This window comes from Desarmillaria tabescens (assembly GCF_030435595.1).
Source record: "Desarmillaria tabescens strain CCBAS 213 chromosome Unknown EV420scaffold_181, whole genome shotgun sequence".
In the NCBI taxonomy this organism is placed as follows: Eukaryota; Fungi; Basidiomycota; class Agaricomycetes; order Agaricales; family Physalacriaceae; genus Desarmillaria; species Desarmillaria tabescens.
Genome location: NW_026848480.1, coordinates 1 through 62,313, shown reverse-complemented (window position 1 = coordinate 62,313; position 62,313 = coordinate 1). Strand labels below are relative to the sequence as shown.

Below are 62,313 nucleotides of genomic sequence, written 5' to 3'. Positions count from 1 at the left end.
ATCGCCGTCATTTACAGGCTCTCTCCCCCCCCCGCAATCCTTGACAAGACTACGACATGTTCTAGCCAATGGCGTCACTAAAACAACCAACGCTTTTCATGAGCCTTAATGAAGAAGTTTTTTCGAAAAAGTGGCCGTGCATTTTAGGGGAAAGCCCCTCGTCGCCTTGATACAGAACTGAGCTTGGCGTCACAAAATGTTCGCTTGGGAGAGAGGAACGGAGCATTATACCACAAACTTGTTCCCATCAGTAAAGGCCTTTCGTGTGGAACGAGCCTGGGGCATCGTATCTTTACCAGTCCAATAACGTGGTTCTAGTTCTGTGTAGATGAACTTGGGTTATTCACTGTTTATATTCGAACGCTGACTTCCAAAAAAAGGTTCATTTTACAATGTATAGGACGGGGATGGCCTGGGCTGACTCCGAGGAGACTGCTGCTAACGTTCGCTGAGGATTGCAGTTAGGAACAGGAAGTCATCGAAGCGCCCAAAGCACCTGACAACTATGACCAAAAATGGCCAGCGCCAGTAATTGCTAATCTTGGGTTCCCTTAGACACCGTAGAGGTGTACACCCACCCACTCCTCCGACGTAACCTACTGGGATTGACGGCGTTGCAAAATGAACTTGTCCACAGTCTCCATGCAGACGTCTTTGTTTTATGTGAAATAAATTAATCTGTGTGGGAAAGCAATTTAAGAGAACGAAGACTTCTATCACATTGTTTACACGCAGCAGCCCAGGAGGATTCGGGGTGGAACGTGCAGTTGCGATGCCTCGAGGCAAACAGCTTCTCGTTTGGTACACCCTCGGCCTGTGTCTTCTAAGCGTAAGAAATGGGAAATAGTATGTATGATTAATCCTTCTCGATTTTAGTACTCATTACAACGAACGTTAGCACCATCCATGGTCCTACTGCTTTTCGTCGGTGTGATGTTGTGGAAACACATACGCTCTGTCTTTTTGACTTCTCGGACAAAAGAAGATTTATCTCCTGACGAAACACCTGAACTTGACGAAAGTCCCAACACAACCGCTTCATCCAGGCTGCAAGAGAAGCACGGTAATTCTACTTCAGAAGATGCTGGTCCTGCTTTGGAGGCGACACCAGACTTGTCGCCTCGCTTGCGTCCAGAATCACCATCCATTGCAGTGGGTTTGCAGACTAATGTCACGGAAGAGCAACCTTCTGAAGATGAAGCTTCTGATACATCTTCTGAGCCTGATGATGATGAACCATGGCCTCCGAAGGTAAGTCAGTCAGCAAATAAACAGGGGAAATTAATAACATTTCCAGGATACCATTCTTCCTGAAGTCACCATCTCCGCCTTTACCGAGACGGGCCAAGCGGAATCATCGATCGTCGTTCCATTGCAAAGGGCGTACACCGGTAGAAAGCCTGTGATATCATCCCCCGCCTTGCTGACACTCCCTGCGCTGCCCTCGGCATTCAGGGCATTTTGGATCTACTCAACACCACACTTGGAACATCACACAGCCTTAACACACAATCCCTCTCCCTTCCTTCTTGAAGAGTGCATCGCAAACAAGTACGACTTTGGCATGGCATATGGCCGCATTCGCCGGATATGGTACACCAGTGACTGGAGCACGATACAAGACACATTGCGCAAATGGGAAGAGAAGGACCGGGAGATGCGACAAAAAGCGCTCGATGGTAACCGGATCGTTGAACCATTATTGCCACCTCGACTGTGTTCTGTACAGCAATCGGGTGGTGCCGTGGTGGTGCACGGGCATGCACACATGGCCTTGGCCGATATCGCATGCATGGATGAAGGAAAAGCATCGTGCCGATATGCGGACACCCATCAACGGATACGAATGGCCTGTTCCCATCCCGAAAGACACCAACCTCAACCCGATCCGCATTGAGATGCTCGGACTTGGAGCGGAGTATGCGTGGTTGGATGTTCTCTGTTTGAGACAGGCGGGTAGACCGGGGGAGGATATGCGCACGGAAGAGTGGAAGCTGGATGTGCCCACCATCGGAGCAATGTATGCAGACTCCAGGGATGTGGTGACTTACTTGAGTGGGCTGGGTCGGCCTTTCAGTTTGAAGGACGGCGACTTAGAGAGTGACCGGTGTTGGTTTAGACGTGCTTGGACGCTACAGGAGGTTGGCAGGCGCAGGGTGATTGCCGGAGACACGCCAGATGGACCAATGCATGCTGAGTGTAAGGATGGGAAGTACAAGACTGAGCTACTGACCAGGTTTCACGAGCAGCTGGAGTCTATGCAGGCCATTCCTCATAGTGTGTTTGCAGGTCTGAGGAGCATGCGGAATCGGGTGTCAACCAACCCAGTGGACAAAATCGCGGGACTGGCATTTCTTCTGCCGACCAATTCGATACCGGCATACTATGAGAGAGTGTCTCTCGAGGATGCATGGACAGCACTCGTCAATTCAATGCGTGCAGAGGTTCGGGGAATTTGTTCTCCTTGTATCCTGAACCGGGAAATGCAGGCAGAAAATGGATACCGTCGTGGAACCAGCTTAGGACGAAGCCTCTGCCCACAGAGGGATACTCCCGCATTGAAATTGATCGGGATGAGGTGATGAAGGAAACTGAAGACTGGTGTGATGCACCCTGCATTGAAAAGGGGTTGGTGCGGGGGTTGGCTGCTGTTGCCGAAGGGAATGATCGATGCGGGGAGTTGATTGTTCAAGACGAGGGTGGAAAAGAACATGCGTTCAACATCACAGCCACCCACTGTGAGTACCCGATACCTGACGACACATACACACTGATTTGCACTGATAACTGGGGCTTTCAATATTGGGTTGTCGGGCGAAGACTGTCAGGGAAAAGGTTTGAAAAAGTGTCACTGTTAGAAATTCCCGACGGAGATGAACGGAGTCGGTTAGAAGACCTGCATATAACCGAAGAATGTCGGAACATTCTTGTTTGAGTACATATGGTAGCAGCCCTTCTTCAATCGAGTGGTTATCATGCCTCCTTGAGAGAGTGCGAACTTGACTGCTCTTATGAAGGCTTCACGTAGTCGATGCTAGCTCATCGATTGCGAAAACCCGCGCTAGAGTACAATGTACTGTGTATCTCTTTATATATTCGTCGAAAATCAGACAAGGGGGGAACCGGGAAAAGCGAAAAGGCAAGGATAAGGATTAAGGTAAAGGTATCTTGGCGAGAACAGTCAGCTCAGCATCACGAGGCAAAGCATCTTGCTTCGTCTTGATAGTTCTCACTGCTATCTCCGCCCGGAAGTAGTCACGTAGCAAATGAGCAAGAAGATGCTTCTCAAATTTCAATGGGGTGGCTCCGCACCAAGAATTTCTTATAAAAAGTCCTTCCTCGCCTGTTGACACATGAGGATATGTTTCGTCGTCTCTCGACCCTTTGTTTGCAGGACATCCACGATGAGATAGTTGACATATCGATGCTCCTTTCCTTCGTAGTCCTGCATGTCTATGATGATGGCCATGTCGCTAGCAACCGGAATCGACCATGCCGCGTCCAAAAAACCCTTGAACAACACCATTCTCAAACAGACGTTGGACGATCCGCTTGTCCTCTTTATCCATGGCTTCGTGGAACTAGCCAATACCCTCTTTCAACATCTCCTTCAATCCTTCGTCCTGCGAATGGTCAAGATGAACCGATATGTCTGCCATGACCTTAACGTTAAGGAATCCGTCTGTCCTGTTGTCCGCAGCACAGTGGATAAGTAAAAGATTAACGGTGAAGCGGCATTGTCTCTGTGAGGGAATAAAGTCGGTGACAGGTTTTCCAGATGCATATTCGACGATGCCCAAAATTACTGGCCTCGACATCGTCATCCTGATAATAGACACCGGCACCGTACGCTCAAACACAGTGAGCGGAGCATTTGCGAGAAACTGAAAGGATGAAGTCAATCGAAGAGACATTTGAGATAGAACATAGCTTACAGATAGGTGTATCTCGGAGCCTCATCAGGATTTGATCGTGCTCAAGACAATTTCCGTGCTGAAGTTGTTGGCTAACTCGGATAGAGACTCGATAAGAGACAGGTGACGGTTGAGCAAGCTCAGGTAGTCCTGAAGCGCGGAGGTAATGATAATGCTTCGTCGTATGTGTCATACTGCGGTCGACCCGCACATCCAAGCCTTCGGAGCGCATCCTGCAAAGAGAGATCGACCCTTATCCAGATTATAGGTCTGGGTTCCTTTTATGACGACCGTATTGGCTGGCAGATTGACGTGTCGCAGTACACACGAAAGCCTGAACATCCATCTGCAAACAGCTCCTCCATCAAGAAACTAACGATCTTCCGTGGCACGGCATACCAGCATAGTGGATACCGACACCAAAAGAAAGGAGACGGTGAAGGTCGGAATCCTTGACATTGTTGGCTTCCTCTGTCAGAATTTCTCGCATAGCCTCAACTTCGACGTAGCACCGTCAGCTTCGACGAACTGAGTAATCGTCTCCTTCTCCAGTTGCCGTGTCCCTCAAGAACTTCGCTGTTTTGCCATCTCTTTTTTTGCAAGTGCACGAAAAATAAAGTTAGCCTGACCGAGGACTTCGTTCGTCACTGGTACTGCTTGTTTGCCTAACTCCGATGAACTATTGCTGAGGTAGGGATGAAGCGTTGAAATAGGAAGCGTTTTCAGTTCGTGCTCTGGAAGGACAGTCCTCCCTGCAAAATCCAGAACCTTCTGTCCTGGTCAACGTCGGCCAGCTCTGCTCGTCGACCGCGCCTGTTAGCTCAGCCCCGATTATCGCATCCTCTGTGCAGTTATTCCCAGAAAAGACGCTGGTAAATCCTTTGCATATACCAACAACGCTGACCAAAGCAGAGGTCTACAGCGATTTCTGTTGCAAACACAAGCAACTTGCTCTTCATCCTGAGAAAGCGTCTCGAATGAGGAGAAGGCCTTGGTCGTTGTTCGAGACGAGTTTTAATGCAAGGGGATCGTAGAGAAGGTTCGAACGACGACAGAGGGACATAGATTCTGGGTATAATGATGCTCGGCAATCTGTTTTTGAGTCATTTGAGAGTCACTCGTGAGTTCGCCGACTATTGTTTAGACTAGTGCTTTCATGGGAGTAATGAAAACGATTTTGAATGCGTCTGTCATGATGGAAAGCTTGTTCAGAATTGGACCTAAGTATCAAGAACAGTCAGCAATGAAACTAAGATGCAAGCTAGGAAGCATACCTTTTTCAGCACCGATGAGAGCACAAAGCAGAATGAGCTCATCGATATCAAATGAAATAGGGGAAAGCTCGCTCTGAACGTGGAGAAGCTTGGGAGCGGTAGACGAGCGAGCCTTCATCTGACGACTCCCAGCTCATGCCCTTTTTGTACATAACAACTTCAACGTATACATCGGCGTCACCTCGTAAAAGCTTCGTATACCAGAAAATCATATAGCAGGGTTTTTTAAGGAATTTCGTCGTGATACGAAAGTAGTAATAGTTGAGGAGCGTCATGAGATGATTTTCACGGTCACAAAAGTTGTACTTGTTGGAGCGAAGGATGGAGAGTACGAAGGAAGTTTTGTTGGTAGTACATAATGGTTGGGTCCGATAGTGGGTACATTCGTGAAGAGACGGGGTCTTTGAAGTTTGTTGGCCTTGAATTTTCGTCGTACCAATGACCAGCGCTCTTCGGCAACTCCGCCACCTTCCTCAGATGCAGCCTCACCGTCTGTCTGTACCATCTGCACCCTCTTCGTCGTCCGACTTTTCGATTTGGAACACATCCTTGTTCTCCTCGTTCGTCCTCATCGAAAACCACGGCAACACCGACCTATTGGATCTTTCCGTTCCGTATTAAAATCCGCCACCATCTCTCTCTCAAACTTCGATATTTTTGCTGTTTCTTTCCGCAGGTGCACGAAGAGCAGGGTTTAGTTCTTTCCAGCCAGGTCAAGAAATATACGTCGTTCGTCACTTGGTACTGCTTGATCACCTTCTTTTCAATAACTCCGATGATCAATTGCTGCAGCCTGGAAGGACAGTATGAAGCATCGTAGAAGAGTCCTTTTGATTTGTCTACGCGAAGGAAGGTGGCGCCATCCTGATAGTTGGGGAGAGTGGCAAGCAACCCAACGAGACGTAAAGCATTCATCGATGATGAGGGGATGAACGAAATTCGTATAGCTGGTGTCGGTGCTTTTACGCGTCACATTGGTCTTAGTATCAAGAAATAGTCAGCGACGAAATCAAGATACAGCTGAAAGACATACCTTTCCGGCACTGGTAGACACGCAAAGCAAAATGGGCCCATCGATGCCAGATGTAACAGAGTGAACTTGCTCTGAATGCAGTTTAGCTTGGGAACTGCAAACGGGCGTGCCTCCGTCTGGCGATCCCCGCTAATCTGTGAAGAATCCATTCCATGCCCATCTCGTGTGTAGCAACTTCAGCCTTGACGCGCTCATCAGCTTGGTACACCAGGCAATGATGTCGCGGTTTTTAAAGAATTTTGCCGTGATATGAAAGCTCTGGTAGTCGGAGTAGTTGAAGAGCTCCATGAACTGATTTTTGGAGTCACGAAGTTGAACTCGGAGCCGAGAATGGAGGGTACGGAAGAGCTTTGTCGGCAGAAGTGAGCGAATCTGAGTATACCTCAGCGATCTGTCTCTGTACCCAGAAACCATCGATGGAGTGCGGGAAGACGGGAATGTCCTTGTCGTTTTGAAGATTCGCCCCCAATGACCGATGATTTTTCGCCAATTTCGTCGTAATCTTCAGGTGCGGTCCTCGCCGTCCCGCCCTTTTCGCCATCGTCCAACTCCCTCTCTAATTTCAAACGTTTCTCCATTCTCTTCCTCCTTCGTTCCGCAAACCACAGTAACGCGACCTCATCATCAATCTCTGTCCACGCTGGGATTCAATATTGCCTCGTCCTGCATCATAGTTGGCAATCTTGTTCAACTGATGAGTTGAGGGTTACACCAATCGACACCCCAGGTTAGCGTCAACGGAGTCTGGTGCTGGGTGTCACGTTCGACGATGAGTAAGGGGCAGGGCAGGGCAGGACAGTGAGTCAAGAGTAAGTCTGAGGCTGAGTCGGATGGTCAAGGAGTTCTCACGCTCCGACTATCATATATCATAACCAGAATGGGTGAAATCGTGGAACGGGTCGACCACGATCCCCCACGAGCGCGAAGTCACCTGGAGAACATGCTCAGGTCTTACACTCGACTCAGATGCAGCCGTTGTCGTGCCACCTTCGTAAAGCCTTGCAATTGCGGATGATGTATCTCTGCGAACCCTTGCCCAATGCCTGAACTCCCAACTAGCTGCAAATGGCCAGGAGCGACCCCACCAATCCACCGTGCACCTTCATCAAGCGAACGACAAAACACTTGTACCCCAACTTGCAATTCTCCCACCACGACCAAAGACAAGATTCCTGTTCTCACGTCAATCTCTGGACTGAGGACGCTGTCAGGAATTTTTGGTGGATGGATCCATAGACGGGCTGTTGGTGAGGGCGTTTCAAATAGCCAACCTCAGATGTATGCATCGCCGTCGCCTACGGGCCTCTCCCTCCTGCTACCATTCGCTCCTTGCAACACGCTCTGACCAGATCACTAAAACAGCCAACGCTCGTTTCTTGATCTTCAAAAAAGTGTCAGTGCACTCTGGGAAAAGTCCGTAGTCGCCTCGATGCAGAACCGAGCTTGGCATCGCGAACTGTTTGCTTGGGAGAGAGCACGGGAAAGAGGAGGAGTCATTTGCATGTAAAAAAGCTGCGGTTAGACACTGAGGAAAGTCAGTGAATTTTCTGGGAGAGTCGGAAACTACACTTACGATGGGACCTTCCAGACTGGGAGGGAGAGAGTGCATGCAGGCCAGCTGGATCCTCAGTACATAACCCGTGCTACTTCTCTCCAGTGCATTTCGTTTGGTGAATGCATCTCTCTCATATTAGTCTCCGTTGTAAATTATGCGACTAAAATGTTATAAATTAAAGTTCTACTATGTACTTTACATGCATGTAAGTAATCAACAGGAGGGATATCTTGGTGGAAGCACGTCCATCCGCATCTATGTATTCCCCTGGTCCCGCGAGTAGCCATGACTTCCCGACAACACTAGCCTCACATATATCTCCTCTTGAAGCTGCGCCAATCCTGAAGCACGCGGCGTCGCAGCGTCGAAGGCTAGGCATAGATTAGTTAGATGTTGGAAGAGACAAGTGATTATAAACTTACAGCATAGGGGCGTAGCATGATTGTACCTGAGGCATGAACATAGCTCTATTCAATGCTAACGAGTAGAGATTAGGTCACCTTCACGTTAAAAAGGTGTTAATGAGACATCGTACAGTGGCGAAGAAAAGCCTTACCAGAAAGGCGCACTAGGTACGAGGAATAACTTGTTACTCTTCGCAGATAGACGTCCACCTCGGGGCGAAAATAACGACCGCGTCGACGGCAAGGGTTCTGCCAAAGGCTGGGGCACATTAAACAAAAGTGATCGAAGACGTCGAGAAGGACTATTCACAGAGCCAAGGAAATACTGCCGGAGTTTTTGAAGGAAAGCAGATCTGTAGTTGGGGAAAGTGAGAACAGAATGTTGGTGAAAAGAAATCATGGACTTGGGAAATAGACGCCTAGCACGAGTTTGCGATTCTGCGATTCTCCGAAAAGGCCCGTGTAGCCTGCCATGGGTGCCAGAAGATGCCCTCAACACCCCTCCAACTCGACACACGTATCGAGCTCAACCTGGATACCAGTGGCAAAACTTTGATAAAATAGTCTGTCGTAAGGCATGGAGAGGTCGTGATTATAGGCGTAGGTGAAAGGCATGGAAGGAGAACGCTGGGCATGGGCCGATGAGACTGATACATTGTTATGAGCTACGGGTGATGTGTTAACTAGAAGGAGGGTGAACATACGTAGATGTATCGCAGGCATAAAGCCGTTCAACGGCGACAGTGAGAACCGATGGTAGCGGAGGATTCCGTGTCTCCCCCTACCCTCCAGAACAAACACACTCAAAATGTGCAATGGTAGCGGTAGGAAGGGACAAGAAATGTGACGTCATCAAAACCAAACAGACGCTTTTCGACATTGCTTCGATCATTTTCCTCCTCACCACGCCGACGTTTCGCGCACCGTCTTTTCATTCCTGTTCTTTATTATCTTCTCCTTCTCATTACGCGTCGGTGGACCTACCTTGCGTCAGCACTACGAAAGCAACAAATAGACAGACACCTCGGCAAGAACCGGCGTCTTGGACCATGGATACATCACAGCAGCGTGCTTGCATGAATACGGCTTGGATTTCGAGGGCGTGCACCAAAGGCAGAGACGAGCCTGAGACATATCGATAATTTCCTGCTCCCATTGCTCTGCACATTGTTCATCAACCAACTTCACGATCCCACTGAGCTAAACACCCTCTCCATCTCCCGTCATGGCTGCATTTCAATTTAGATGCTGTCCTCCTAGTGTATCCATTGTTCGTGGATGGGGACGACTTCATGGCAAGGTTGTCTGATACTGGAGTCGCTTATGGATCTTTGAGGTATGTAAAAGTCCTTTGGTTTGCGTTGTACAATGTGATTCAATGGGTGCTTAAAAGATTTTCTGCTTCACCATTTCATCAACAACTGCGACGACATGTACACACGCTTGAGAATAGTTCGGTGAGCTGATAAACAATGGCCGTTATATTCAAAGCTAACGAGCCCACCCAAGTGATTTCCGATGAAGGACGGAACATCCTAGTCATCTTCATCGATTAATTCCATTCGATCTGTGCTCTAACAACTTGCCCGCTGTAACCAACGGCATGCATTCGTTGTTATTCCAATTATTGGCAGCGATACCTCCACCTTGATAGATCCAGAATCAGTGAACGACACATTGCACATTGCTCCTTAGTATTCTCAAACTCACGAGCGACTCCTATGTCCAGAGCTATCCCTCCGTGGTGAGGAGGATACATCATTTGGCGACTGCGATATCATCTCGAAAACTATGGCAGAACATCAATACTATAGTCCCGAATATTTAGCCAGCTTGTATTGATCAACATACATCTGATCAGGTCGTACCCACTCACAGTTGACTTACGGATAGCCTTTCCTGGCATTGAATCTGACTGAACTCTGCTCCTCGATCCCATAATCTACTCTTCTTCCGCTGGCGGGTACTCTCCGTCCACGTCGACCGCGATTCAGGCCGTGGCCAGCATGCCCTCCTTCGACATTTCCACATATTATATTCCCAGCCCAATCTCGAACACTTCCCCGATACCCGTTACTCCAGCGATTCATCATGCGACTGTTTTGCGCAGTAAGTCTTTGGGCTCATCGAAACCCTCGAGTCTACATTGGCAGCATTCCTCGATCCCTCTTCTCCTACCACCGCCGCAGTCTATCAGCACGCTGCATATAGAGCAGTTTGGGTCATATCCCATAGAATACGGAAGCTTGCGTGGCTTATAATGGGATTGCCACCATTGGCGAACCTATCAATCAGTGACAACTTCATTGATGTTGGACGTCCCTAGCCTCTGAATATCGAGGTTAAGTGACAACGAAGCGTTTAGTGCTCTGTTGCTGTCCATCTACGCCCCGAACTTGAAGAGCCTTAAGTTTCATGCGATACGGGACTCTCGTCTTTGTGAGTTCCTCCATGCGTGCGAGATGGCATACGAGATCAGCGTGCATTATTTGATGCTGAAAGGCTGTCGACTGTCATCAGATTCTCTCTGTGCACTCCAAGAATTTCTCTGCAATGGAGAGAGTTGACATCCAGTGTATCACCCCGGCCTCTTTCGGGCATGTCATCTCTCTCGTTTTCTCGTCCACCTGGCTTCGACCAGGAGACTCGACGTCTGCCTTACTCTTCTCCCAAGATTCCGTGGACTGGCACCGGTACAACATGCGATTCTGAATAGAGATTCGGAGATTGATGTTTCCATCGTTAGCATGTTGGAGAAGATGGTGAGAATAGATGCTGGCAACGTATGGGGTCGGAGAGTGGATACAGTATACCTCTGCGGCATCTGTCCGGTCGTGTTCGGCAGGCGCTTTGGGCGCTTTACCCATTCATCCGAATGCAAGATATCCAAATGGGCATAAAGAGCGCGCCCATTCCAAGTAGCGCTTACTGTATTAATACACTTATACGCGCTGTCCTTGACAAAGTTCACCAATCCCCCAATCCCAATCTCCAAGCCAAGGTTTCCAAAACGAGCCGCTCCTTGCAGTGTAGCTTTTATGAGCTCGAGAGGACGAGGACTTGCACTATCTTATTCACACGAAATGACCCTTAAGACCTCGCATCAGTCCGGAGTTGAATTCAAGCTGTGACTTACGACACCTGATTGCTTAACGGCAAAACCGCTTTTTGTTTAGCACTCCCTCGACCTGTGCACCCTTCTGCTGGAGGACCTGAACTTGACGAGAATTACAACATAATCGTACCGCCCGAGATGATACCACACAAACACAGCAGTTCTATTTCAGAAGATGCTGGCCCTGCTTTGGAGGCGACACCAGTCTCGTCGCCCTGCTTGCATCCAGAATCACCATCCATTGCAGTGGGTTTGCAGACTAATGCCACGGAAGAGCAACCTTCTGGAGATGAGGCTTCTGATACATCTTCTGAGTTCGATGATGATGAGCCATGGCCTCCGAAGGTAAGTCGATCTAGAAACAAGCAGAGGCTATTTGACAACACATTTCCAGGATATCTCTCTTCCTGAAGTCACCATCTCCGCCTTGACTGAGACAGGCCAACCTGAATTGTCGATCGTCGTTCCATTGCAACGGGTGTATACCGGTTGTGTGCCTGTGATATCATCCCACCTTGCTGACACTCCCTGTGCTAACCGTCGGCATTCAGGGCCTCTTGGATCAACTCAACACGACACTCGGAACCTCACACAGCCTCGACACTCCATCACTCTCCTCCCTTCTTGAAGAGTGCATCGCAAACAACTGGGACTTTGGCATGGCATATAGCCGCCTCCGTCGGATATGGTACGCCCGAGACTGGAGCACTATACGAGACATATTGCACAAATGGGAAGAAGAAGACCAGGAGATGCGACGGAAAGTACTTGTCGGTAACTGGATCGTCAGACCATCGTTGCCGCCTCGACGTGTGTGGGATCTGTACAGCAATCGAGTGGTTCCATGGTGGTTTACAAACATCCGAGTCGGTGCTGACAGCAAGGACCGGTCCTGGAATAGGAGGCTTATGCCGATATCGCATGCATGGGTGAGTGAGAGAGATCGTGTTAATGCGCAGACACCCATCAACGGATATGAATGGCCTGTTCCTATCCCGAAAGACACCAACCTCAACCTGATCCGCATTGAGGCGCTCAATCTTCAAACGAAGCGCCGCATTCATGAGGCTGCAGAGTATGCGTGGTTGGACGTTCTCTGTTTGAGACAGGAGGGTGGACCAGGGGAGGAAGTGCGCGTGGAAGAGTGGAAGCTGGATGATGATGATGAAGATGAAGGTCTGGATTGGTGACCCGCAACACGCCTCGTAGTGGGCGAAGACGCGGGGGTACAGTACTCTACTGCTATGTATGACTGTACCGCTACTCGTAATACTAATCTACTTGTCAACTCTATGGTATGTAAAACTCTCGGGTAAAATTCTATGTAGCTTCATGTGTTTTAGGTGTCTATTCTTCGTTGCGAAAATCATTGTCTAGGGAAAAGAGATAGGGAATAAATACAAATAGAAAAAGAGTAAAGGAAAAGAAACAATGGGGGGGGGGCCCGGTAGCGCTGCGATGTAGTGTTCTATCCATCATCCTCTTCTTCATGCGGCTCTGGTTCATCTTCCCAGAGCGGCATTCCCACCTCTCGCCTTTGAGTTCCGGTCTTTGTAAAGGCTCCAGACTCCGCTAGGAACCTTGTGACCGCTTCGATGCCCTCTGTCGTGCCCAAAAGGTCGCACATCACTAGATTCTGTGATCCTTCGCGTAGGATCTGTCGATGGTCGTTGTATCGTGGGCAGGATCGTATGATGTGATCTCGCGTTTGTAGTCGCTCGCCGCATTCGCAGTCCGTCGCCTCTGGGATGTTAAACAGTTTGTAGAACTCGCCCATGTGGGCGTGCCCTGTTCTACACTGTACGAGCCTTCCGAACACCTCGCGTGGTGTCTCCTTGAACCTCTGGGTTGGTTTTAGCTGTGGTTTGAGTCGGTTTGCGAGTCCAAAGCGGCCAGTAGGGCTTGTCCTTTCCCACTCCTGTACCCATTTCTTCTGTACTCGTTCTCGCATCCTTCTCCTTGCGTTTGCATATGTGCGCTGTCCCATGTCGAACATTGTACATGCCTCCTTCGCCAAAGCGTCCGCTTTTTCGTTTCCAGGTATGTCCTGGTGGCCGGGTGCCCATGCTACCTCCAGCGATGTTTCTTCGTCCTCTTCCAAGAGCTCCGTGGCTATCTTGAAAAACACTGTTGCATGCTGTTGACCTGGTCCCCGTTTGGGACGTATAATGGAGTCAACTGCAGAGGAGTTATCGGCAAAGAAATGAATGTGACGTACGCTTGGGTGGGCTGCACGCAATCGTTGTACATTTCGTGCGGCCCACGCTAAGCCTATAAGCTCTGAGTCATACACCTCAGCATGGGGTCCTGTCCCTATGCTCTGTGATGCGACCACTTTTCCCCGAATCATCGCTACCCAGCTCGCTCCTGTCTGTCGTTTGCCGTTTAATTCGAGTAGGGAGCCGTCTGAGTATAACAGTAGATGGGTGTCGTCGAAGGAGAACCTCCTTATGTAATCTCGATGTTTTTTCGCAGCGTCCTCTTTTGATTCACCGCTGACTGGTAATGAGGTCTGAAATCTGTTTCCGTATTCTGTCAGTGATTTCTCCCATGGGGCTATTGGGAATAGTGAAATTCTCTCATCCTCCGGTGTTAATATTGACTCTAGCTCGCCTAGGAAGGTTCTCCTTGTTGGGAGTGGAAGCTGGATGTGCCCACCATCGGAGCAGTGTATCATATGGCCGGTGTGATGTGTTACTTGAGTGGGCTGGGTCGGCCTTTGACTTTGAAGGAGGGAGACTTGGAGAGTGATAGGTGCTGGTTTAGACGTGCATGGACGCTACAGGAGGTTGGCTATGACAGGGTAATTGCTGGGGACACGCCGGATGGACCACTGCATGCGGAGCCAATGAATGAGGACGGGAAGTATGAGACTGAACTACTGACTAGGTTTCACAACCAGCTGCAGTCTACAAGGGCAGGGGCCATTTTCTGGGAGATGTTTGAGGCGCTGAAGAGCATGCAAAATCGGGTGTCGACCAACCCAGTGGACAGAGTCGCAGGACTGACATTCCTTCTGCAATCAGAGACGATACCAGCATACTATGAGAGCGAGTCTCCCGAGGACGCATGGACAGCATTCGTCAATTCGATGCGTGCGGAGATTCGGGGGGAGTTGTTCTTCTCGTATCCTGAACCGGGCAATGCAGGCACAAAATGGAGACCATCATGGAACCAGCTTATGACGAAGGCTCTCCCCGCAGATGGATACCTCAGCACCAATGTTGATCGGAATGAGATGGATGAAGACTGGTGCGAGGAGGAGTGCATTGAAAAGGGGTTGGTGTGGGGGTTGGCTCAGGTTGCGGAAGGGTGTGATCGACGTGGGGAATTGATCGTTAAAGACGCGGGTGGGACAGAACATGCATTCAACATCACAGCCATCCACGAGTACCCGATACCTGACGACACATACACACTGATTGGCGCTTATAGATGGTCGTCCCCATATTGCGTTGTCGGGCGAAGACTGTCAGAGAAAAGGTTTGGAAAAGTGTCGGTGTTCCAAATTCCCGATGGAGATGAACGGAGTCGGTTACAAGATCTGCATATAACTGAACATTGTTGGAACATTCTCGTTTAAGTACATATTGTAGTAGGTATTCTTCAATCGAGTGGTTATCATGCCTACTTGAGAGGGTGCGAGCTTGACTGCTCTTATGAAGGCTTCACGCAGTTGATTCTAGCTCATCGATTGCGAAAACCCGAGCTATACTACAATGTACTATGTATCTCTGCAAGGGGATCGTAGAGAAGGTTCGAACAACGTAAGTGGGGACAGAGATGGTACGATTATGTTCGACAATACGTTGCTTCGCCATGAGAGTCGCCATTGAGTTCGCCAACTTTTTATAACAAATACGCCGAGCCTCACGCAACCATCCCTTGAACCAATACTTTCATGGGAGCGACGTAGATGACTTTGAACGCGTCGAGGTCGAAAGTACGGGTAGTCTCATCACGACACTTGGGTACCTCGTTCAGAAGTGGATCTAAGGATGGATGAATAGTCAGATACAAAATCAAGATGTGCTCTCAGAAGCATACCTTTCCAGTGCCGGAAGGCGTGCAAAGAAGAATGAGCTCATCCACATACAAGGAAATGGGAGAAAGCTCGCTCCGAACGTGGCGAAGTTCGAGAAAGGTGGATGAGCGAAGTTTCAACTGACGATCCCCAGCTCATGCCCTTGTCATGTACAACAACTTCAACGTTGACGCGTCACGTAGCGGTTTTTAAAAGAATCTCGTCGTGATTCGAAAGTGGTGATAGTCGAAGAGCTCCACGAGTGTGTTTTCGCAGTGACAAAGGTCGGACTCGGAGTCAAGGGTGGAGAAGTTGTTGGCAGCAGTAACTCGGCCTAGGTACACCACAGCGAGCTGTCGTAGAGACGTCTTTGTCGGCCTTGGATTTGGGGGATTCTGTTCGCCACCAATGTCGAATATCTCTTCGCCAACTGTCATCAGTTGCAGCCTAGTCATTCTCGCCCTCTTCGTTATCGTCGTCGTCCGACTATTTCTGACTTCAAACCCCTCTTCATCGCAACCTTGCAACGTCAACTCGTCGGCAATCTCTGCATCCCTTTGTTCTATATCTGGATCCAACGCTGTCTCGTCCTCGATGCCATAGTCGGTAATCCTCTTCGACGGACTGACGAGAGTTGTTCACCGGTTCTCGAATGATGCGACTCGTGGATTAATGCGACCATTCAAGGAAGTATCCGGTGGTTCTTGGTCTCTGTGAGGGGTCTGCAGTAGGAACTAGAGAGGAAATGGCACCATGGTTGTACCGGCTAGGTGTGACTCTTTCAAATATGTTTTACCCGCTGCATGCACCTCGGATCCTCTCCAAAATAATACTTGACAACGCTTTGACTACCGGTGATATGGCGAGTCTGGCCAAGGAACACCAATGGTGAAGTCATTTTTGTCGTGGCATTAGCTGGTAATGGGTGATCGCAGTCTAGTCATTGGAGGAAAGTGCTAGATTGACTGATGGTCGCGAAAGTGGATGGGGTGTTGTAGGCAAGATGGAGACGGACGTGTAGGATGTTATGAAGCGTAGGGACCCAGGGCTGGGAGCTGAAGCTAAGATCTGAGTACTTAAGTGCTAGTCCTTAGCTACAGCCCTCGGTTAACTGGTCGACGTCAAGGAAAGGAGAGTAAAACGCGTCAGACTGGAGGACTGTGAAGATCTGTGAAGATCGAGTAAGATGGTCATGTTATCAGCGCGTACTCGGATGTTCTCACGCTCTGACCACCATCACCAAAGGACTGCCGGAACCGCGGAACCTGTCCGAATCGACCGCGATGCCCCACCCATGTGGAGCGACACCAACGAGCACTGTAATTTGCCTCAAACTGAAGATGATAAATCTCTGCGAATCGTTGCCGAATATTCACTCGCAGACAGCAAAGAGTGACTTCTGATTGCTTTCGTACCAGACCTCATCGACGTCCAGTCCATCTTACCTACCTTGCTTCGAAATCTTACTCTACCCTGCAGCCGTCATATCATCCAACACTCTCCCTCTCCCACACAATCAAGTTCACCGCGCTGCGTACCAAGTCTTTCAAGCGCAGATACGGCGAGACGAGCACCTCGGGTACGAAGTTAGCGAATGGGAGGAAGGCACCTGGATGCCAGAAAGAGACTGCTCTGGTGATTTTTCTGTGGCGGATTGGGAGATGCGTTCGGATGAGATAGATAGCGAGGGCAGAGCAGGGTTAGGGATTGTGTTTCGGAGCGTCTGCATCTGGAATTCGCCTATGCACTGTGCCCTTTCCACACACATGGATATCCCCTCGTCCATAGCGCCTCGCAGGTAGACACCCAGCGCCAGTACGCAGACGATGTTGTCAAGCTCGTCCAAGGCGAGGTTTGAGGCGCTCGATGTCAGTGTTCCCAGGTTAACGTTAACCTCGACGCTGTCGAGCGATTTTTGGTGGGTGGATCAGGCTATCGAAGAAGGTGTTTGAAATATCTAACATTAAATGTCTTCAAAGAACTTGCATTGCGGTCATCTCCCTCCTTCCGCCACTATGCGTTCCTACAAGGACTACGACAATCCCCAGCCAATAGGATACAACGCTTGTTTCCCGAGCTTAATGGTGGCGGTTTCCGAAAAAAAGTCTACATTTCGAAGAAAAGTCCTTGGTTGCCTCAACACAGAACCGAGCCTGACGCCGCAATATATTCGCTTGGGCGAGCATGGGAGGGAGGAGTCAGCCATTTGCGTACTTGTGTACACCTGCGGAAAGATGGCGTACTTTCTGGGAGAGTCGGAAGCTACACTTGCGACGGGACCTTTTGGACCAGGAAGAGTGTCAAAATTGTCTTGAAAGAACTGGAAAGGATGCAAGAGAGATAGCATGGACAACTCAAACTTGGACGAGTCCTTGTTTTGACGTCGCCATGGCATCCTCACCTCAATGCTATTCTTCTCGACGCCCGCCGCATACTGCCAATTCAACAGGAAAGGTAGCGCTCGATGAACCGGTACTTCGATTCCTCCAGTAATCCCTCTCAACTATGACAACCAAGGTGCGCACATCCCTTACGTGGTCATGATTATCCGTCAACAACCGGTTTCTGTCGAGCGGGTCGGCGTGTGGTACGGGCGGGAACAACGAGCAGTCGAAGGGCTTAAAGAGAGAGCGCATGCAGACCAGCTAGATCTTCAGCACATAACCTAGTACCAACCCTTCTCTCCTGCGTATTTGTACTGTGTACGCATCTTTCTCTCATGCTTGTCTCCATTGTAGAGTATGCGACTCAAAACGTTAATATATTCCTGATATACGCGCGTTACATGCATGTAAGTACCGTGTAAAATTTGACAGGAGGGACGCGTCGTACATCCTCCCGCGTCTAGGTGTTCCGTTTGCCACGCGAGTTACATAAATCATGACCTCCCACCTCAAAAACCCCACCTACCTTATTCACATCTCCTCTTTGCAGCGGCGCCTATCCCGGCATCCGGTGTTCTAGCGTCGGAGGCTAGATGTGGCTTGGTTGAAGATAACTTGATATATAGATTGACGATATAGGCGCGCAGTATGATTGTAATCGAGGCATGAGCATAACTCGGTCCTATGCTAACGAGGAGAGATGGTCACACAGGAGAAGGTATTAGTGAATCATCGTACAGTGCTGAAGAAATGCCTTACCAGCGAGGTGCACCAGGTACGAGTAACTGGCTACCTATTACTGACTAGAAGGACACAGTAGGCGACCGGATCGAGGACAAAGTTTCCGCCAAAACGGGGCACGTCAAATGAACCCTGCATTATTAGAAGTGGTCGAAGACGTCGAGAAGGTCTATTCTGGAAGCTAGGGGAACAGGAAACAGATCTGTAATTGAAAATATCAGAACGGAGCGTTGGTGAGAAGAAGCCATGGACTTGGGAAATAGACATCTAGCGTGAGTCTGCTATTCTCCTCCTCATCTAACATCCAAAAAAGCCTGTGCAGACTGCCAGAAGATTTGCAAGCGATACACGTATCGAGCTCAACCTGGACAACGGTTGCAAAGAGTCTATGTCGTATGGCGTTGAGAGCTCGCGATTATTGGCGTAGGTGGGAGGAAAGGAAGGGGAACAGTCTGATGAGCAGAGCGGTCTTTGGGTACGGGCTGATGCGACTATGATACGTTGTTATGAGTTACGGTTAGTGTGATATCTAGAAGGATGCTGAACATACACGGATATGTCGCAGGCACAATGTCGTGTTGAACAGCGAGGACGAGAGCGAGAGCAGAAGAGGATTTCACCTCTCCATTTACCCTCGTCCTCCACAAACAGATGCCGTCTTGCCACTCAAAACTTGCCTCGGTAATCGATATCCCGCAGGACGTGGTGGGTACCCTTCGAGGGAAGTCACAGTTGCCCTGACGTGGGTGAATAAGATCGGGCTATGGCAAGAGTGAGTACGGCTGAATATGGGGAAGGAAGAGAGACCTACCATTTTCTTGTCACCTTTATGACACATTCCTTCCCTTCGCGCCAGTCGTCGAGATCGGTGACAGCTTCCTTACCTTGAAAGAGTTTGTTTGGCCTGACCAAAAATCCACCGTTTTAGCACCAAACGCGTACCTCAGCGTGAGAGGGAGAACGACACGGAAGACAAGAACTGCAGGAACTTGCGCCATGAGCACAGTTCTCATCTACGTCTCAGAGTCCAATCTGACGCATGCAACCAAACTTGAAGTCAACGTCTATTTTTCTCGGTGTGCGTCCGTCTGGGGAAATTGGCCCTGATCTCAAGTGTTTGGCAATCCGCTGTAATGAAAGGTTAGAGCTATATAAAACGAGAAGAAAAAACTTGCCGTGGGTCTTAAATTCAGTGTATTGGTGCGAAGAAACCCGAGAGCTGTGACGTCACCAAAAACCAAACAGACGCGTATGTACACGGTTTCGATCGTTTCCTCGTAACAACTATGCCAGCTCCATTCCATGCAGCGTCTTCTTTTTTCATTACTTCCTGATCTCTCTTCTCTTCTCTCTATGCATTGAATGGTCTTACCTCGCGTCAGTGCTACAATTCTAAAAGCAACACACACAGCACAGAGAGAGAGAGAGATTCGCCGCTCACAAAACTGCGTATCGAGTCATTCTTCTTCGACAGTCAACGTGTCAAGTTCGGGTCTGAATCGGTAATGATCACTCTAATTTTCGTGCGTCTCTGTTTTGTGATTATTTTCCACTTCGCTGATACTGGGATAGATCAGACATGGTTAGAGTGAGGACAATCTCGTAAGGAAATCTGTCGCCCAGATCGGTACATGTATACAAGATTATCTGAGGTCAGAGAGGAATATGGGCCTGATGGACAGATGTACCACTTTGTGAATTAGGCACGTTCAAACCTGTTTAACTGCGTGAACAAAAATTAATTCCTCTACCTTATTGTAGGTATAAGAATGGGTGTTCAACTCCAATATCCACGTCTAGCAAATATGATCAAGCAAAGGCTCTCGGTGACCGCCTTTCAAATTTCAACCATGAAGATTGATCTCATCTACTCGCCCCCCCTCCTTCACGCTCGTCAGACTGGTGAAGTCGTGCATAGTCACCAGTCCATCCCCATGTCAATCACGAATTCCCGTGGAGAAAGTAAAAATGATGTAGCAGCTCGAGCAGATATGGCGATCAGCGGGTGCATATCGCCAATTCTTACGGAGGAGAATTTTCAGGAATGGACTTCATGTTGCTGTTACGAGTTATGGATTGTGCATAGCCCAGCTCATTGCCACCCCTTTGCGATATGATGCCTCGGCGGACAAGGATGTATCCTATGAGGGCTTGAGAAACACGGGTGGAGGTTTCTTTGGATGTAGGTCTTCGTTGGAGCATTTCGTTATTGCGAATCGACTAATTCTGTGATAGTCAAATTATGGTAGCCTCGAGAATATGCGCGTTTCTCTTAAGGTCGACGTGACACACGTAGATGCGAAGGAGATCTCTTCTCCCTCTCCCTACGCGCAGCACCATGAAAGCAACAAGCGGAGAGAGAACGTACTCCGACAGAACCGACCTCATAGCAGCGTGCCTGTATGGATACAGTATAGATATCGGGGGTGCACGCGAAAGACAGCGAAGGATTTGGTTTCTGAAGAGATTGGCGTGGGTCAAGCTAGCGCCCCTCATCTTTATAACCAGCGTGTGTGTTTCCCGTACAGTGCACCCATTCTCTATCCAAGCTTACGTTGGAGCCAGATGCATGCGGCGTGCGTGAATTCGAACGACGACCTGCTTCAATGTAGTACAGCGATGCATAGTCTCGATAAAAGTCTTGAGGCGCTGCTGAAGACGACACCCCTTGTGGGGACATGTCTAAAGGGATGGTTTCCGTGAGGATTGGCAATGTCAATACCAGGGTGCCATTCTCGTTCATGTAGCACCAACGTCGAGATTGCTCTTCTTGGCGAAACAGGATCCCTTGAATCTCAGTCTTGATTTTCTTCGCCGCCCAGTCAAACTCTGAGTGGCAATCCAGGAAGAATAGCTGTCATGTTCCTTGGCATGGAGCGCTTGTAGAGCACAGAAGGACAAACAGACAACAGGGAAAACGGGTCCTAACTTGACGTGCCATTTCGGCCTCGACTCGCTCGCTGTATCCCCTTCGACTCCTTCAATAATGATTCATCCCACCCACAGCTAGTCTCTGCCTTCTCTTCCGCCTTTTCCACTGGTTCCTTCCTCCGGCTGAATTCATTCCCATTTCTATGTTGCGAACGTCTAACCTGTGAGTCTCTTCTGTCACTCCACATGCCTTCTCATAACTTATTCATATTCGCTAGACCGCATATGTATATTCGCTTCATCCCCAGATCTGGGCAGACCTGTTCAAAGAAGTATCATAGCTTCCTTTGGGCGTATCCTCTCTTAACGTTTCCTTCACCGCTTCGCTCCGGCGAGAGACCGAAGATCTACCCCTCCCTTCTCCCGAGATACCGTGGACCAGCACCAATACAGCACGCAATTTTGAGCGGAGACCCTGAGATTAGTGTTTCTACCATTATCATACTCAAGAGGAATGAGGGAATAGATGCTGGCGACGTGTGGGGGTCCGATGATATGGTATGAGAATATTGTCTATAGTTTTTTTTTTTTCGTTTTTGACATCTACTGTACAAACTATTATGCCAAACACGACGTACCTTGATTTACGAGACTTGTTGGCCTGCACGGAGGCAAACTGTTGGCTTCCGTACTACGGGATACGATATCAAGAACTGTTGAGTATTCTCTCGGCTATTATGTTCAACGTACTAAATATGATACTTAGGTAAATGCATTTCCGCAGGTTGGAGCAGTGTTTCAATGCACCGCTGGATCGATCACGTACGATGACTTTGTTGTTGATTCTACTACCCTGTCCGCCGAGAACCTCGTTCGACATTACCTATTTAGAACATCAGATATGATCTTGCCAGATCCGCAGTTGCCTTCATTTTTGATTTTTGGCCTTGGCAGTGTCCCGTCACCGTGAATGCACTTGATGGATGCACCATCCGCTTGCTTCCCGTCGATAAAGGTTAACAGACTGAAAGTCTTTACCAATCCCCAAGCAGTTCTAGTTCGTTGTGTGGACGGGTCAGCGTGACCATATCCTGAATGAAACCTGAGGGAAGCCATCGGGGGACTGGAACTTGAAGTGCGCGATCTTAGCAGATAGATCGGGGGAATGGATAGAGTATACCTCTGCGGCGTCTGTCCGGTCGTATTCGGCAGGAGCTTTGGGCACTTTACCCGTTCGTCTGAATGCAAGATATCCAAATGGGCATAAGCCTGAGGAGCGCGCCTATTCCAAGTAGCGCTTTTGTATTAATAAACCTATACACGCCATCCTTGACAAAATTCGTGCTGTTGTCCTCATTCCACCAATCCTTGCCCTAATAAACTTATTCCCAATCTCCAAGCCAAGCTCCCAAAAGAAGCCGCGCCTTGCGGTACAGTCTTTGTGAGCTCGAGAGGATTGTCTCGGAGATGACACCAGACTTGTCGCCGCGCTCAGCGCATTCAGAACCACCCTCCGATGTGGGTTCACAGACTAGTTCCATGGAAGAGCAACCATCTGGTGATGCTTCGGGTGATTCTGACACATTTTCTGAGCCTGATGACGACGGTCCTTGGCATCCACCAAAGGTAAGCCTTCAGAGTCGGCAAACAAACAGAGGGGAAATTGATACCATTCCCAGAATATCTCCCTTCCTGAGGTCACCATCTACGCTTTCACTGAGACGGGCCAAAAGGAATCGTCGATCATCGTTCCATTGCAGCGGGTGTACACCGGTACAAAGCCTGCGATATCATCCCACCTTGCTGACACTCCCTGCGCTACCCTCGGCGTACAAGGCATCCTAAATCTACTCAACGCTACACTCGCAACATCATACAGCCTTGCTACACCATCTCTCTCCTCCCTTCTTGACGAGTGCATCGAAAACAACTGGGACTTTGGCACAGCATATGGCCGCCTCCGCCGGATATGGTACACCCGCGACTGGAGAACTATACAAGACACATTGCGCAAATGGGAAGAGGAGGACCGGAAGATGCGACGAAAAGCACTCGTTGGTAACCAGATCATCAACCCAGGGTTGCCACCTCGACGTGTGTGGGATCTGCTCAGCAATCGGGTGGTGCCATGGTGGAGCACAGGCATTCTCATCGACGACTGGAAGCGCCGCCCTCAGCCGATATCACATGCGTGGATGGACGAGAAGGATCGTGTCAATGTGCGGACACTCATCAACGGATACGAATGGCCTGTTCCCATCCCGAAAGACACCAGCCTCAAGCTTGTTCGCATTGAGACACTCAATCTTGGAGCGGAGTATGTGTGGTTGGACGTTCTTTGTTTGAGACAGGTGGGTGGACTGAGGGAGGATATGCGCACGGAAGAATGGAAGCTGGATGTGCCCACCATCGGAGCAGTGTATAGTAACGGGGCCGTTCCAGTGATTTACTTGAGTGGACTGGGTCGGCCTTTGACTTTGAAGGAAGGCGACTTGGACAGTGATCGGTCTTGGTTTAGACGTGCTTGGACACTACAGGAGGTTGGTGACTCGGTGAAGAGGGTGTTTGCTGGGGACATGCCAGATGGACCACTGCATGCCAAGCATAAGGACAGGAAGTATGAAACTCCGCTACTGACCAGGTTTCACAAGCAGCTGGCGTCTATGGAGGACGTTTCGGATCTACTGTTTGAGGCACTGGAGGACATGCAGAAACGGGTGTCGGTCAACCCAGTGGACAAAGTCGCGGGACTAGCATTTGTCATGCGGTGCAAGACAATACCGGCATACTATGAGAGCCAGTCTCTCGAGGATGCATGGACGGCAATCGTGAATCTGATGGCTGGAGTGGTTCGTGGGCAGTTCTTCTCCGTCTATCCTGAACCTGGCAATGCAGACAGAAAATGGAGACCATCGTGGGACCAGCTTATGACGAAGTCTCTGCCTGCAAGTGACGTTCTTGACCCCGACAATGATGTTAATTGGGATGATGTGATGGATGCAGACTGGTGTGTTGGGCCCTGCATTGAGAAGGGGTCGGTACGGGGGTTGGCTGTTGTGGAAGGGGGTAATCGACATGGACAGTTGATTGTTAAAGGCAAGGATGGGATGAGACATCAATTCAAGATCACGGCCACCCACACGTACTCGATACCTGCAGACACATACACACTGATTTGTGTGGATGAATTGAGCTTAAAGTTCCGACTCCAAAATTGGGTTGTCGGGCGGAGACTGCCAGGGGAAAGATTTGAGAAAGTGTCGGTGTTGCAAATTCCTGATAAAGAAGAATGGAGGCAGTTAGAGGATCCGCATATTACTGAATGGTGTCGGAATATTCTTGTTTGAGTATGCATTGTACTAGCCCTTCTTAAATCCAGTACTAGCTTAGTACTAGCTATCATGCCTACCTGAGAGTATACGAAGGACTGCTCTTATGAAGGGTTCACGCAGTTGCTGCTAGATATAAAGGCTTGTTGATTGCAAAAACCTGCACTATACTACAATATATAAAATAAAAGAAGGGCAGAACCAGGAAAAGCGACAGACAAGGGAAAAGAATAATGATGAGCTCAGGATCACGAAAGGTAAAGCATCCGGGCAAGGAGAATTCTGCGTTCGACCCTTGCGTGCGTGCATTCAACTGCGTTCGATTGTTTGCAGGTCATCCATGATGAGATGGTCGACGTATCAATGCTCCTTTCCTTCGTAGTACTGCACACCCATGATGATGTTGCTAGCAACCGAAATCGACCATGCCATGTCCAACGAACACTTGAATAGCTTCATTCTCAAACAGACATTGATCCATGCGCTCGTCTTGCCTACCCATAACCTCGTGGAAATACCCAATACCCCTCTTTCATCCCTTCGTCCCGCAAATGGTCAAGATAAATCTGCGACCTTGATGCTAAGGAACCTGTCTGATTTGTTATCCACAGCGCAGTAAATAAGCAGGTCATCGATGGTGAGGCGCCATTTTCCGTGAGGGAACAAAGTTAATGACAGGTTTTGTGGGTGCTTCGCGTCATCCCGATAATCAACACCAACACCGTCATACAAACCCAGCGAGCGAATTATTTGCACGAAACTGAAAGGATGATTATTCAATAGAAGAAACATTTGAGATAAGAGATAGCTTACAGATAAGTGTATCCTAGTCAGTTCACATTCAGATCATGCCCAAGACAATTTCCATGTTGAAGTTGTCGGGTAGGTGATGGTAACGTCGTATGCATCGACCTGCACGTCCAAGCATTGTAGATCTGCGTTCTCCTCATGACGACCGTATGCGCTGGTAGATTGGCGTATCGCAATACACACGAGAACCTGAATAGATCTATCCGCAAATAGCTCCTCCACCAGGGAAAGATCTTCCTGCTACATATCGGCGTGATGGATATCGAAACCAAAAGGAAAGAGAAAACGGCGAACTTGACGTTGTTGGCTTCGTCAGTCAGAATCTCCCACGTAGCACCATCAGCTTGGACGAATCTTCTCCCTCTCCCCCTGCCGTGTCTTTTTTCCCAAGTGCACGAAAACGAGGGTTTAGGCTGGGGACCTGCTCGTAGCAACCTCCTTTTGTCAGTTGGAACTGCTTGATTGTGTTTTTTGTGGCAACTCCGATGAAATCTCATTCCAGCCCGCAAGGTCGGTACGATGTGTCGAAATAGAAATGTCCTTCTGATTCGTTTATGAGCTCTGGAAGCATAACCCTCTCTTTGCGAGCTGTTCCGCTCACGTCAAACGTCCTGGTCAACGTCGGACAGCTCTGCTAAACCCTTCTCATCCACATCATCCGTTACCTCGGCCTCGTTTCCCATGTCTCCTGTACAGTCGTCTCCAACAAAGACACCGGCGGAATCCTCGCCTATACCGAAAACGCCTCTTCACCAGTGTTCAGGCCCAAATGTTGCGACAAAACCTGGAGTTTGTATCAGACTCTACAGATGCTGTTGCAGATACAAGGGTCTTGCGACCACATCCTGTCTCGAGTGAGTACAAGAACTCGTCCCTTGTTCTTGACACGAGTTCTGATGTGATGAAGACCATAGAGAGGCTGCGAATGACTGAAGAAAATGGAGTTCTCGGTACGATGATGGTGAATGTCATAAAATGAACAAACTCATTAGTTTGGCGGATTGTCCAAGCAATGATTCCCTCCAGAATTGGGCCACATTCATCTTGAAGCAAGTGGATCTCATCAAAAAGGCTGAGGCAAATGAAATCCGTATAATTGGTGCCAGTGATTTTACGTGTCACATGGGTCTAAGTACCAAGGAATAGTTAGTGATGAAACCAAGATGCTGTGGCAACTTAACAAACACACCTTTTCAGCGCCAGTAGCTACACAAAGAAGGATGGGTTCGTTGCCAAACGCAATGGGGTAAAGCTTGCTCTGAGTGTCGTGAAGCTTGGGAATGGTGAATGGGTGTGCCTTCATTGAACACTCTCCCACTAGTTCGCGAAGAATCTAGTCCAGCCACAACGGTCGAACTTGGAGCTGAGAATTGCAAGAACCAAGGAGAGTTTATCGTGGGTCAGGGTATACCTCAGCGATCTGGCTCTGTACCCAGAGACCGTCAATGGAATGTGGGGAGACGATATCTTCGTCGGCCTTGACTTGTGCGGATTTTGAGGAATCGCCATCAACGACAAGTGTTTCTTCCCCAACCTCGCTGCTGTCCTCAGGTGCAGCCTCGGCGTCCCTCTTCTTCGCCGTCATCGTCTGATTCACCTCTGATTTCGAACTCATCTTCGTCCTCATCCTCTCGTTCCTCCTCATCGAAAATTACAGCAACACCGACCTTGTCGTCAATCTCCACATCTTTCTGTTCCATATTGGAATCGAACATCGCCTTGCTTTGTCCTCCGCCACTATAGTCGGTACTCTTCATTGATAGACTAACGAGCCGAGAGAACTGCTCATCGGTTAAAGGTCCAATGACCTCTTCTATCTCCCATTGACGGTTTTCTGCTTTCGTTTTCATCCTTGGGGGTTTCTCGGATGACATAACTTGTGTATTAATGTGACTAGTCAATGAAGTAGGTGCACCATATGGTTCTTGGTCCCTGGGAGGGAGTGCAGACTGGTCTGCAGTAAGAACTGGAAAATGGCACCGCAGTTGTACTGAGAAAGGACTGGGTGTAACTCTTTGGAAGTCTCTTTCGAGGGCGCTACAACTGGAGCCTGGGCTCCGAATCCTCTCTAAAATGTTCCCTGCGAACGCCTTGATCACGGCTACCCAATTGATACAGCGAGTCTGGTCAAGGATCACTAATGGTGAAATCGTTTTTGACGCGGTATTATTCAGTGATGGGTGATATCAGTCTAGTCATGGGAGGGGAGGGAAGTGCCGGGATTGATTGACGGTTGCGAAAGTGGATGGACTGTCATGGGAAAGACATCGATGGACATGTTGGATGTTATGAAGCGTAGGAACACAACTCTGAGATAGAGACCCTCGGATATCCGGTCAACGTCAAGGAAAGGAGAGTAAAGCTATGGTATGGTTAACAGAATAGTATCATCAAACTGAAGGACGTAAGATAGTCATATTAATACCCAGATGTTCTCACGCTCTGAGTCCCGTTCCACCAGTCCTTGCCCTGAAAAACCTATTCTCAATCTCCAAGCCAAGGTTCTCAAAAGAAGACGTGCCTTGTGGTGCAGCCTTTATGAGCTCGAGAGGACGAGGACGTGTACTATCTTGTTCAAACAAAGATCTCGCATCAGTCCAGAGCTGAATTCAAGCTGTGACTTGCGGCACCTGATTGCTTAATGGCAAAACCGCTTTTCTTTTAACACTCCTTCGACCCGTGTGCCCTTCTGAGCCTGGAAAATGGGAGATATATGTATCATTAATCCTCTTGTTCTGAGCGCTCAGTACAAGGACCGTCCAAGGTTTAACGGCTTTTCGGCGGTGTGATGTTGATTTGGGAACACACACGTTCCATATGAATGGTTCGCGATGTCAGGGCTGTGAACCCAGCTGTTCCTTGTTCAAGTTGGGACTTGACGCTGGTAACACCACCACCACCATGATCTCCTTGACTTCCCAGACAAGTAAGGATTCGTCTCCTGGCGAAAGACCTGAACTTGACGAGAATTACAACACAATCGTACCACCTGAGATGATACCACACAAGCACAGTAGTTCTATTCCAGAAGATGTTGGTCCTGTCTCGGAGGTGACACCACACTTGTCACTGTGCTCAGCACATCCAGAATCAACCTCCGATGTGGGTTCACAGACTAGTCCCATGGAAGAACAACCATCTAGTGATGCTCCAGAATCTTGGGATAGATTTGCTGAGCCTGATGACCATAGACCTTACCGTCGACTGAAGGTAAGTTAATCGGCAAACAAGCAGAGGGGAAATTGATACCATTCCCAGGAAATCTCTCTTCCCGAAGTAACCATCTCTGCCTTCACTGAGACAGGCCAACCCGAATCGTCGATTATCATTCCAAAGCAACAGGCATACACCAATAGGAAGCCTGTGATATCATCCCGCCTTGCTGACACTCCCTGTGCTACCCTCGGCATTCGGGGCCTCTTGGATCAACTTAACACAACACTCGGAACATCACACAGCCTTGACATGCCATCCCTCTCCTCTCTTCTTGAAGAATGCATCGCAGAGAACTGGGACTTTGGCACAGCATATAGCCGCCTCCGCCGGATATGGTACACCGGCAACTGGAGTACTATACGAGACAGATTGCGCAAATGGGAAGAGGAGCACCGGGAGAGGTGCCAAAAAGCACTCGTTGGTAATCAGATTGTCCGTCCATATCAGCCACAACCTCGACGTGTGTGGGATCTGTACAGCAATTGGGTGGTGCCATGGTACTGGACAGGAATCCTGAGCTCGAGGTGGAGTCTTTTGCCAATGTCACATGCTTGGATGGATGAGAAGGATCATGTCGATGTGGGAACACCCATCAACAGATACGAATGGCCCGTTCCCATCCCGAAAGACACCAGTCTCAACCTTGTCCGCATTGAGATGCTCAATATCAGTCCTGGAGTGGAGTATGCGTGGTTGGACGTTCTCTGTTTGAGACAGAAGGGTGGGCAGAGGGAGGATATGCGGATGGAAGAATGGAAGCTGGATGTGCCCACCATCGGAAATGTGTATGCTTGGGCTCATGTGGTGATTTACTTGAGTGGGTTGGGTCGGCCTTTGAGTTTGAAGGAAGGCGACTTGGAGAGTGATCGGTAGTCTGGCTGGGGTCCGGTTTGGTCCGGGTTCAGGCACATTTGCCTGAACCTCGAACCCGAACCTCGAGGTTCACTCTCCACTCCCTCGAACCTCGAACCTGGACCTGAGGTTCAGGTCCAAGAGGTCCGGTTCAGGTCCGGTTCGGGTTCGGACCGGGTTCAGCAAAATTTTTGCTGTATACAATGAGTATAGAAGGGATGATAGTAGATACAAGTAGAACTTGTCAACTAGCTAAATATCCAAGTCCTCATCATCAAATCAAGGCCCAATATCCATCTAAGCTTCATTCTGGGGAGTCATGTGACCATCGTGATAAGCCTTCTTCAAGTGTTGCATGGTACCAAACTTCTCTGCATCAAGGTTTCATCGACGAGGGTCAGAATCAGTGTGACCTGCATGTGAGAAAGCATGCTCTGATGATGTAGATGATCCTGGGACAGCGAGATAGTCACACGTCATAGCAGATAGGACCATTTTCAGCGGTGAAAATAGTTCGAGGTCCAGCAGGTTCAGACTGGGTCTGAACCTGGTCCGCAATTTTCACTAAGGATGTGCACCGTATCTGTAGTACAGTGGTTACGTACGGTGTATACGGATACGGGTCCGTACCGTGGACGACTTTAACGACCCAAAATACGGCCGTATTCATACGGTTTGAATACGGTCATTGAGGGAGGAACAGAGAACTATCTTATTCCATAAAGGCCAGTACCTATGACCTAAAAGAAGCATGTAGTACTCACACTTTGGCACCAGATATCCATCGTCGTCGTCAAAGTGTCCATATACGGACAACGGTACGGACACGGTACGGATATGACATCAACCGTACCGTACCGTGGCCAATAATTTTTATACGGTCTACGGCCGTATTGCTATGGTCGTATCCGTAACAGTACAGTGCACATCCCTAATTTTCACCTCAGTCGAACCCCGAACCTGGACCTACACAGCTGGAGCCTCAGATAGACTGTGGGTAGCTCTGGCAATTGCGGCCGGGGCTCCGCCGAAAATCAAAACTAGTCTAATTTTTTATGGAACGCGGCCACATAGGAGTAGTTATACAGGGGTTGGCAGATGTGCATTACCGCTGGTTAAATATCCAAAAATTTATCCTCTGTCCACCTTTCAGCATAGACTAAGTTCACAATGGCGCTTACAGTCCAGGATCCAGTCCCTCAAAGAAGCTGATCATTATGTCATTAAGCCGCGCTGCATCCGCGTTGAACACTGACGGTACTTTTACTCCCTTTTCTTGCCACGTAGCCCTCCTCAGTCTCCTCTCAATAGTCTGGCATGTTGTCGTAGATCCCGCTGGAAATGAAAAAGCTTTCTGCCAGGTTTGCCATGATTCCCTAGGAAGAGACATCAGAAATGTGAGGCCACATGAACAGTCTAACCATCACCAGAGACTCCTAGCCTAGCAGCACCAAAGTTCTGCATCATCGACACCCTCACTTCTTGCCGCTGCCTTCCACAGTACCGATTCACTGCAGCATGGATCAGAACCGACTGGTCCCACGGTCCCCATACGTACCCCTTTCGATGTTGCTGGCACCAACCTTCTCTATTCCTTCCTGCCGCCTGAGGATTGTCCTGAAATGCTCTCTCTCCCAGATACAACTCCAGAACTAATTGCCGACTATCTCAATAAATACTGGCAAGGTGTTGAAGCCTCGGGAGAGGCTACCATAGAATTGCCTCAACGAACCGGTGTCAGTTTGATCGCGCAGGCTATCGTGGATTTAATGGAACAAGGACCCGATAGCATACCCTCAGATGATGAGGCTGACGAGCATTCTGACGTAGATGGTACTGTCGAGCTTGAGGATCAAGGTAAGCTTCCCTGGCGATATGCCTCCCTGGTGTACAACTACAAGTCGCTTTGACTTTACAGAAGTCCTTGAACATACGTGCAAGCGTCGCCATACAAGAGCGCAAGACATATTTGATAGCAATAATGATTGGTTCCCCTGGCCAGATAGGATCGTGCGTATACCAGCTTCCATTCTTTTGTTATCACAGTGTGCTGAACCGGGAATCCTCTGATAGTCATGTACTTTAGACATCTTCATGCATCTACCCCAATCGGCATTCTCTCAGCATCAACTCGATCTCTTTCTGTGGCTCCTAGAAGCAAACAAAGTCGATGATCTGCTGTCCGTCGCGTCCATGAAAAAGTTGAACGAGGCCCTTCAAAAGTTATGTGGAATAGAGAGCCTACAGTATGAGGGTGCACTTGGACACAAATATTATCTTAACAGTCTCTCGCAAATGATCGCGCAGGTGAGCTTTTCATTATTCTCCTATTTAGACCTAGACAAGTATTCATCGATCTATCCAGGAAATGGCCAATCCCGAGGTGCGACGGCTTCTTGAGTTCTATCCCGAGGATGCTGGTGAGCATCTCTCAGAGGCTCGCCAGGCTTCACGCTGGCTGAACGAGGCACCCGATGATCAGCTCACGCCCATGTTCTGCACTCGGAAGGGTGACAATTATTATATCCATGAACCAGCCATGCTTCATGATGGAACTGTTTGTATGCCATACCGCTGGTTCAGGCGTGGGCGCAAGCACTATGCATGCTGCTGGCACATGCAAACCTGCATTGGCGAGCACCACAGTGCTTGGCATGTGGTCAAGGTTACTGGATATGAAGTTTGCGAAGACGACCTTCTCAAAAATTTCCCTGAGCTTTGCATTGATGCTGAGAGAGTCTACGATTTACCTTGTCTGTCAGCTATTGTGGGTAAGTATAGATGTCTCCCAAGGGTACTTTTACTGATGGAGTCACTGTCAGGCGTTTGTGAAGATGTGCAGAGGCCCGAAATTTTAACTGTTTGGACTCTCACTGACCCGGTCAAAGGGAACAGATGGCATGAACGAGCGGAGGGTTGTCGGGTACTGACCTTTCCCATTTGGCTGTACTGCGATGATACGTCGGGCAATGTATCAAAGAAATGGAACAAGCATAATAGTTTCCTTTTTACGCCAGCGGGCCTGCCTCGGTCGGAATCTCAGAAGGACTACAACGTGCATTTTCTGTGTACATCCAACATTGCACTGCCTCTGGAGATGCTGGATGGCATTGTCGAACAACTCGAGTCAGTCCTTTTTCTTATTGCCACCTGGATACTCAATTCTCATGAAAACTTTTAGAGACGGACAGGAGCATGGCATATGGGCATGGGACTGTCACCTCAATGAGCCTGTCCTCATTATACCAATGGTCCTCGCCATGCTAGGAGACAACCCAATGCAAAGCGAGTTCGCCTGTCATATTGGTCTTCGGGGAAAGTTTTTCTGTCGTATTTGCGGCGTTAAGGGCAAAGATGCAAATGAGAGTCGGCCATCTGGGTACACTGCGAATATCCCGGATGATGTATTGCATGATGGGGATGTGGACAGTGGCTCGGATGATGAGCACGTAGCTGACAACAATGGGTCTGATGATGGCAATGCTGCCCTGGGAACGAATAGCAAAGGATGAAGGAAAATTTTCGAGACGTTTGATGCAATGAAATGCCATGTCATGGACTTCATAAAGGTTTGTGCGGTTCTCATTCCGTGGCTGTAAACACCCTCCAACTGATGGCCCACTGCAGGTCAACACCCTGCGAACCAAGGCCGAAAGCATGGAGAAGCTCAAAACACAGTTTGCGGAGGCCAAAATCCTTGGGAATGGCAACAAGATCAAAACAATGCGAACCGACTCCGGCCTGAAGGATACGTTTGCCTCCTTCTTCATGGACAAACTCATTAATTCTTACAAACGAAAACGAGGCAACCAGAGGCAAGAGGCCCTTGACAAGGCTATCGAGGAGATGCGTGAGGAGATGTTGAGTCCTGTCTGGCGGATCAAGGGTAAGTTCTGTCTTGCAGATGTATTTGGCAGGCTGTTGATGGTGTTCTTACCAGGCTTGGATCCACATTCTGATACTCCAGTTGAAATCCTTCATGTGGTTCTGCTTGGTTTCGTCAAGTATATGTGGCGGGATGTGGTTCATAACCAACTCCACAAAAATGAGGAAAAAAAGCATCAGCTCATGGTTCGCTTGGCCTCCGTCAATGTGGAAGGAATGGGTTTGCCGCCTCTAGCTGGTCACACTCTGGTGACTTATTGTGGCTCTCTCACGGGTCGCGACTTTCGTGCGATCGCCCAGATTGCACCATTCATATTGAATGACTTTGTTGAGGATGACTGTTACCAGACATGGCTTGCTCTTTCAAAGCTTGTACCCTTGATCTGGCAACCAGAAATTGAGAATCTCGAAGCATATATTGTGAGTGAAGGGTCGCTCGCCTTGTTCGCTACTTATAAGTTATCTTAACGGCCAGGACTTATTACAAAAAGAAATCGACTATTTTCTTCTTTGTGTGGCTCGATGGACTTGCCACTGGTTCAACAAACCAAAATTCCATATTCTAGTTCATCTGCCTGCACATATACGCCGCTTTGGGCCAGCCATGCTTTTTGCTACTGAGGCATTCGAGTCTTTCAATGCAGTCATTTGATCCAAAAGTGTTCACTCCAATCGACACGCCCCTTCACGTGATATTGCACGCGCCTTTGCACAGTGCAATCGTGTTCGACATCTGTTCAGTCGTGGTCTTTTTCTCCTGCGAGATCATGTTGATGTGACACATGCATTGACACCTCACAAGAAGGATGTTGCCAGAGCCACAGCGAGTGCTACATTTCGAGCGCAGTTTTCCAAAGACAAACACATGTGGGTAACATTGGGTAAGTCTGCACTGGCAATCGTTGCAACCCTGAGTGCAGCGACAGACTATCTCGGGCTCATGGATAAGAAGAAAGATGGCAACAAATGGGGTATGAGGGCCATTCCTTTATATAGATGACATTGTGAAACTGATACTATAACATTTAGGAACGTACACAAGTGATGGCCAACCTGCACGTCCGTTTGCTGAGACCAAGACTGGCTCGCATGCACCTTCCCTGTTCGGCAGTGCAAACAGAACTGCACTCAACCCGTTCTGTAAAACAGGGAAGGATGTCTATTTGCTGAGTCATGACCATTGCAGACTGGGTGGTCATGTTGTGGTTTGAGGGGCTGCGGGTAACTATATTGCGACTGTCGAAGAGATCTTACAGCGGTGTGTTCTTTTTGGTGATCATGTAGATTACATACTCGTGAAGGCAGTGTCGTTGGGCCCAGCAAGTGCATACAGCATGCCTCGGATTTCAAGAACCAACACTTATTCAGTGGTTTGACTTGCGGTCAGTAGCATTGTTATATTTCTATGCAGCATCATGGACTAAATTTATTATCGCAGGACATACTGTGTACAGTCAATGTACAGCATGACTGCATCCAGAATCATTGTGAGGCGGAGAAGGTGGTCCCGCTTCTACAAGAAGGGGAGATGACTTCGGAACTACGTGAAAGGATTGTTCACCAACGAAACCCAGATCAGATGGTCCTGAATACAGCACAGATGCGTAGCGCTAAACACATTCAACCTTTTCAAGTCCCTTCTACCTGATGGATGCAACAGAGGTCATTCTGGCAAGCGTACAAAAAGAGATCGCCTTGCAGAATCACAACCAACGGGCCTCCCGAGCTCCGTCACTGTCAACATCACCCTGTTCCACTACAGTTCCACTGCCACGACCAACTGGGAGGCCGGCCAGCTGTCTGTCAGTCACCACACACATCTCCACGCCCTCGAGCACAACTCCGTTAATGCGGGCCACTTCATCGACTCAACCTCAGCTTGGTGTTTTAGTTCTGCCTCCCACTAGGACATACACACATCCAGTAATATCTATATCTCATCCCAGTGTTCCTGGTGTTCCCGAATCTCGACATCAAGTGCTCTTTAGTGCCGATCAACCGAGACAGTCATTTTCCACCCCGAATACCAGCCATATGAGTCGCATACCCTGGACATCTACCTTTAGATCTCATGACAGCCATGGAAACGTTGGTAGTCATACTCAGATTCAGTCCAGTGCATTCTCAGTGCGCTCTCCGCTCTCACCTGTCCATCCCTTGCCTTCTTCTCTCTTCGTAGGTCAACATGCGCCTGCTGGATACCGGTCATTGGAGTCGCAGCAACAGCAAACATCAGAGTACTACCCCGGTGATCCCCGTCATATGTATTGGCAGCATTCTGTACATTCTCCAGTTACTTTATCTCACCCGGTGCATCCAAGCGGGCCATTGGCTGAAAACCCATACGAGTCTCTCCCCAATTGGGATCCTCACAATCCACCAACCTGGGAAGACTAATCTTAACTAGAATTATTTGCAGTTAGCAGCAGTGTTGCGACTGCAGCCTATTTACGCGTGTAATTTTGCAATCTAGAGTGTTTTACACGCATACTGAGAAATAGTGAGCGAGCGGACTAAAACTACGCGTCGACACTAATGCTACGCAGTGCAATGATATGGAATATAACTTATGGCATAAGAAGCAACGGGATTCTAAACAGGACTTAGTCACAGCACTGTACCTGACGGGCATGCATGATGAGAAGGCCAAACCCTATACCCAATGCCTTAGGCTCTAACTTACAAGCACACTCGCGGGAGCTAGATAAAACCTTGAAGATTGCACTGGCACTGAGAACACTTAGCGCGCTCGCTAACTGTGACGCGCCGTACCTGAAAATCCGGGGAAATCCTTAAGCGAGCTGACAGATATCACCGGCACAAGCTTGGGCAATGGGCTTCGGCCGAAGTCTGCGAGCCCACGTTCCATTGTTCTGAGTCCCATTGTTCGAAGACTCACTTGTTGCCGTGTCTACGAGAAGCCTCTGTGAATCCAAGAAAGAAGTCCTGAACGACATACGCCAGAACTGATAGTTCCGTGTGCCTAGACCTGTCGGTCGCTAGAGAACGAGCCCGCGGGTGTCGGGAGAGCACCTCTTGGCACACGTTTAGCAAGCTCACTATAGAAATGAGACTAAAACTGGGAAGTCTGACTCGGATGCTCAGTAAGGTGGCGGTGGCAACATGCTACGCATGTAGGAGTCTGGGTACTGCGCGACGTTTGTAATTCTAATTCCCCTGTAGTATAAGTAGACTGGTTACAGTAGGTAGAGGCCAAGTTTCGAGCCCCCGAGTTCCCGTGCACGCGTTGAAGGCAGTACTGTAACAAAGGATCAGTTTGTGACTTTGAGCTGTGCATAGAATTAGCGAGCTCACTCAGAGAAATACGAGATACCCTTTTGATAAGACTTTTGAGAACTTAGTCAGAGTGAATACGAATCAGTGACGCTGTTTCTGTTCTGTTAAGTGTGATAAGTCTGTTCAGAGAATGTGTTGAAGTGGAAATCTGAGATCTGTCCTGTTCTGTTCTGTTCTGTTCTGTTCTGTTTCAGTCTGTTCCGTGTCAGTTCTGTTCGAAGTTCCGTTTCTGAATCTGTTTTCCGAGCACTTCTGAAGTGTTCTTGAGTCGAGATAACCTGCTGGAGTTAGTTGGAGAACCCCTACATACAGTTGTGTAGCGAGCAGGCTAAGTCAGTGCTTGCCTGTGGTGTTCTTTTAGCGAGCTCACTAAAGTTTCGGCATGTATTGCCTCTGTTTCTGTCGGGATCAGTGTCCCTTGTGTATTATAACTCAAATCTGCCTTGAAGGTTGCGTCGCGCCAGTGAACAACCTTCCTGTAAAAAGTTCCTAGACTTAGGAATTCATTAGAGAAAGCTTAGCTTCACTAAGAGCGCTGAGAATAAGAGAAACTCTTCAAGATATTGAAGTATAGTTGGATCGCATTAGAAATAATCACTCCCCCTAGAACTTACGAGGGTGATTGTAGTTTGTGTAGTTGTGTGAGTGTGTGTGTGGGTTTTTGAGGTTCGCCTTTTAGCCCGCTCACTATTCCACAGGTGCCCACAGCCAGCCTCTTCAGTGGTGTACATTGTTATTACATTCAATATACTTGATTCTCACTGACCTGAAAAGGTTTGGGAAGAGAGCTTGTACATGTTTGGCAAATGCCTCTTACCATTTTGAACCCGCGGAATCAAAAACGCCAATAAAACGCTGCACCTCGTTCACATTGGCATCAAAGTGGTAGTCGAGCATCTAAGACATGTGAAGTACACCTGTTCAATTACATGTCTGGTACATTTATCTTATATTTTTGAAGCAGATCAATGAGGACTTTAATGTACTCATCCTGGTGGTGAACTGTATCAAAGAGACCAGTCAGTTCTCCCCAGTGTCCTTCCAGCGCGTTATTGGCCCGTTCTCATATGGCCTCTGTCTCTTCCTCTACAAGTGAGTGCACGGCCAAAAGGATCTGGATCTCTCCTGGCTGCAGAGCCCGTGTCCATTCATCCGGGTGTGCGGGACTGGCATTGCATACTGATGCCAGAATATCAGGTCCATTGGTGTCATGTACTGATGCTGGAATATCAGGTCCATCGGATGCACCCAATGGCAGCTGTGCACCTCCAGTGTAGCCTATGGCCGCTGTAATTGATCAAGACATATCATCAATCAGACGAGTGCAGAATTGAGAGGTGCAAGTGCGTACCATTGTAATCTTCTAAATTGGACATCATGCTCAGCATGGGCATTTGCAGAGGACTGGAAGCAATAGGAATGTCATGTTCGTCATCATCGGCTGCTGTTGCTTTCAACCAAGAGGTAACTTTCCCCAATTCTATGTCACAACGTAAGTCACCAGCCAATACGCAAACCATTGGAAGACTAGCTCACCTCCTCCACCATCGGTAGGCTCAACCAAAGTTATATCGCCTTCATGGAGAACCTGAAACACGTCCTCATGTCTAACCGTCTTTCCTGTTTTGCATGATGCCTTCTCACTCTCGCTCTCGCAGAGAGACGGCAGTTCGATATTCTGCACCTGTCGAAGTAACATACCTGTCGCAGTCCTGGGTGGTGCTACATCATCACAGTAAGCTGGTGAGAATAGAACCAGCAGGATTACACAAGCTTACTGCGATGCGTATCATAGACTTTATTTTCCCATTGTGACTCGGTAGTTTGTGAGTCTAATGCTCCACTGTGTTCATAAAACCTTGGATACATCAATGTCTATATCTCTGAGGTGCAGCTGAGAACTCACTGTTGAATTGTTCTGCTTGAAATAGAGTTCAGATAGGCTTGCCGATGCTCAGCCCTCTTGTGAAAGCGAGATGGTGTACTATGTCCAAAACTAGATCAAGATAGCTATCCATCAGCCTTGGACTCAATATTTCATGAGTTGTGACCCACCATTGTGAAGCTGGAGTGTGAGACTCATGAGAAGCATCAGACGACGGCATATAGGAGCTAGAGGACATGGGGGTCTGTCACTGTCACAGCGGTTGAAGGGCTCAATTTATAGGGCGCTTTTGTTGAATCTTTTTCCTTTCTGTTGATTCATGGTCAACGCGTTTGGTCCCACACGTGATGGAACGCATCTGGGAGAGTATATAAAGACCCCCACAGGGGTTTGCAGCACTAATGGCCAACAGTGACCTGCACTCCCATGTCCCACACACTCCCTCGTACTCTTCTGTGAATGACTTTCCGGAATGGAATGCATCGTTGGACTCCTCACCATACATTCCAAGCCGGGTCTCCGACTACCAAACACCTCACCGGCCATCTCATCCAGCAACTCCTTTCTTTTCAGACCGGTCGCCATCACTGCTGTCTCAATCAGTACCAGCCTTTCCGTCCAGTCAGCCCATTCTCATGGACTCAGCCACTGTGCCTTTGAACAACAATCCCACCATCACTGATCATCCTTTTCCAGTGAAGGTCAAGCCTCTAGTCATAGACCGCCTCACCAAGGACTTTGAGCTATCTGAGCCACAGCGGCGGCACCTGTATCTATTTACAGAGGTACAGTTTGTTCTCTGTTTGTATTGGAGACAGTCACTAAAGGCTGTCATCATTCACAGCTCGCATCTCTGCAGGGCGGCCTCTCCATGCCTGACACCCTGACACGCTTATTTTCTCTTGCTGTCCAGTTCAACCTCCATAATACACGTTTTGTGGGTGATCAAAATGCCGAAACAATGAGTAGCCTGCTTGAAGACCTTAAGAGTCAACTGGTGAAAGGCTTTGACTTCACAAAGGCTCAGAAGGTATGTGATCATGTTGTGCTTCTCTTCGCATCTCATTATCTTGTAGGACAACATTTGCTTCATGGTCCATGACATCATTTATGACCCCCAACGAATGGCCTATCATGATATAGAGGATGAAGTCTTTGTAAGTTGTAATCGGCTATCATTATTCGTGCTTAATATATGTCTTAGAGACATTTACAAAAGGAGAAAGACACCTTGGGTTTCAAGAATGTCTTTGCGATCCCATCCTGAGAGCATCTTCTCCATAGTGAGATCCATGTCATATCATCAAGTGTAAGAAACAGGATGCGAGAAGATGTATGTCTACTCACCCTATGCCTTTGGTCTGTACTAATTGCACTTCAGTTCCGTGACAGCCTCACAAAAAATCTGGCTGATTTCACTCATGATATGAACAAGAAATACCGACAGTCTGGGTCTGGTATGAACCACCACCTGACAACAGCACGAAACAGTGTATTTGTATGTGGAATTTGCATCTGTTATAACTCTCACTCAGTAAGTATTTCCAGTGCCGATTTGTTGCAGAGAATCCGCACCTTGTTTGGGTGACAGACAAAGCGAGCGTAGATGCAGAGAATAGCCAGCCGAATCCCATCCAACCACTCAGCAAGAAACGCAAGTTAACCACTGGTCACAGCCCCAAAGGCAGTGATTTCTGGAGCAAGATTGATGAGTTTTTGCGAGAGAAAATTGAGTTGTACAAGTCCAGCAGCTTGCTCTCAGAGAACTGGAAACCGTAAGCTCACCTACCTTGAAAACCATCCTGGTATTTACAGCCTTTTTAGATACATAGACCAGACACTGGCATATGACGAGTCTCGGTTCCAGTTTCTGCCTATCCCTCAGGTAACCAGTGAAAAGGACGGTGATAGTCATCCTCATCCAACTTCGTCTACTGGCACAAGACTTATGGATCTTCTTAATTGATACCTCCATTTATTTTGTGGTATGGTGTCTGTGCATCGAGCCCACACGTCAGACCCCTAACTTAGATTAGCAAGCTATGTTTGTACTTGTTTAGCCAATGTTGAACTTCTGCTCTCCCCACCATGCCGTCTCACCAGTATTGGTGTTAGACGTATGTCTTATTTGTTTTATGTGATGTCCTATGGTTCCATTGGGGAAAGAAGCAAATTCTCCGGGACATCATTGAGATGGGTTTGTCACCTGTCCTTGGAAGGGAGCGCCGAGCTTGTATGTGCTTGTATGCCTCGCCATGTATTCTCCTCCTTTGGTTCTTCGCTTGTACTGTTGCTGTGACTGGTATCTGTTCTATCTGTGGGGAAATCTCTCTTAGCTTTGGTCTCTGTGTCTGTGCTTGGTTCCTTGGTGTGATTAATCATTGTGACGCTCTCTTTATGTACTCCTGGTATGTTATCATCTGACTGCATTGATCATGAACCCGACAATGTTATAGGTGCATCAAATCCATGCCGTTTTCATGGAGTCTCACATTCACCCGCAAGGTATGTTCGCTGAGTCGCAAATTCCATATCTAACTTTATTTTTCCAGTTTTGTTCTATAGAATGTTTCGTACATGTCAAAATGGTGAAAGGCAAAGATGGAGCGTGGCGCAGGTACGGAGGTGTCTTTCTGTGCTGATACATGTATTGTGTGTAGTATACAATGAAAAGCCTGTTTTTGCAATGATACAGCGTGATATGCAGAGGAACGGAAGAAGGCGGAATACCGGATGGTACCGGAAAAGAAATCTCAGATTGGCCATAATTGAACACAGATTATCCCAGCCCGTTCAGTCCAGGGCCATATCTGTTAACCCGCTGGCCAGTCGCCTCCTATATAGACTGCGGGTGTTAGGCTGATTTCCACCCGGCGGACGACCGGCGGGTCACTTCGTTCTATCCACGCCCTGGCTAGCCCGGGGTTCGACAAATGCACCACCTGTGTAGGTGGCTATGCCGGACCTGGACCTGGACCGAACCTGAACCTGCAGGTCCGGTTCAGGTTCGGACCCGGTCCACGAGGTCCTGAACCGGACCCCGGCCAGACTAGTGATCGGTCTTGGTTTAGACGTGCTTGGACACTACAGGAGGTTGGCGAGAGCAGGGTGTTTGCTGGGGACACGCCAGATGGACCAATGTATGCTGAAGATAAGGACGGGAAGTATGAGACTGAGCTACTGACCAGGTTTCACAAGCAGCTGCAGTCTATGGATCGCACTTTGATGAAATATGAGTTTGATGCACTGGGGGACATGCAGAATCGGGTGTCGACCAACCCCGTGGACAAAGTTGCGGGACTGGCATTTCGTCTGCTGTGCAAGAGGATACCGGCATACTATGAGAGTGCGTCTCTCGAGGAAGCATGGACAGCACTCGTGACTTCAATGAATGCGAAACGTCGGGGAAGGATGTTCGTCTTGTACCCTGAACCGGGCAATGCAAGCAGAAAATGGAGACCATCGTGGGACCAGGTTATGACGAAGCATGTGCCCGCACATCCTTACAACCCCGATATCGGCATTGATCAGGATGAGGAGGTAGATGAAGACTCATGTAACACGCACTGCATTGAAAAGGGGCTGGTGCGGGGGTTGGCTGTTGTGGAAGGGGGACATCGATGGGGAGAGTTGATTGTTAAAGGCAACAATGGGATGGAACATCGATTCAACGTCATGGCCACCCACACGTACCCAATACCTGAAGACACATACACACTGATTTGCGCTGATGGAGGTAAGTTTGGGCAGGTCCCCCAAATTAAATATTGGGTTGTCGGGCGAAGACTGTCCGGAGAGAGATTTGAGAAAGTGTCAGTGTTTGAAATGACAATTGAAGAGTGGAGGAGTTTAGAAGGTCTGCATATTACTAAAGAGTGTCGGAATATTCTAGTTTGAGTGATACACATTGTACTAGCTCTTCTTGAATCAAGTGGTTATATACCTACCTGAGAGGGTGCACAGGCTCACGTAGTCACTGGTAGATATAAAGGTTCGTCGATTGCTAAAACCCGCGCTATACTACAATGTGACATGTGAGGACGCGTTTCGTCATCTCTCGACCCATTGTTTGCAGGACATCCATGATTCGGCCAGCTCTGCTGGATTCTTTTCATCGATGTTGTCTGTTGTGTCAGCCTCGACGGCCGCGTCTTCTGTACATTCAACTCAACAATCTGTTGTGGGTAGATGATGCCTGGGTCGACCTTGGATTGTGAAAATTCGTCACCAAAAACTAGCGCTCTTTGCCAAATCTGCCGCTGTCCCTGTCCTCTTCGTCGTCCAACTCTCTGAGTTCAAACAAACAGATGCCCCGTCACTCAAAACGTGTCTCGGCAAACATTGATATCCTGCCTGTATTCAAAATCGTCCCACAGCGGTCGAAGGGTGTTTCATACGTGTGTCAGAGCGCGGTGCGTACCCTTCAGTGGAAGTGACAGTCGTGGGCGAATAAGATCCGGCTACAGCAAGAGTGTACAGCTGAACGTGGGTGAGAGAAGGTAGACTTACTTTTCCGAGTGCACTCTTGTCATATTTTTGACATATTCCTTCCTTTCGTGCCAGTCGTCAAGATCCGTAGCAGCTTCCTTGAAAGAGTTCTCGTTACATGAATAAACATCCACCGTTTTAGTACCAAACACGTACCTCAGCGTGAGAGGGAGAATGATGTAGAAGACACGAACTGAAGGAACTCGCACTATGAGCACAGTTCTCATCTTCGTCTCCAGAGTCCAATCTTCTGCATACAAAGTCGACGTCTACTTTGTTTCAGTATGCATCCATCGGGGGAAATTGGCCTTGGTCTCGAGCGTGTGGCATTAAGCTAGGGAAAGGTCAGAATTTTATTAGATGAGAAGAAAAATCGCTCGCCGTGAGTCGTAAATTCCGTGTAATTGTCGGGAATGAACCCAAGAAGTGTGACGTCACCAAAATCAAACGTCTTGGCCCGGCCCAGCCAAATAGACACGCCGGGCTTGATCGTTTCCTCCCCACCACGTTCCATGCTGTCTTCTCACCCCTGATTCTTTTTATTATCTCTACGTATCTATTGACGCTACAAAAGCAACAAACACAGAGAGAATGCCCTTTGACAAGAAGTTTTAAGAACTGGCCTCTTGGAGACCTACTCCTTAGTGGTCATGGATATGGCGTGGGTTTCGGGAGTGTGCGGTGAAGGCAGAGATTAGCCTGAGTGAAGTAATGCGGGACTTGAGGAGGTATGAGAGGAACAGTGCGCTCGACCGACGTCTGTTAATATATTGGATATCAGGTATGATTATTGTTGAACCTACCGCTACCTTCATCGAATTTTCACCCCGGTAGCGTCCCATCCGCGTATCGACGTCCGGTAAATCCAAAGCACTGTATGCTATCAAGCATAGCAGGCGGTGTGCTGCGGAGCTAATTTCTAGCAGAGCTGCAGGGATACGAGTCTACAACCTTGAAGCTTGACGTGCGAGCTCGGTAATCGACAGTAGACCATCTATACCGGCCACACCAGCTCGCTGAGATTGATAAGGTTGCAGATGCAACCTCAGTCACAATAGCACGGCACATAGATGTCATCTTCAGCGCGTGCAGCATCACCGCACTACAAGACTTCGTCGGCACCCAGTCCATCACATCTACGTCTTCCTCCACCGTGCAGCCATCATACTATCCAACCTTCACTCTCCGCTCCCAAAGAACCAGATTCGCCCTACGTGTCACTGTTCAAGGCGAGGCTTGAGGCGCTCGATGTCGGTGTTTTACCAGGCCAACGTTAACCTCAACGCTGTCAAGCGATTTTTGGTGGGTGGATCAGGCTGTCAATGAAGGCGTTTAAAATATCTAACGTTAGACGTTTTCCAAGAAGTTGCATCGCCGTTATCTACGGATCCTCTCCGCCACCATGTGTTCCTCGACAAGGACTACGACACCTCCTCAGCCAATGAGATTTAATGCCCGTTTCCTTCCCTTAAACAATGGTGGCATTTTGGAGAAAAGTCCTGTTATGACTTGGCACCGAACCGACCTGGCGTCACAAAATGTTTGCTCGGAGAGAGGAACGGTGCATTTGCGTGTCGAAAAGCTGTGGAAAGACGGGGATAAAAGTCGGTCTATTTTCTGGGATCGCCGGGAACCTACTCTTGCAACGGGACCGTCTCGACCAGGAAGGGCATCCAAACAACTGGAAAAGGTGGAAGAAAGACGGAAATTCCAGCTTGCATAGTGGTGGTCAAAGCAAGACAACCCAACGTCGCTTGTTATGACATCGCTCTGGCATCCCGTCGCCTTAAAACTGTTATCGATGCTCGACGCATACCGCCAATATAACAGGACAGGTAGTGCTCGTGACGTTTCCAAAATTATGGCTGCACATCAAGGCTATAATTCCAAATGTTGTACAGCCACCCTGCATTGGTCAACGTACCACTCATGCTCGACTCACAGTTGGCCCTTCCCAACGTTGAATCTGACTCAACTCTGCTCCTCGAACTCACGATGTACTCTTTCTCCCACTGACGGGTACTCTCCGTCCACGTCGACAGTTATTCTGACTGGCGGCAGCACACTCTCCTTCGATATTTCCTTTTCCCCCAACTTTGAACACGTCTTTATCATCCGTTACTCCGATGTTTCATCGTGCAACGAGCTTTGCGGAGGAGCATCCTCACAGAAGGATCATCGAAGCTCTCGAGCATATTTTGCACCATTCGTCCGTCCTTCATCTCCTACCATCGCCACAGGCCATCACCACGCTGCATCTAGAGCGTTTCCAAAAATGTCCCATAGAATACGAGAGCTTCCGATGGCTATATCAAGATTGCCGTCGTTGGCGAACCTACTATTGATTTGTGGCAACTTCGTCGATGGTCCGAGATTTGGATGTTCCTAGCCTCTGAACATTGAGATATGGCTTCTTTCGGACGTATTCTCTCTTCTCATTTTCTGGATCTATGTGCTCCGATGAGAAGACCGAATGTCCGCCCGTCCCTTCTTCCGAGATACCGCCAGCCGGCAATACAACTAGTGAATCTGAATGAAGAATCGGAGACTGGGGTTTCCATCGTTAACATATCAAAGAGGCAGGAAGGAATAAATGCTGGCAAGGTTCGAGGGTTCGATGAGACGGTATCATACACACCAGCTGTACAGACCATTTCGCGAAACACGACATACCTTGATTTGCAAGACTCGTTCACCTTGCAAGCAGATAAAGTACTGGTATCCGTACTAGGGGATACGATATCAGCAAACGTGAGTTTTTCTTTCAGACAGTATGTTCGACCTACTAATCATTACTCTTAGGCAAAGCCATCCACAGGAAGGGGGTGATCACATGGGACGATTCTGCCGTAGATTCCACTACGACGTCTGCCGAGTCCATCTTTTGGAGGTACCAAGCTGTTGGATATCAGGTGAGTCTTATCAGATCCACCGCTCTCTTCATCTGATTTTGACCACGGTAGCATCTCATCACTCTGCATGCCGTGCGACGCAACTCGTTCCCATCGGTAAAGGGATTCATGCGGGACGGTCGTAGGACGTTGTATCTTTACCAGTCCATTAGGGCGGTTCTAGAGAAGACTCTGAAATACCTACTTCAAATAAGGTTCATTTTCCGTTGGATATGGCTGGAAGTTCTGAAGAGACTTTCGCTATGTTCATGACGAATGCTGAGGATGGCGTCTGCGAGGAACAGGGAAGCGCCCAAAGCACCTGACAACTAGGACCAAAAATGACAAGCGCCGTGACTGCTAATCTCGATTTCCCTTAGACGCTACTCTCCCGACGTATCTACTGGGATCCTGGCCTTGCAAAATGAAGTTGCTCCTAGTCTCCAAGGTAGCACCCTCGATTCCAGCGAACTGAGTTAATCCATGTGGAAAAGCATTTATGAGCTGGAGAGAATGCAGATTTCTATCACGTTATTCACACGCAGCAGCCTGGGAGGATTCAAGCTGTCACTTGCAAGTGGCGATACCTCAACACGCAAAAACTTTTTCATTTGGAACTCCCTCAACCTGCGTGCCCTTCTGAGGCTAGAAAATGTCAAATAGTACGTAGCATTATTCCCTCTCGTTTCAAATGCTCATACGACGACATTAGCGCCATCCAAGGTCGTATACCAATGGCTTCACAGCAACGTGATGTTGATTTGGAACCACATATACTCCGTCTTTGCGACTGCTCAGGCAATTAAAGATCCATCTCCTGGCGCATCACCTGAGGAACCTTGGCTTCAACCAGAGGTTGGTCAGTGGGCAAACAAACAGAGGGGAAATTGATACCATTCCCAGAACATCTCCCTTCCTGAGGTCACCATCTCCGCTTTCACTGAGACTGGCCAAGAGGAATCGTCGGTCATCGTTCCGTTGCAGCGGGCGTACACCGGTACAGAGCCTGTGATATCATCCTGCCTTGCTGACACTCCCTGCGCTACCCTCGGTGTTCAGGCCCTCTTGGATCAACTCAACACGACACTCAGAACGTCACACACCGTGGATACAACATCCCTCTCCTCCCTTCTTGAAGACTGCATTGCAAACAACTATGACTTTGGCATGGCATATGGCCGCCTCCGCCGGGTATGGTACACTCGTAACTGGAGCACCATACGAAACACATTACGCAAATGGGAAGAGGGGGACCGAGAGAAGCGACGAAAAGCACTTGTTGGTAACCAGGTCGTCGAACCGCTGTTGGAACCTCGACGTATCTGGGATCTGTACAGTAATCGGGTGGTGCCATGGTGGAGCACGGGCATCTCCTTTGATCATTCTAGATCTGACATTGAGTCGAAGCACCAGCCTCGGCCAATATCGCATGCTTGGATGGATGAGAAGGATCGTGTCAATGTGTCGACACCTATCAACGGATACGAATGGCCCGTTCCCATCCCGAAAGACACCAGCCTCAACCTTGTCCGCATTGAGATGCTCAATCTTGGACTGGAGTATGTGTGGTTGGACGTTCTTTGTTTGAGACAGGTGGGTGGACCAGGGGAGAATATGCGTACGGAAGAATGGATGTTGGATGTGCCTACCATCGGAGCAGTGTATCTATTGGCCGATGTCGTGTGGTACTTGAGTGGGCTGGGTCGGCCTTTGAGTTTGAAGCACGGCGATTTGGACAGTGATCGGTCTTGGTTCAGACGTGCATGGACACTGCAGGAGGTTAGCGGAAAGATGGTGATTGCTGGGGACACTTGGGATGGACCACTGCATGCCAAGGAACAGGACGGGAAGTATGAGACTCCGTTACTGACCAGGTTTCACGAGCAACTGCAGTCTGAGTCTAACTCTCACGACATTTCAAATGGTGTGTTTGCGGTGTTGGAGAACATGCGGAAGCGGGTGTCGACCAACCCAGTGGACAAAGTCGCGGGACTGGCCTTTCGTCTGCTCTCCAATGTGATGCCAGCATACTATGAGAGCCAGTCTCTCGAGGAGGCATGGACAGCGCTCGTGAATTCGATGGATGTACAATGTCGGGCAGATTTGTTCTCCTTCTGTCCTGAACCGGGCAATGCAGGCACAAAATGGAGACCATCGTGGCACCAGCTTATGACGAAGCCCCTGCCCACCGATGCTTTCGCCGGTATCTTCTTTGATCGGGATGAGGAGACGGGTGCAGACTGGTGTGAGATGGAATGTATTAAGGGGTTGGTGCGGGGGTTGGCTGTTGTGGAAGGGGATAATCGACATGGACAGTTGATTGTTAAAGGCAAGGATGGGATGAAACATCGATTCAAGATCATGGCCACCCACACGTATCCGATACCTGCAGAAACGTACACACTGATTTGCGTGGATGAATCGGACTTCCGAAATTGGGTTGTAGGGCGGAGACTTCCAGGGCAAAGATTTGAGAAAGTGTCGGTGTTGCAAATTCCCGATAGAGATGAATCGACGCAGTTAAAAGATTTGCATATTACTGAAGAATGTCTGATTATTCCTGTTTGAGTACACATTGTACTAGTCCTTCTTAAATCAAGTATTTATCATGCCTACCTGAGAGGGTGCGAAGGACTGCTCTTATGAAGGGCTCACGAGGTCACTGCTAGGTGTAAAGGCTCGTCGATTGCGAAACCCGCACTATACTACAATTATTATTTAATGTACAATGTATTTCTTCACATATTTGTCTAAAATCAAACAAGGGCTGAACCGGGAAAAGCGATAGACAAGGATGAGGAGTAACATGAAAGTATCTTGGCAAGAAGAATCAGCTCAGCATCACGCAAGGTAAAGCATCCTACCGCAGCATCTTCCTTGTTCTTGAAAAATTTCACCACAATCTCCACCATGAAGCAGTTGCGCAGTAAGTGAGCAAGAAGATGCTTGAATGAACAAGCTGCTACCCGAAGAAAGGACCATCGTTTTAGTACCAAACCCTTACCCCAACGCGAGAGGGAAAATGACATGGAAGATGCGAGAGGCAGGAATTTTCACTATGAGCACAGTTCTCATCTTCGTCTCCAGAGTCCAATCTTCTGCATGCAACCAAAGTCGACGTATATCTTTCTCAGTGTACGTCCGTCGTGGGGAAATTTTGGTCTCGACGTTTGATAGTCGGCTGTTAATGAAAGATCAGAATTGTATAAAGTGAAAAGAAAAATCGTATGAATCTGTGACGCCGGACGGACACAGTGCAGTTCTGAGTTCAGAAAGGGAGGGAAAGGAGGAGCTGGGTCCAGTCAGATCCGCGGGAACACAGCCACATCTGTCTTCTGCTCTCGCCGGTCAGTGATAAATTTATCTTTAGCCGCAGATCCTGAATGCCAAATCGCTCCTTCTTCCTTTTCAAAGTTAATCTGACCATCTCTTCGTAGCATTGAAAACTCATACCAGACATCGCTCTGTGCCCTGGAAAGTCGACCGTGTCTGGGATGTAGGTGCACCTTTGGTTCTTCTCTGATTATTCTAATCGTCGCAAGTTAACATTCCAAATGGATTACATCTCACGATGCGATAGCTTTGACCAGTTATCTGATACTCAACCCCTTGCCTTGCCTCTCGATGCCGCCGCGTATTTACGCCACGGAAGGCAGATCAACGAATCAGAGACGGAACTTTGTTCAGATATCATCATCGGTTTGAAGAAGAAGATATCACAATCCGACGCAGAAATATCTCGACTGAACGCCGCGTTGGAGAAGCTCAAAACCGGCCGACAGTCCCTCACGAGCCATATGAAAAAATTCGAATCCCTTCTGTCCCCGATTCGCAGGCTGCCTCGTGATGTACTCCAGGATATATTCGAACTTGTCTGCACCTCTATATCCTACGACGCCTTTCTCTCGCGCGACGGCATGCCATTAGTATCTACTACCCCCTTCTATCTCTCCTCTGTCTGCGCCTACTGGCGTGACGTCTGCCTGTCGTTTCCCCCGCTCTGGAAATCCATCCTTGTCAGTGTTGACTCTCACGACACCTCTCCACAGTTCCAGAATATAATGAAGTTATACGAACAGCGCTCAGGCGAGCACCTCTTGAATCTACAAATGTCAGTGGAACTTTGCAAGGGCACCAAGGCCCAAAGATCGGGTTTTAACAGTGTCCAGCGGGACCTGGGCTCTGCCATGGATACTTTGTTCGGTGCGCTGAATCTCCAGCGATTGAAGCGCATCGGAATTGATCCCAACGTTGCCTATTTGTTGAACTTTTTCCGGGGGAACGTCAATCCAGAATTCCCAGAACTCGAAAATCTTGAGTTTTCAGCCGCCGCCGGACTGAGCTTCTCCGTGCAGCCCCCAGTCAAACTGTTCGAATACGCCCCTAAATTACATACCCTTGCAGTCAATACCTTCCAGGGGTCGTGTTTTCGTTTACCAGATGAACAAATCACTACCATCTACTTCGCGAATATTCCTTCGTTCGCCTACCCAACAAGGTCTTACGACTTCCCCAACGCCACGACTGCGACCTTCAGAGGATGCGGTTATCTGACATTCGGGGATGTTGAATTTCCCTTCCAGAGGCTCATTCTCCAAGATAGCCTCCCAGTCTTTCATTGGATGGGTTCAATGCCCCAGCTAGCGTCTTTGGAGCTTATCGATATCGACTGCACAAACAGCAGTGAATCTGATGATATGAAGAACACAATTTGCGATTTAGAAAAATACATCTCAAAATCCCCCCTTCTCACGGAGCTCGTGTTGAACGCACTTACTATCGGGCATCCCGAAATGCTCTCCCTCCTTCATGCAGTTCCTCAACTCAGACGGTTATCTATCGTTGAAGGGATTGATACGCGTATCAGAGTTGTTTTCCCCAAACTCATCGAGGAACTCGGTGGTCCGGAGGTGCTGCAGGAGCTAGAGTATCTGCAGCTCGTCTGGTCAGGCGAGGTGGATGAGAGTGCGGTCTTGGACATGTTGGAAAAGCGAACGTTAAAGTCTGCCGCCATCGGTGTTCGGAAGGGAGGCGAGCTCAGACCGGACACTCTGTCTCGCGTCGACGCTCTTCGAAAGTCTGGTACACAAGTGGCGCTCTGGTAGAGAGACCTTATATTTGTTATGGAATCCCAAACGAGACGCCCGGCGCGGCGTGGTGTAACCGTTTTGTATTATATCTTATATCATGGACCAGAATGTTCTCCCCTCGACATCTTTTCATAGGTAGTTAAATGTTGCCCAGGTTTTTGAGGTATGTAGATCACCGAAGAGACAGTGAGTGGTGTGATGGATACTCAGTCATTGCTCCTATAGTCTGTGATGACTTCGGGTCGAAGTGGGACCATTTATAGGCGCACACAATGCTCGAGTACTAGTCCAGGTCGAACGATGTCATGAAGTATAAGTGCCGGGCTTGTCAAAGTGCTTTGAATACCTAACTAGCCACCAATAATAATTAGTTAATGGGCGATCTGGGCGTCGCTTAGATACCAACTCTCTTTTTTCTGCTGTAATAGAATGTTCGATTACTGTTGAGTGTTTCAAGGACCAATTGAGATTTTGCCAAGATCCCAACCAGACGTCCTAAAGCCGAACCAGATTCTCAACAAAATTCTGAATGGATGGTGGCGCCCTGGACGCGGGTCCGAACTTCACCTCGAAGAAGCAAAAGGCGTGTGCCGACACTGCCATCAGTGTTTGTATGGGCATTTGAAAAACCGACCGGCAACTCCGGGCCACGCGGATTTATCATGAGCTTGACCTTCAACCTCAACCAAGATACGACTTTTTTCAATTTTCCCGACCACAACCATGGACTCATTCTCCTGGTCGGATTCCTTCCGTGCTGCGTTCTCAGCTTGCATGCCCTGCCTCGCCCGAGAGGTTCACGATCATGATGACCCCACCAACAGCGGCTACCAGCGGCTTCCCCAAAATCTCGAACACTTGTTGCAGGATCCGGGGACTGACACAGAGGCAGAGACGTTGTCTTTGCACTCTAATATTGGTGACAATAATCGTAGAAGGAAGAAAAAACGACATTCTAGGCGTATAACATTCTTTGGGTTCAACCTCTTCGGCAAACCGCCCATCCATCTCGACGAAGACGAGGAAGATAATACCCTTCGCCGTTCCCGCACCTCTATGTCACGGACATCTTCTACGGGATTTGACTCTGACGCTGCACCGCTCGACTCGGCAGCGATAGACAGCATGACTCCGGAACAGCTCCAGGAGCGAGCACATGTCGCAGAGGAGGAGGAAAGGCGCGCGAAAGAAGAGAGGCGCAAGCGAAGACGAGAGCGTAAGGAGATGAAGCGGCTCGCGCAGGCTTTGACTGCCGGGTCCGTGGATGGTGAAGAATTTGAGGGGTTTCAAGGCAGTGGCTCTGCCACCGGAGAGCACCCACATGTCTCATCTCCCGGGTTTTACCACACGCCCCCTCCGTCTCACCCAGACGTTGATACCGAAGCAGATGACGGTGCAGACCTTGATGGAGGAATGTATGTCAGCAGGAGAGAGCATCACAGCAGCAGCGGGGGTTCTGATTCGCGACTCACTTCGTCAGATGCCTCCTCGCAAATTCGGTACCACAGCCAACAGCTCGGCCCGACCGCTCATCTGCCTAGTCTCACTCCTTCATCTCTCCCAGTAAAGAAGTCGTCGAAGTCGAAGTCGCGTTCTTCTGGGACGTCTTCGCAATCTCCCTCGCTGGCCTCGCCTGTAGGACATTCGTTTCCCCACAGATTAGGTTCTAAGGGCGACGTCGTTGATGAGAGCGGGTTTCCCAGTCAGGGCCTCTCAATGGGAGGAGATAGGCAGTCCTTCAGAAGCGGACGAGGAGGAGCATTCTTAGCCAACCATGGCACCGATTGAAAGGCTGTAGGATTATGATAATACCAATGGATGAAGCATACCTGTAGTGAGGATCTTTTATTATGATATAACTTCATTTTTGTACTTGGACATCGCTATACACTATGGATGACTCTTAGAAATATTATTTAAGTATACATAAGAATATAGTCACCTCCATCCGGAGGTGCAATGTCGGTATCGATTAGGGGTTAAATCACTTCGTTGTGGTCTTACTTTGCTCCGAAGAGCCGCTGGTTCGATTCCAGCTACCGACAATGCGGTGTATATGCTCTGTACTTTTGACCGCCATTGGCTTAGTAAGTTTTGAGTTATGAGTTTTGTCAGATTATTTAACTTGTGTGCTCTCAAAGTGCCATACATTGTGCACCATCCTTTGAAAGATTTCATTGTTTAAATTTGCATGGATGATACCCTCGAACGTGACGCAGCTATGAACAGACTAAATATTGCCATAGATGTTGATACTAATACTATAAGCAGTATCTTTGAGAAGACCGATTCTTGATTCTCTTCGGTGAACGTTTGAACGGTGAACAGTGCAACATTACTGAAAAAAATCAGCCTTAAGTGCGTTAGGTAGTCCGGAAAAAATAATTTTTTGGAGTCGTTAACATTATATGATACTGCGAAGTACAGTACGTCGGTTCAATTCTGATCAACTTTTCAGCCGTTGATCTTCAAAGTCCTAGTTTTACTTTGTTTATCCCCATACCTTACTGAACAGAAATGTTGGGAACAACGAAATCAACTTTGAGGACGAGAGCTGGAAGGTACAACCTTCGACGAAACGATTTCACTGGCTGGGTACTAGCGAGACAAAATTATGATTCCAAAAATTTAAAACAGCGATGGACTCAGTATGCGATCCTAAGTCTTCGGAGCGCAGAATTACTAGTCGGCTTTGAAACGTCAATTGACTAAATTCACGTACACCGTTCGTTCGCTATATGCATTATATTATCTGGGGGAGGAGCCACACGGATGAAACTCAGTTCCAGGATTGACTGGCCCGAGGTATCCGAGACTTGTCGTTGGTTATCTTGTCTTCAACCTGCACAGTTGAACCTAGTACGGACCTCGTTCTTTGTCTGGCCAGGGCCAAGACCATGCAGCGAGGGACTTGCAGCGTAATCCACGATGAAAATAACTTGACACTGACTACGCAGAAAATGAATTGTTGAGTCTCAAGTACGTCAGTCGAAAGAACCTTTTCGTGCCGTTAACAATATTTCACACCAGTCCAAAAGAAGTCCTTGATCACGAGGCTACTAATCAATCAGGAGTAGCAGTGGCACCCAGACTTCCAACTTACCCTGGATTACAGTGTTCAGCGCGAACCTCATCATATTTCCATTCCAGAATCACAATGCTATGGCAATTGCAGCCTACCCCAGAAAACAGGTTATCGCGAGCTTTACTGTACGGCTTCACTTCTGATTGACGTTCCAGCGTTGCGCTCCATCATCCCTCTCGCGTCATCCATCCACTCTAACTGCCAATGTGTTGATGATCCCGTCACTAAATTCGCCCGCCACTGGTCTCGGAGAGTGAAAACCTATCGACTTTGCTGGGGCATAAAGAAGCTAAAAAAAAAACCACGTAATCTCCGCTGGTCGCCTATCTCTCAGGCTGTCTGTCAGTCGAGGGGAGAACCTGTTCTCGAACGAAAGTCCAAGGGTTTCTGTGCAACTGCGCGGGACGCCTTCTAGTCTAGGGGGGACTTGGCTTCACTGCATCTGAGGCGAGGCCAGGACCAAGGACTTCTTCAACCGTCTTGGTCTCGGTATCCCATGCGTCGCCAAATGATTAATTTTTCCAGGTCCCGGCCATTCGCCCGAGCATGGAGATACTCCCAATAAAGGCCGTTCGTTAGTACCATATGATGTCGTTGCGGACATAATTCGTACATTGCACCCAACACCCAATTCCTCGTCCCGTCATTTCCTTGTTGGGAACCAAAAACCAACGTTGTTCCAAATCCGGCCGAACCTTTCAACCTCACCAGCCAACAAAGTATCGTCCGGATTTGGAACTCCCTTTGAGCTTTGTGGTTGCTCTCATATAAACCCTCGAGGATGGGGAGAGGGACTTTATTGTTCTCCTCTCGCATTCCTTCTTTTGTCGAACAATTAAATAACTCGCACATAATTTCGATATGCGCTGTGTTTCACTAGTCGTTTTGGTGTTGAGCTCGCGTGAGTTTCCCTTCTTGTATTATTATTATATTGGTTCTAACCGTGCCCTCTCTACTAGTGACCGTCCTCGTCGCATCAACACCCGTACCCTCTCCTATGCCTGAGCCTGTACCAGTTCCCGTACTCGAGGCACCTGAAGTCGATGTACGTTGATCTCTCTCTCTGGCTTTTATCTTGGTCCTTATCTCACCTTTTTGTTTCAGGCCCGTGAACCAAACCCTGAAGCTCAGCCTGATCCAGCTGGCTGCCGCACCGCGCGATTCTCCTGCTTCTAAGCAATGCTGATGCGTACGTTCCTTCCCTCCTCACCGACGCCTACATCACATGCTGACAGTCCTTTCTAGTAGACAACATAGAAAAGTCTAGAGCGCCACCCACCCACCTACCCATCCCATTCTCTTCGCCTGTTTATAACTCTCCCTGCCCGGCGCGTTACCCACTGCGGATACCCATCCATCTACCCACTCATTCCTCTCGCACTTTCATTCATCATAGAAGTCGCAAGTGTCGAATTGTATCGCTAGTTAATTTACTTTCGTGTCTTTTCTCGTCCTCTCCGGGTCATGTTGTTTTGTTTATCTCTGCTTTCGTGTGCTCTGTAACTTTATTGTGGATATCTAAAATGGTTTCTCAACGTTCAACGCAACGACTTTTTCGCCGGAATGAATCTCGCGCCAGTTGTCAGCTTCTCGAATCTATCAGAATACAAAGGATATTTGTTCAGTGTTGATGGGTAAATTTCACTGGCATGCGCCGCCGCCGCCATTCCATCGTAACCTTGGTCTCCACATGACTACGTTGGAGCCTTTGTACTCTATTTCAGAAGCTCTTGTTATTCCCCTCGCTCTGGGAGAAGATTATGCGTTCATGATGCCCCGGACTGTTACTTTGTTCTTTGTTGCTTCTTACAATTACCCTAAGATAGCTTTTGGCGATGATTCATACAAGCTTCTGATTTATTGACAATGACATTATATCTGGAAGTAAACACGCTACAGCAGGCGGGGAAGGAGCCAGAGCCGAGAGAGTGGACCATGTTCAATCCGAAGAATGAATTAACACCCCTTGGAACGTGAGGGGAGCCAGGTAGAAAAGCCGCAGCCACATATATCAATACAATAACAAGAACTACGAAAGCAAGGATACAACAACACTCCAACTCGCGTGTGAGAGGTAAAGGAGATTTCTCGCGACGGGAGGGTCGGAGGTGAGATGACGCCGTACCGTGGGAGGCTACATGTTGACCGAAAAAGACGGGGACAGCCCGAGATTGGGCGGGATGTAGACAATGGACGGGTGTAAGCAGTAGATTGACAGGTGTGTATACGCTTATGTTCCGATGACGGGCTTCGGCGCCTGCATGGATCAGCGAGGAGGATCAGCACTGGACATTGACAAGACCAAGCGAGATTTTTCTGCATTAATGAACGCTTTTTCAGGCTTAGGCCGACAAAATATTTCGTCAATCTCCCCCAGTCAAGTACGTGCTCTAGGAAGGCAGGGTGGATGATCACAAGAAAAGCTTTCCAGCAGAAAGAATCACATGGGGTGGTCCATACCACGACAAAGGATGTCGACAAGTGAATTAACAGGACGACATGGGACATAACAAAAACAATCTCGTGTGAGCCGTGAGATGTTGAGCCAAAAAATGCACCAAGTATCTAGTAGTGACGGGGGAAACGTGAACTGTACGGGAAGAGTGGGATTGAGGTGGACGGGTGTAAGGAGTAGATTGAGCTCGGTTAGATGGTGGGCGTGTCTGTTGCACAAACGGAAGTCATATACCGAGGATGAAAAATAACCGTGCCGAGGTACAGCCACATCTCCGTTAAGAGCCCGGTGTTCAAAGCACGAAAATTTTGGCGTATCGAAAATAAGCGCAAGGTCTTGAATGGGAATAACGGGTTTCAATGTAGCGAGGAGGATCAACTGGGGCGAGGAAACCGCGAGGTAATGGGTAAGGCAGATAACGCACAAGAGCATCCAAACGTGGTACAAGAACTTGGAGAGAAAAATCATGATCGTTCCGGATAGAAACAGTGAGCAGAGGAACTACTTGCAACAAGAGCTTCTGGAATAAGCACAAGACACAGCGAGCAGCACGAAAAGTAACATCAGGCATGGACCTTCTGGAGCAAGTGACCGTTGCCACGAGGTGGGTGCATGCATTCCTGATATGTACTCAGTATTTCTGAGGGTGGGATCCTGCATTTTGTTGTCAGTATGGATCCCATCTGACGAGCGTTCTGCTTACAAGACAAGTCGTCCCTCCACCGCACGACACGCACAAGGAAGGATAATGAATCCCCTCCCAAAAACGTCTGGGATTGGCAAAGACCGGACTACGGAAGGAAACTCGAAGAATCATCATCTGCGTCGAATCAAAAATAAGGTCGACGGGCCGAATGAATTAAAAGGCTGCGGAGAGAGGGCATGCAGGGACAACGAGGGAATCACAATGCCCGACCCTTCGGAGGTAGGATGGGGAGTTGGCGCGATGCGTCATTGGGCCGGATGGCTTTGTGGTTTGTGGTTTGTACGTGACGATGCTAAACGAGACGAAATGAACTTGGGAGGTTCCATGTTCTATGCCACCGCGGATGAAATGCTTCATGTGAATCCGACTGGCGCAACTTTGACATGCGAAGGAAATGATGGAGGGACGGCCCTTCAATCACGTTCTCCACTCAGGCTCGATTCAACTTTGGAGACATGGATTTTCCGGCGTGAGAGGGAGTTGGGCGGAGGACACGTCAGCTTCCCAAAAAGTCTGTGCACGCGGGGCGATGAAGGCTGGCGCGAGCAAAAAAAAAATTTTTTAACTTGAAACTTTGCATTTGGATTGTGTGATCTGTACGGGAAAAATGGGATTGCGGACTCGGACGGTATATTGAGCTCGGTTACATGGCGGGTGCGTCTGTAGCACGAACGGGAGAATCGTGGATACATATCAGTATGCCGAAGATGAAAAATAACCGTGTCAAGGTACGGATCCATTGACATCTCCGTCAAGTAAAGACCCGGTGATCAAAGCAAAGGACGTGGCCTGGCGGGTACATGCAAAATAAGCGCGGAATGTTGATGGCCGTGGGTATGTTCCTCTAGGCCAGTCGTGTTTCGCGGAGGATCAGGGGACAAAGACCGAGCGGGGATGCTTATGAAGGAAAAGGTTCCGTGGAAGCGTCAAGAGCTTCCGGAATAAACACAAGGCGAGGGAGGACGTGAGCAAGGTGGATGGGACGATGTGATAGTGGGACACGTCGGCCTCCCAAACAAGCTGGGATGAGAGCGTGGGGAGGGAAATAATGTCCTTCCTCCGTAAGGGGGCTGAACCAAAAACAGATCGTGTAGATGGGAGTCAAGAGCTTCCAAAGCAGAGACAAGACATTGGGTGGGGGCGGTGAAGGAAATATCGTGCAGTGGGAGAGTGGAGGTAAGATGGCGGGGCGGAGGATGGGTTGGCGCGACCCAAAAATGTTTGGCGCGGATGGTTACGCGTATGCTGGATGAACGGGAGTATATGCCGAAGAAGAAAATAACCGCGTCCGAGTCGAGGAGTGATTGACGTCTCCGTTAAGGGTCGGCCGGTGATCAAAGCACGGAAGATATGGCGGGTAGAAGTAAGCGTCATGAAATGGGAATGTTCCTTTCGTGTCGGTCGTGAATACCGGGTTTCGACATGCGAAGACGGGGGTGAGGTGTTTTTGCGTTATGATTCTGAATGAGTAAGGCGGTGGTACTTTTTGATAGCGCACAGATGTCCGGGATGGGAAGACGCGTGGGGAGGAAAGAAAGTTCTTGTTCCGTATCAGAGGTGCTGAATCAAAAGAAGTGCGCAGTGACCTGGGGGAGTCACCGATGAACAATAGTTTCCAAAGCAAGGACAATAATGGATTGAGGGAATCGAAAAGCGGGTGAGAGTGAAACTGCGATGGAGATTTCTCGCGACGGGGACAAGTGTCAGAGCGGAGGTAAGATGGCGCTGGGTCCGGGTATGGTGGCGGGAGCCTGCACGATTGTGTTGGGCGCGAATGTTTACGTGAATGCAAATGAATAGGAATGAGAGTGACGTGGAATTGTGGATTAATGTGGCGAGGATCCGTGTCGAGGCGGACAGCCGGTGATCAAAGCAAAGACGTGGTCGAAATAGGCGAGCAGTCGTTGATGGCCGTTCCAGGATTGGTCAGCGATGATCAGCAGACAAGAGCCAGGACTCGATGCTTCTAGTGCACGACAAGAGCAACCAAACGCAGGACAAGGTCCCGTGAAAACCTTCCGGACTGAGAACAAGCAAAACGTAGGCAAAGGTGAGGTAAATCTCGTAACCCTGAATGCCTGGACCCTAGCCGGGTACGAGGGTCGGGAAAAGGACAGCTCCGGGTGGACCTGGACCGATAGTAGGGCGGGGCTCGGGGGACACGTCGGTGTTGCTAATGCAAAGGGCGGGTGTAGTTGCGCAGCGCTGGTTTCACCTTGGCGACGTCACACAGCCATCCGAACTAGGCGGGAGGGCGGGTGTAGTCACATCGGCGTTTCAAAGCGACAATGAAGCCAAGTTTGGCTTCGGTCGGCGTTGCAGCGGGCAAAGGGCTAAATTTGAAATTAGCGGTACCGGGTATAACAAGAACAATGGCGAGTTGGTTGCCCTTATATTTCGCAGGGCCCACCCACCCCACTCACTTCCCTTTCCTTCACTTTACAGCCATGACACCCAACGAACGCACACGCATCCTACGCTCTACACGCAAACTCGGCGCACTCCTCGGCACAACGCCCCAATGCGAGTTTGTGCACACACACAATAAGCAGATGTCCCTCTCTCTCGTCCCAGGCACTGGCCCAGCCCTCGTCCTCCGCATACACACAGCTGCTCTCCCTACCAATGAGCACGGCCCGCTCTCCCCCATCTCCCCCGTGCACGAGCGAAAGCCCGACGAGCGACGGAAGCGAATGGCCAAACTCGCTCGTACATTCGGCGAGAACGTCCCGCCCGAACTCGTGTCGTCCACTCCTGCACGCCGCGCTAGACGCCGCAGTTGCAGTATCGACACCATACTCTCTCCCCTCCCCAAACGCGCTCCACTACCTTCCTTTGAGGAAGAACCGGAGGAGCTCGAGCAAGTGTCAGACGACTCGGAGACTCCCCTCCTTCCCCGTAAATTCTCTCGCTCAGCGTCTGTCCGCGCCACTCCCAAAACACCCGTCGTTAAAGACGAGGTCCGCTCACATAGCGTTGACGAGGGCGAGCGCAGGCATTTTCAAGTTGTCGATCGCAGTCAGTATTGGGGCCGCCGCAAGGAAAAGGGCTGGTCGGGAGAGTGGAACCGTCGCGATCGTGAGGATGTCCTTATGCAATTACGGGCCCTAAAGGCTTCCCTTTAATCCGCTGGTCGGAACTTTTACGCCCATTAAAAACTTAACTCTTACACTCTCTTATTACTTGTTGTATTTTAGTCGTATCGTACAGTACTATAGTAATCACTTTCTTTACCTTATACATAGCCCGGGTACGTTACCCTTGTTCATATTTCATTCGCGGTCATTTCATTTATTCCGCACTGCCTGTCGCTGCAATGCAACCACAATTGTTATTATACGCCATTGTTACATCCGCTCGGACCCGTCCGTGGACCTACACGAATCTACATCTGATCTTGTTCCGTCCATCGATCGCCTCGATCGCTTGCAATTGATCCATCATCGTAAAGAGGGGCCTCTGTCTTGAGTCTCAACCTATTGAAACCTCGAAAGCCATGAAAAAACGAAAAAAAAAAAGACGAAACTGCAACCAACGTTTCATGTTCATGTCAGACCACCAGCGTGCAATACATCCGTCACGCTAAGAATCTCATATCCGATCCTGAAGGAACACCAACGAATCCTTCGCTGAAGACTCTAAAAATCCCGTGGCACCGTCCAATCTCGTATCAATTTGATGACAGGTTCGGCGCGACTCAGGTCAATCCTCGCAGGTGTAAACAGATGATCCATAGAAAGAACAACAACAGCGTGGGATGAATAAACATTGAACCCACACATATATTCGTCCTACAAATACCACTTCTCCAGAACCTGGAGCACCTCGGAGGGTTTCTCTATTATCCTGGATTTTCTGGTTCTCGTCGCGAAAACGACGAGCATCGATCAATCACAGGCCATGGAAACGATAAGTCAACTTTGTCTGGAGCGACATCTAGACTTGGATGTTCTTAAACAGGATAATAGATATGCATTTAAGTATATAAAACAACAACAGCGAGAGCGAGAGTTACACTAACGATACACGGATGGGGGAGCGGGTCTATATGAAGAAGATGGGGTAGCCTGAGGAGAAACGAAACAGGGATGATGACGCAAACGTGGGGTTTTATATGAAGATGAGGTGGCCTGGAGATGGACGCAGAGTTTTGGTGGGAAAGGGAAAACAAAACGAATGAGGGCAAGTCGGACTAGCGATGGTGGGAGGTTAACGAGAGTTGGTGGCGCTATGGACAACGGGTGGGATCAACTAGGTGACGGTTAGCGTGGGTGTGCAAATAGGAGGGATGGACATACATATATCTGCACTGCTACTTCTTGCTGCTACCGAAGCGCTCCTCCTTTGCAGGGGACGATACATGCGAGGGGTAGGGAGGGAGGGGGGGGCGAAATTGAATTGACATCGCATATATCTTCGTCGTACAGTTAACAAGAACCACTTCTCCAAAACCTAAAGCCACATCCCGAGAGCCGAACGTTTTCTTGGATTTTCAATTTTCGAAGACGACTTGAAGCCATCGATCAATCACAGCGAGTTCCGCCTTGGAAACGGCCCAAGTAACTTTGTCTGGAACGACTATCTAGGCCTTGAGCGCTTGAGCTTTCATTCCCATTCTTGGTTAAACAGGATAATAGATATGCATTTAAGTATATAGAAAAACAACAACAACAGTGAGAGCGAGGTTACACTAGCGATACAGGGATGGGATGGGGGAGCGGGTCCATGAAGATGGGGTAGCCTGAGGAGAAATGGAAACGATGAAGATAGGCAGCCAGAGGAAATAGGATGCATGAGTGCAGAGTTTTGGTTGGGAAAGGAAAACAAACGAAAGAGGGCAAGTCGGACTAGCGACGGTGGGAAGTTAACGACGAGTTGGTGGCGCTATGGACAACGGGTGGGATCAACTAGGTGATGGTTAGCGCGAGTGTGCGAATAATGTGAGGGGGTGACATACATAGATAGTGGTGGTGTTGGGAGAGTCTATGCTTTATGCTTAGTAGCAAGTG

At 48.9% G+C, this 62,313-nt stretch overlaps 4 protein-coding genes and 1 non-coding gene across 5 annotated transcripts; 4 read left to right on the top strand and 1 right to left on the bottom strand.

Moving 5' to 3' along the window:
- Positions 1-31,616: 31,616 nt before the first annotated feature.
- Positions 31,617-34,618, top strand: EV420DRAFT_1623771 (uncharacterized protein; the record flags this gene model as incomplete). The annotated part of the gene is made up of 10 exons (XM_060475964.1): positions 31,617-31,829; positions 31,888-32,079; positions 32,161-32,289; positions 32,365-32,648; positions 32,704-32,988; positions 33,092-33,408; positions 33,463-33,827; positions 33,883-34,037; positions 34,068-34,153; positions 34,437-34,618. The coding sequence occupies 10 exons, from the start codon at positions 31,617-31,619 to the stop codon at positions 34,616-34,618; spliced, it is 2,208 nt and encodes a 735-aa protein (XP_060321790.1).
- A 194-nt stretch (positions 34,619-34,812) lies between these two features.
- EV420DRAFT_1282461 (uncharacterized protein) lies at positions 34,813-35,055 on the top strand (the record flags this gene model as incomplete). The annotated part of the gene is made up of 1 exon (XM_060468296.1): positions 34,813-35,055. One exon carries the CDS (start codon positions 34,813-34,815, stop codon positions 35,053-35,055), a length of 243 nt encoding a protein of 80 aa, XP_060321789.1.
- A 2,712-nt stretch (positions 35,056-37,767) lies between these two features.
- Positions 37,768-38,827, bottom strand: EV420DRAFT_1653876 (uncharacterized protein; the record flags this gene model as incomplete). Its single annotated transcript, XM_060478769.1, has 6 exons — positions 37,768-37,991; positions 38,056-38,184; positions 38,241-38,426; positions 38,483-38,562; positions 38,611-38,700; positions 38,760-38,827. 6 exons carry the CDS (start codon positions 38,825-38,827, stop codon positions 37,768-37,770), a joined length of 777 nt encoding a protein of 258 aa, XP_060321788.1.
- Positions 38,828-40,663: 1,836 nt separating this feature from the next.
- EV420DRAFT_1596474 (uncharacterized protein) lies at positions 40,664-41,570 on the top strand. The gene is made up of 3 exons (XM_060474972.1): positions 40,664-40,997; positions 41,046-41,094; positions 41,142-41,570. The coding sequence occupies exons 1-3, from the start codon at positions 40,783-40,785 to the stop codon at positions 41,229-41,231; spliced, it is 354 nt and encodes a 117-aa protein (XP_060321787.1). The 5' UTR covers positions 40,664-40,782; the 3' UTR covers positions 41,232-41,570.
- An 11,449-nt stretch (positions 41,571-53,019) lies between these two features.
- EV420DRAFT_t335 lies at positions 53,020-53,103 on the top strand. The gene has a single exon. It is a non-coding gene; the product is annotated as a tRNA-His (tRNA).
- Positions 53,104-62,313: the final 9,210 nt, after the last annotated feature.

Bases quoted from the DNA above. Each gene is read 5' to 3' on its own strand.
- EV420DRAFT_1596474 (XM_060474972.1), top strand. From the start codon at position 40,783: ATGGGTTTGTCACCTGTCCTTGGAAGGGAGCGCCGAGCTTGTATGTGC. The intron at 40,998-41,045 runs GTATGTTATCAT...ACAATGTTATAG, and splicing joins GCTCTCTTTATGTACTCCTG to GTGCATCAAATCCATGCCGT. The intron at 41,095-41,141 runs GTATGTTCGCTG...TTATTTTTCCAG, and splicing joins GTCTCACATTCACCCGCAAG to TTTTGTTCTATAGAATGTTT.